Raw genomic sequence first — 72,089 nt, forward strand, 5'->3', positions numbered from 1 at the left:
TTAATGTGGAAAAGCGTAAATGGTAGCGGCCACTCTGTGAGCTCCCAGATGCTAATATTCATGTGTCTGTATTCAGTGTGTCTGCTAATCTTTCCTGGGTAGAGTTCAGCATACTGTGGGTGGGTCCACGCTGAATGAACGGACGTCAAAACGACCGGCCAACATCTGAAATTGATAAGAAAAGTGCCTCTAGTCAATCATCTCCCGCATCTCTTGCACATGTGATGTATGCTGCCATGGGAGGGGCCTATGAGGACCTCCCTGGAGTTTGGCACTTGAGTTTCTCATGAAGTATAAATGACCTGTCCGAAACCAACTTTTTTTTCTCAATTTCTTGCTTCTCGTGGAGTATGCAACAAGTTGACCAAGTCCCATGTCAAATTTGACAATAAGACTAAAGAAGATGATTATTAATGATACAGTTACCAGGCATGCAAAAACTGTGCCATTTGGAGACGCTTGGTAACCAGTCAGAAATGATCTTGGGCTCTAATACATAACAATACGGACACACCAGTGCACAGGCATAAATGCTTTAGACGGTGTAACCCCCTGCGTCGTATCTACACATGTTGTGTGCCGTGGTACTGTGAGCTGCACATGATGATCAAGAATATGTGGAATATATACGGCTTTTACTGGACCCATGGCAACATAACGGGACCATTTTTGTTGGTGTTTTATCTGTGCTCAGATGGAATACTGTGAGGCTCAATAGATGAGTCATATACATGTTTTGTGTTCACGACTGGTCGGGTATAAGTGTTTCCTGAACCTACAGTTATGATTGTATCCTGAGATGGTGTGCATCACTTTAATCTCAAGAAATTAAGCGCTCCAACGATGTATAACATGTGTTGGCACATAGACAGGGGGCTGAGTTAATCCCTGGTTTAGATGCAGACTCTACAGGTCCAGTTTCCCTTGTTCCATCTTGTTTTCATTGGATCCTCCGTCACCCGATGATTGAGCGGCTTCACACACATGTTCCAGTTAACGTCGTTGCCAATTTTCTGCAAGAAAAAACCCTCCAAAATAAAACAAGACAGTGTAAGGTAGACGCAATTTCAGCCTTAATTGTGAGCTGGAGATGTGACAGGGTGATTGTGTCTTTTTTTTTTTTTTTTGCAATTGCTGCAGGGATCTTGAGAAAGGAGGCGGGAGGAGGTAATATCTGTGACCTGTGGAGCTTTCACATCGATTGGCTCCAGCCTCGCCGTGCTGGACGCGGTCCTGCCGGTGGAGGCTGGTGCCGTGCAGGGTGTGTGTGTGTGTGTCCTATGCAGAGCGTGTCATGCTGCTGTCTGGTCGTGTTATCGCTGACGACTGACAGCCGTGACAGCAGAGAGCAGCTTATTAAGACGAGCGACAGGAAGAGGCTGCACGCGGGGTTAGCAGGTCGGCAGCGGCAGCAGCAGCAGCAGCATGTGTGTGTTTGTTTGCATCCTGGAATAGTCTGATTTCCTATCACTCCTTCGTCTTATCAAGGCCTTGCCTGATTAAAATAACACTGAAATCATTTAGTAACAATTAATTCAACATCTGTCTGTGGGTGCACGGATCAAATTGTGCCTCAAAAGTCCAAATTCTGCTTTTATTAGATTATTTTACCGTCTAAATTAAATGAGGAATTAATCTCCAGCGACGTATTATTTCCAGCAAACCCAACATCACAACCCTGATGAATTTAAAACTGAATTCAATCATTTATTCACAGTCAACACCTCTTGGAGCTGGAGCAACACACGTGTTTTTTTTCTTTAAAGCGTCTCTTCTGCCTTTTTATCGACTTGTTCCTTTCGCTAATCAGGACACCGGGAGTCTGGTCAAGACTTGATCTGCTCAAATCGGATCTGTGTCAGGGTTGATAGTGGAGCAAACGTGATCCGGACAAACTGTGGCCACTCATGTGTCCTCCATAGAGGGACTATTGAAATGCGCGGACATGGCTCGGGCTCGGGGCCAAAAGCGAGGAGGGCCCGTGGTCAGCTAAGAGACACAAGACAAGCACAGAGACGCTCAAAACGACCACAAAGAGAAGCAGTATGTTCACAGAGATGCAAAAGTACCAAAAAAGAGACATGAAATACCTACACAGAGACACAACGCTGCTGCAAAGACACTTAAAACCACTACAAATGAGACTTGTAACACCAGCAGTGATAGAACAACAAGCTGTAATTCATTTTCAAAAGGAGCCTGATATGAAGTGATGCCCAAAGCTTGACAGGCATGACGGAGCGTGGAGCATCAACCAATGTGTCTTTAGATATGAGGTCTTCTTTCACCTTTAAAGAGATAACACCACCGACAACATCAACTCACCCACAGTGTAGCCGGCCACGCTTGGCCATGCTCATGGTGTGATCTTGGATAGGGAGTCTTTTGCCTAGTGTCGATCCGATACAGATCTTTTAATGTTCAGTACTGGTCGATCCAAGTCCCGATCCGACCTTAAATGTCCCAGAGTTCCTCCCGCGTAGATTCCCAATGTCTTTCCTTGTCTTCTACTAGAGTCTGTTAGTAACTAATGTAGGTCGTTAGATTAGATAACTGTTGATTGAGTCAGTGAGTGAGAAAGTTCATGAACCCAACACAAAAAGAAACCGATCTGAAAGGATCAACTCTTGGACAGGATGTAAATACAGCAGCTAATGTTTAGACATTTTATCTCTTCTAGTGCTGCTGTTTCTGTAACTTTTTCATCTTAAAATCAAACCATGACTTTGTAGAGTAAGACTTAAGACTTTTCCAATCATTTTTGATTTTTTGGTCAATCATCCAAGAGTCAGGTCTGACTGACTGGTTTAGGGTTTTAAATGAACTTTGGTGGTATCTTGTTTTTGTGGTTAATGGTTCTCTAACAATATCTAATAAACCAGTTGAAACAAGGACAACCGGACTTGGTTGGATGATGTTTCCTATCAGAAACCTGCATGACGACCAGATGTGAGGTTTTAGGGATGTCCCCCGATCTATTAATATTGATTATTAGTTGGTCTCCTGTAGCTTCCTTAAGTCTTTCCTTGTCTTCCATGTCTCTAGAGTGGACTGGATTCAGTCCAATAAATCTTTCTGTCAAAGTTAATGTAGTGTGGAGAGGGTAGCTGGTACCTTGTGTTCTCTACTCCAGAAATGTTCTGGTCATCCAACGCTGCCATAAACTCCCTAACCCTCTCTGGAAGATGTTTCTCCTTGACGCTGTCTCCAGGAAACTTTTCTCTTCTTTTAAACGTTCAGTGTTTGTTGTTGTTGTTTGGGTGCAGCCTTTGACTGAGTGGACTCCATGGATTCTGTTTAGATGATCAACTACTACCACCTCACCACACATCCACATTACACTAGTTACTGACTAACGAATGACTCACTCTTCTTTGAGTTGTGGTAGCTTTGACGCTAGCCAACCACCATTAAAACAGAATAGGAAGAAGGCATTTTGACGCTACAGGGACGTAGTTTTGGTTTATGGCAGATCTAAAATAAATGACGACTAAATATCAGACTTGGCTGAAGCCCGATACCGATAGATAATTTTTTAAAAATGCCTGGATTGGCCCCTGATACCGATCGGGACATCCCTACAGTGTAGACTGGTTGCAAGAGTATAAACCAAGCTTTATTCCAGTGAGTGTTGTGGAGTGGATCCACTTTACGCCCTGACTCGCTTCCATTCTTGATATTTGTTCTTATCCTGAAAATATTTTGTTCCCTAAAGAGTCCCTGATAGAAGCATTTGGGTTTAACAGTTTATTGTGTTCTCTATAAACATGCATCAGTCTCAGCTTAGTGCTAAAGCCAGCAGTGCACTGATGTATTCCCGTGGTGCTGCAGAAGCTCGGCGAGCAGGATGTGCATAGATAGCTGCTCAAACAGGACGAGGCTAAACGAGAGCCTGGACGTGCTCCCGTACGCTGCTGCAGCACTGACAGACCTCTTTACGAGTTCATGTTATCTTTCCGGAGGGAGCGCAGTTATTCTGAGAACAAGTTTTGTGCAAGAAAGTAAGTTTTAAAAGTCAAGGGTCTCAGCCACCGGCCAAGCAAATGTTGAGTCATCGTTATTGATCGACAGCCCCGTAAACCCCCACGGTTCTGCAGGTACGTTTGCTCTGTAGGACATTATAAATTTACTCAAACATCAGGTGGAAATACAGCAGCTGATTTCTTAGAATAGCTTCTCAACAGAACCTCTGACCCTCTCTGCTGTCCTGAAGCGGACTCTGTGTATATGAATCTGCACTGTGTAGGCAGACACAAGAGCTCTTGTGTGTGAATGTGCGCTGTATAAAGTGCGATTGTCGTATTATTTATACGCTTCATGTGGGTGGGCAGTGCAGAGCCAGAGGGCAGCGCATGTTTACACTGAGAGTGATGGAGAGATACTCTGCTGCGCTATCAAACACCGATCCTGCGCTGTGTGAATCTAAAGTAGCCCGGCTGCTGTTGTCCTTTAACTCCCGCTCTGGTTGTTGTGCTTCCCATCCAAAAGTGTAGTGCACATGTTGGGCTGAATTAGTATGAGAGGAATAACTTGTGGAGCTAGCTGCATCGTCGAGAGCCACTGCAGAAGAAGCAGAGACAACGAGATGACCTTGAAGTCAAAGCCTTGACTCTAAAAGAGAAAGGAAATGTGACGGAGATGTGGCACTTATGTATGTTTTTATGTGTTAATGTGAGAAAGGTCACAGTTTCCTTCTCTTGTAATTGTCATCTCTTGGGTGGATGCTGCAGTCACATGTTTCATACCTATTCATTCTCCAAATCTATTTCCGAAGCACTTTATTGAAACCTGTTTAAGTTTTTTTTTTAATCTAAAGTTCAGGTCGGGGCTCGTCCTCTCTGGCTTTTCTTCAGGTTTCTTTCCCTTCATCTTTTTGTCTTATAGAAGGGTTGAGTCTGATTTTAAGTTTGTGTCAGAGTTAGAGAATGCTTTCTGTCAGTTGGGATATTAAAATGTCTGGAAGCACAAATATACAGTGGTTGTTTGCGCTAGATATGTAGAAACTTGCCGCTAGCAGGGAACAAAACTTTGCTTCCTGAAAGTTAAACAAATAATTTGACAGGTTTGAATAATGAGCTTGTTTCATATATTTTTGATTTTTGTTTTTGCAGGTGTAACGGAAAAGACACCACTCCCATGTTTGCTTTTTTTGTTTGCCGTTTTGCAGGAGAACTATTCTTTGTTCTCCTGCAAACAAAAAAGCAAAGTTTCTCTTAGAAAAAGTAACTTCCATGGTTCAGATTAGAATTAAAACTAGATTACGGCTAAAATGGGGACTATGCATGTATTGATCATAGTTAAAGGTGGTTAAATGTGCTGTCATCATGTCTTAGAGCGTTTCCACCAGTGGCGGGCCGTGCATTTTCCACCTAAGCCTTCAGTGCTCTGCAGCCTTATCCAAAACACCTCTTAATACGATTGTTGAGGCCACTGCCATAGAAACGTCTACAACATACAAATACACGATAAAACGGACGTTGCGTCGTATCTCATATAGCGAGATGAATGTCATTTCAAATAAAGCCTCCCTCTCACTCACTGCAGCCACCAGCACCACATACACTATATTACCAAAAGTATTCGCTCACCTGCCTTTACTCATTCTATGAACTGAAGTGCCATCCCATTCCTAACTCATAGAATTCAATATGATGTCGGTCCACCTTTTGCAGCTATTACAGCTTCAACTCTTCTGGGAAGACTGTCCACAAGGTTGAGGAGAGTGTTTATAGGAATTTTTGACCATTCTTCCAAAAGCGCATTGGTGAGGTCACACACTGATGTTGGTCGAGAAGGCCTGGCTCTCAGTCTCCGCTCTAATTCATCCCAAAGGTGTTCTATCGGGTTCAGGTCAGGACTCTGTGCAGGCCAGTCAAGTTCATCCACACCAGACTCTGTCATCCACGTCTTTATGGACCTTGCTTTGTGCACTGGTGCACAGTCATGTTGGAAGAGGAAGGGGCCCGCTCCAAACTGTTCCCACAAGGTTGGGAGCATGGAATTGTCCAAAATGTTTTGGTATCCTGAAGCATTCAATGTTCCTTTCACTGGAACTAAGGGGCCAAGCCCAGCTCCTGAAAAACAACCCCATACCATAATTCCTCCTCCACCAAATTTCACAGTTGGCACAATGCAATCTGAAATGTACCGTTCTCCTGGCAACCTCCAAACCCAGACTCGTCCATCAGATTGCCAGATGGTAAAGCGTGATTCATCACTCCAGAGAACGCGTCTCCACTGCTCTAGAGGCCAGTGGCGCCGTGCTTTACACCATTGCATCCGACGCCTTGCATTGCACTTGGTGATGTGTGGCTTGGCTGCAGCTGCTCGGCCATGGAAACCCATTCCATGAAGCTCTCTGCGTACTGTACTTGGGCTAATCTGAAGGTCACATGAAGTTTGTAGCTCTGTAGCAATTGACTGTGCAGAAAGTCGGCGACCTCTTTGCACTATGCGCTTCAGCATCCGCTGACCCCTCTCCGTCACTTTACGTGGCCTACCACTTCGTGGCTGAGTTGCTGTTTTTCCCAAACGCTTCCATTTTGTTATAATAGAGCTGACAGTTGACTGTGGAATATTTAGGAGCGAGGAAATTTCACGACTGGATTTGTTGCACAAGTGGCATCCTATGACAGTTCCACGCTGGAATTCACTGAGCTCCTGAGAGCGGCCCATTCTTTCACAAATGTCTTGTTTCACAGTCTGCATGCCTGAGTGCTTGAATTTATACACCTGGGGCCAGGCCAAGTGATTAGAACACCTGATTCTGATCATTTGAATGGGTGAGCGAATACTTTTGGTAATATAGTGTACGTCAAATGTAGCAGAAGCTGCTCTGAAAGCTCCCTGCTCACTTCATAACTTCATTCACATCGACAGTAAACACAGATAACTTAGTTCTTGTGTAAAGAAGCAGCTGGAACTTGTAATTCAGAAGATCAGTTTCTTTATCCACTTCTTCTCTTCTGCTTCTTTTTTAATTTTTACCAGTTTAGACACTAAAGGTCGTATGACTGCCCTCTGCTGGGTTGAATTATTTACTACGACCACACTTCAGTGTCTGCTTGCTTTCCACGGTGTTAAAGCTGTTTGATCAGTTAAAGATTTCCCAAACCGTGGTCATAACACAGAACATGCATGTTAAACAAAATGCCAGCCCAAATATTAACACATTTCAAACAAAACATTAGTTCCGTTCTTCTCGTTGTTGTCTACGCCCATAACTTGCCCCTGTAGATTTTCTTCGGATTGTAAAAGTTTACTACGCTGAAAGCTTTCAGGTAAACATTATAATCCTGCACCTATAGTTTAGTTTTTCTTTGGCTGTTGGTGAAATTGTCAGCAGGTTCCACAATTTCAGAATCAGGACATCTGAGAATTTTATGTTTTTTGTTATCATAAAATCTAGTGATGACATAAAGCTGTAGAGTGCTGGTTGGTGTGGATATAGTTTGCAGAGTTCAAACTTCCCTGGTTTGGCAGCAGGTGCAAGGAGGAAATCAAACCCCTCACCCCTGCCCTCGCCTGTCCACTGACGCCCTTCACACCCACACCCCCACCAGCCTGTCTCCATGTCCGCTAAGGAAACACAAGCTTCCATCTCTTCACCTCTTGTTTATGTGCTACCAGCCTGGAGAAACACCCCCCACTGGGCCAGTAAACCTGACCTCTCACCCCATAACAAGGAGCCAAGTGTTGGTGTTAAGTTGTCAAGTCGTCTGGAGGACCGTTACCCGATCCTCTCGCACCGACACAACTCCAGTCGGTGGACAGAGGGCTATAAAAAAATAAGATGTTTTTCTTGGAGTAAACTGGAGAAAGTGTTGCTGACCTGTTGACCTCGGTTTGTTAAAAGCTGGTTTTATCTCAGAGGGGGAATAATATCTCACACTGCACTGCTCGTTTATTTTTCTGACTTTCTCCTTTCTTTCTTGGATGGAAAAAAAATGTAAAGATACACGAAAGGTTACTCTGTTAAGCTCAAACTGTAGTAATAAGTGGTTTATACTTCTACGGCGACAACGCAGGCCCCTACGCAGACCCTAACACCGTAGACTGATGTGTACCTCCCAAGAAATGTAACTATGTGCTGTGGCGATGCAGACCACAAGAGCTGTGATTGGTCCGCTTGGTAGTAGCGTGTTTCCACTTTAGTATTTCTGTCTGCTTCTCCATCTCCACAATTTTCGATTGTTTTGGATCAATAAAGATGGAACACACTGAGGAAAGGTTAACTGAGGAGGTTCAGAGACACAAACATTTGTACGACTCGACTTCGGCGAAAATTAGCCGAAGGTTTCAGTCACCGTTGTTGAAAATGAACCCTACTGCCAAAAAAGACACGCCGCCGACTTCTGTTTGGTTGGTGTTTTTAAAGAGGGAGCAAGAGTGATGAGTGCTCAAGTATAAATGGCTCTTACTGGTGTAGGCTATGTACGTAGGTTACGGTAGTACTCTAAAAGCGCCTTAACACTCAAAAATACTGTTTATCATACACAGTATAATTTAGTTTAGTGTGATGGTTTCAGAAGTATTCAAAGGAAATCAATATCTACCTGAAACACAAGGAGGAACTCATTCAGATTTGTTGCAGCCAAAGCTTAAAGCTTGAAACAAGAAGCAAGAAATTTGTTCTCACTCTGAGAACAAGAACAAAGTTCGTTTTGGCCAGGTAATTTATACTTCAAGAGAAACACATCATCTCATGTGTGAGTTGCAAGTCGCTCTTTGAATGCGGAGTAGCAAGCCTGTCCTGTCCTGGTTCTTTTGTTTCATGTAGACTCAGCAGTTTTCAGCGTTATTTCACATTATTTGTAATTTTGGAATTAATATCTATTTTCTAGGAATGTGAAAATATGACACCGAACTGAAAATGAAAAACCGCGATGCCCGACCCATGGTACGTACCATGATACTCTCATGGCAAACTGCAATTTATGTATTTATTATAATTTACTCTGAGTTGTTATGTCCCATCCAGGCTCACAAACCAGACTTCTTTTTATAGAATAGTGTTTTCATTTTTTTTACGACGAGAATTTTTAGTGTTATGTTGAGTAATGTGAAGGCAATGCGTAATCTTAATAAAGTTAATTAGATCTGTTGTTATAACTACTTTTATGATTAAAAATGATTATTGAAGTGTTCTTTGCATTGGTGAAGCTTCTCCTGTGCAACATTTCATTACACTGCACTGTGTGCAATATCGCATGGTGGGAATATATGTATTTTAATTAAATATATGATAATTAGAAAATTCTGTAAGAGGTTTTCCATAATTGACTGGAAGTTAGATTTGACTCAGAATATCATATTTATTTTTTTAAACCCAGCTCTAATAGACGTCTTAGATTTTGGGCGTGAAAGAACAGAGCATCATCTCTTTTGAAATCAACAATCAAAGAGACGTATTATTGCAGAGAGATCGTGTTAGTGATAGGTGTCTGTGATAGCTGCTGTGGTGATAGTGACCTTTAATAACCTTCTGAATCGTGGTGGAGCCAGGTAGAGCCATGCTCAGAGTTTTCATTACAGAAGGAAGTGTTTGTAGCGGTGTTTGTGTGGAGCGTTCAGTTTCTCTGAAGACATCAGTTGGTGTGTTGAGCTGTTTCCAGAGAAGAGATAAGAGCTGCAGCCGGTTCCCAGCCTCCCCGTTGATCCTCTCCACTGATCTCTGTCCGTAATGAAGCATCCGTCAGCGGAGCTTCGTTAGCTCAGGCATGCAGCGTGCTCAGACTGGTTGTCGGCACGCTGCTGCCAAACACTGCAGGTCTGTCTGCTCTGTAATTACAGAGCGCCCACTCCCTCACGGTGCATTTGATAATACAGGGCTTACCTCCGTGCCTCCGGGCGCAGGAAAAGACTAAGGATGAACCAGGATGAATTCAATCCAAATGAAATCACATTTGGCAAACACAAGGCTATGAGCAAATACCTGCAGGTCTTCCGGTTTGTTTGTTTAAAGGTTTTGTATGATAGGCCAAGAAACAGCCATAGGAATTCATTGAAGGCCAGTTTCCTTGACGAGTTATACATTAAACCGGGAGTTTGTTTGTAACTAATGTAGGTCGTTAGATTAGATAACTGTTGACCGAGTCAGTGAGTGAGAAAGTTCATGAACCCAACACATAAAGAAACAAATCTGAAAGGATCAACCCTTGGACAGGAAGTAAATACAGTAGCTAATGTTTAGACATTTTATCTCTTCCAGTGCTGCTGTTTCTGTAACTTTTGAGTAAAACTTAAGACTCAATAATCCAAGAGTCAGGTCTAACTGACTGGTTAAATGAACCTTGATGGTATCTTGTTTTTGTGGTTAATGGTTCTCTAACAATATCTAATAAACCAGCTGAAACAAGGACAACTGGATTTCTTGGCGATTTTTCATCCAAGTAGGAGCGTCTGCTGGTGTTTCCCATCAGAAACGTACATGACAAGGGTCTGGTAGTGACCAGATGTGAGGTCTTTGGTAGGGATGTCCCCCGATCTTTTAATATTGAGCATCCGTTGTTTGGGTGCAGCCTTTGACTGACTGGACTCTGTCTGATTGAACTGACTGGATTTTATTTATCGGAACATCCCAGTTTTTGGATATTCTACGATCTGGATGACCGAGAACCTTCAAACGTTCCCTTTACCCCATCCACACCTTGAGATGCCACCCAGGTTTACGTTAATAAAACCTTGGTACCCTCCAGTAAGTTAGAACTGAAGAAGCTTCTTTGACGAGTGGTGAAACCTCAAACAAGTCGTCTAAGAAGATGAACAACATGATCAGAACAGTGTGGATGACAATGCAACAAACACTGATGATTAAAAACATTACGGACACCTCCTCATGGACACCTTTGGTCCTCGAGACTCTCCAGGAACTCTAAAGGTGTCCCTTCGTCACGTTGGCATCTCCTCCTTTAAGTCCTGCAAGTTGCAAGTTTGACCTGCTGCAGATTGATCCAGGACATCCCGCAACACCTTCGATTCTTGTTTTGTCCCTCGTCAGTAGGTGCTCACCACTGCTGACCAGAAGCACCCCAGGCTTTCCTCGACCCATTTCACCTTTCTGAAGGTTGCCCAGGCCTCTGCACTTGCCATGTTCTCTTGATGTTACAAGAACAAGTTGAGAGCGAGCTCGTCAAATACTGTTGAATCTGTATTCCTAGATCGACAATAAAAGTATTGTGTGCTTCTTACAGACTTCAATACTTTTTTAAAAAATTTACTACTTTGCAACAGCAGAAACATGTTGAGAAGTGAAAGGTGCATCAACAATAGTACTAACTTCAGGAAATAAGCTACACATTCAACATTGTCAAGCAGTGGCAGGTGTATTCGTTGTCCAGCAAATAACGCCCGTGCAGAAAGAATCTCGTAAAAAAACTTTTGTTAGCCTTCACGAGCAAACCGTTCACAAAGAACGTCTGCATTCCACGGCTTAGAAAAAGTCCCACAAAGCTCCTCTGTTGTGCTCCTGACAGCATGTAAGGTGACACCGCTTCATTCTCCCTGCTATTTCTCCTCTTTCCACCTTTCTCCTCCCATCTGTCTGACGGCGCTGAACTCGCTTCTTTAAAAGCCAGAGGACAAGAGGAAGGAGAGGGGGCTGAAATCAGAGCCGTTCCCTCGGAGGAGGTGGAGGCGATTTATGGCGTGCTTGTGCACGAGGAGGAGAAGGAGGAGGAGTTGGAGGAGAGCAGGCAGAGAGAAGGAAAGGAGGGCATGAAGCAGCGACAGAGGTTGAAGAACTGGGACAAAAGTCTGCAGAGAGATAAAAAGAACTCTGGAGTTTATTGTCAGAGCTGGAGAGATCGAAGGAGGAGGATTAGGAGGAGGAAGAGCTCTCGGTTTGTTCTGTGAGGTTGAACTTGGACTTGTAACCACATGCTGAGATCGTAGAGAGAGCGTGGGACAGGAAATATCCAGGTAAGACGACGGGGCAAAGGTCTCTGCTGCCGTTCACCGGGTCAGTTTCTGCATGTGTGTGTGTTTTAAGGTTTTTCCTTTGCCTTGTTTCTGCGTCATCAGTTTTATTGTAGAATATGTAGACCTGGAAATAAAATGGAATATAAACTCTGAGAAAAGCTGTAGGAGTGAAAGAGATATTATCAGAATATATATAAGTGTGTGTGTACAGGAGGAGGAGGAGTGCAGCTTCCTCCATCCAGAGCTGAGATTGTTTGTAATGCAGATTAAATCCACCTCCGTTCTGCTTTGTTGTTCTTTCAGCTTCAGGTTTCCTGTCTGTTGATCCATCAGATAATATTTTCATGTCTCATGTGACGGCTGACTTTTCTTTATCTGTTTGACTTTGAGATTTATTACACGGCATCTTTACAGCCGTCTGCTTCGGTGTACCGTAGGAGCTGTGCGTCGCGATGTTTTACGAGCAAACACGTTGGATTTTAGCTCCATGTTTTCTGTTTAGTTTTGATTTAATTTGTCCAGGTGGTTCCTGTCACACTTCTAACCTGCAATACAAAGGAAGTGAATGGAATATAGGTTGTAGTGCATTCAAAGACAACAACTGCACAACATTTAATGTCTAGAGTAGAAGAATCAAGATGTCTCCACGTCTCCAACGTCTCTGTCCACATGGATTCCAGCTCTGGTCATCTTCTTTCAACAACTATTGGTTTTTCTACCTTCATATTTCTGTTCCTCCTGGAAACTCCTCCTGATGTTTAATGAATGGACCAAAGAGAAACCACTGGATTAAGTGTGTACATGGTTGTTAGGAGCTAATAGTTTCCTATTGACCAGACCAAGCAATACAAGATTACGAACGATTACATAATGTTATGCCGGATCCATGCAGTACAGTACAGTATATGAGCACACTATCGGAGACCATAACTATGCTAGTGACACCAGTATCGGGACGTCCTGAGGAATCCCCAGGACAAGTGTCAATCAATCAAAGTTCAACCTTCTGTGCACAAACAACCAAACCTCGCCCCATGACATCACGACTTCCATTTCCTGGTCTGGATATTATGCTTTCATAAGCTTCATAATCGTAGAATAAGTGGGTCATAGTCTTAGTCATTGTTAACTTAAAGGACAAACATACATTATATAAAGGATTCTAGGTGTAGTTTGGGGGATTGTTCAAAAGGAGACTTTCTAAGAAAAGAGTGTAAAGAGTGAGACAGAGACACAGACAGAGGACAGTGCATCGCTGTGAATCCTGCATCTGTGGGACACGAGCAGGGAAATGAAATGAAAAGATCATCCCAGGTCAGAAACCAACTAATCCTACCTCAGCTTTCTCTGGTAAATCACAAAGAAATACTCTCGACCTCACAGAGCAGGCCAGCGGGCCGGTGTGCTGACAACACAGCAGATTAAGTCGAGCACAGCCCTGTGACCTAAAGGAATCAAATAAAAATCAGATCAGAGGGATGTACCTGACAGTCGAATTATTACAGGAAACTCAAAAAGATGAGAGAGAGAAAATGTTAAGAGAAGGAAATGCCTGCTGACAAAAATGTGGCTGTTCTGTCCATAACTCACAGCAAGACTAATAGTCTACAGCCATGCTAGCAGCTGCGTGAAGCTTTGCTCTGAGCTGAATGCTAACGCTAGCATGCTAACATGCTCACAATGAGCACAGAGTACAGCTGAGGTGCTGTTTGTCAGCACGTTTCCTCTAGTGGGGTGGTGGTACCTGGTGAGGTAAAAACCCAACGTGAAAGTACTTAGGGTACTTTGGTTTTATCCAAATGGAGAGTGGGCCTGGTTCTATTTTTACTAGAACCTTCGTAAAATATGTGTTTTGCTTTGTGCTATTTCCATAAACTCTTGGTCCAGTTCTAGTCAAGGAGTTGCTGAATGATATCATTGCTATCAGGGTGTTTTCTACTATCTGATCCAGATTTTAGTCCCGGATGAAAAATGTCAAACTTCGTCTTTGGTTTACATCGATTGTTAGTGGGGGGGGCCTTTGAGGGGAGGGGCCTCTGTGGATCATCCCACAGATACTTGATCAGTTTGGGATCTAGTGAATTTGGAGGCCAGGTCAACACCTTGTGCTGTTCTTCATGTTTTATTTTAGTTGTTCCTAAAGTGTTTTTGTGTGTGTGTCTGTGTCAGGCTGCATCCTGCTGGGGATGGCTGCTGCCATCAAGGAGTGTCATTGCTATGGGGTGGGGGTGTCTGGTCTGGTCTAGGTGGGTGCTACATGTCTAAGTAACATCCACACCAATGAATGCCAGGTCCAAAAGTTTCCCAGCAGAACATTGAATTCACTTTGAGACCATCATGAACATGGTCCTGATAGTTGGAGCTATTCCTGATTTATTTTGTCTTTTCAGGTGAGCTTCACCTCCCAGCACCTTAGAGCTGAAGAGGTTAAGCATCTTATGTCTTTTATCGTAACTGATGTTTTCCAAAGCATTCAACACACCTTTGTTCTGCGTGAGATCTCTCCGTTGGCACCGACCGTTTCCAAAGAAAGACCTTATCTGACTCACACTCAGATTCCTACTCTTGCTCTTGTCGGATTAAATCGCATCTCATTTTTCTTTTGTCACAAACCACTTCACAGAGAATTACTGGATCATTATGTGACAATTTATCTTGAGTGTCTCTTATTGTCTAGACAATTTTCTAAATTTGTATCGACCTGTGAATCACAAGCACATTTCCAACACAGTCGATAGAGGAAGCGTCGGGTACTTTCAAGGGTTTTAAGAAAATGATGCATTGTGTTGGTGAATAATAGTTTGTAAACTGACGTCCACATCAGCCTGAGCTTCCTAAATATACTCGTAGAAAATTCTTGAATTGGAATCTTTAAGAGTTTGAGCTGCCGCACATTATAGATCCACTGAGTGATCAATAAATATTGATTTGAAACGTCGATGTTTATGCAGTGTCGGTTAAATTGCATGCTTAAAAAGAGTGACATTCAATTCTCACTCCATGATGTACAATGTACTTAATTTCCACAGACAATAGAAAGTCGGCGCAGCACATTCTCAGGTTATTGTTCGTCTTTCTGCGTGACTCGAATAACACCGACGTCGGTTTATGAACCGCCCTTCACTCACCTAACACACAGTTTCCTTTTGTCCCTGAATTATACCGACGAGCTCTAATAACTGCAGTAATTTTATTTGCTCGATACCAGCAAATAATCAGGAAATTATGAGGAAAGAGAATTACACGGAAAATAAAGCAAAATTTATTTTAAACGACCAAACATTGTTCTGATTCCTCATAGTGAGGTAGATCCTTAAGGTTGGTCCAGTCCTCAAAAGCAGCAGTAGCTGTTGGTGAGCTTCTTATTTGTGATCATTTTACAAAAATGTTGCACCTCCGCATTCACTATTTCAAGATAATTATAAGTGAAACCCCCTGACAATAGTTATAAATGTATGTTTTTCTTAATTTTAAGGAATTAGCATACATTTCCTTTCATTCTCCGAATCTGAATTCTATCATCATGTGCTCAGTGTCTGAGAGTAGTTAGTGGTGCTGACGATGAAAGCAGCATGAAGTGGTTCCTCCAGTGAAATCATTTAAACTTAACAGTTTCCATGTACGCTAAATAAAATGATGGGATCAGATGTATGTGTTCACATTAAGGATGTCCTGATCCGATACTGATCTTTTAATATTCGGTCCTGATCTGATCTTAAATTAGACTCCTAAAGTCTGTCCTTGTCTTCCTTGTCTTCTCCTAGAGTTGGTCTCCTGTAGCTTCCTAAAGTCTGTCCTTGTCTTCCTTGTCTTCTCCTAGAGTGGACTGGATTCAGTCCAATAAATCTTTCTGTCAAAGTTAATGTAGTGTGGAGAGGGTAGCTGGTACCTTGTGTTCTCTACTCCAGAAATGTTCTGGTCATCCAACGCTGCCATAAACTCCCTAACCCTCTCTGGAAGATGTTTCTCCTTGACGCTGTCTCCAGGAAACTTTTCTCTTCTTTTAAACGTTCAGTGTTTGTTGTTGTTGTTTGGGTGCAGCCTTTGACTGAGTAGATGATCAACTACTACCACCTCACCAAACATCCACTACTGCTGTCTGACTGATTTCTTGCTGCTTTGACGCTGGGCAGCCGCCATTAAAACAGAAGAGGAAGAAGACATGGCTTTGGGTTTAAGATAAATCTAAAATAAATACATACTAATCATTAGGAGGCTTGGCTGAAACCCAACGTGGATCCGACAATATTCCGATACAGATCGGAACATCCTTAGCTTTTGGATATACCGTGACCTGGATGACTGAGAACCTTCAAACGTCCCGTGTAGGTGTTGAATCAAGTTGGTAGTATTAAATGATGATGACCTCCTCATGTGGAGCAAGCATGCTCAGATTCCAACCAGAGAGAAACCAGCAGACTTATCCTCACCAGAAGGTCACAGCTCTGCTTTGGATTCATGGAGAACATTAAGAAGCCTGGGAGGAGGGAGGGGGATTCTCTAGACGCCATTAAAAAGGCGTAAAAACTAATATGGCGCCCTCCTGCTGGCCATGAAATCAGCTTAATTTAAATGATCTGGAGCTGGGAGGGATAATTGGATTACTGTATATAAAAACTCCTATTTTCCGCTCATTTCGTTCTTTTTTTTTTTTTTTAATTTCTGATGACTTCTGCACAAAACAGGATGAACCCGATGAAAAGCTTTCGTCAAGATGGACAAACAAACACTCACGCCTCGCCCGGGACGTGAGTGTTTGAGAGGAGTGGAAGTGCTCTAGAGGTGTGTTTGCGCCGGGGTCGGCGAGGTGAACGGAGAGAGAGAGTGTGGAGTGGATCCGGCGTCTCCGCTCTTATCTGTCTCCTCTAATGCAGGAAGCACCCGCTGATTATTCCCTTAATCAGGACTATCCCCTCTGTGATTAGCTCGCTGCTAAAAAAGCCCTTCAGATGGAATGGGGACACGGCGGCCGGACCGCAGCGCTGCTTTCAGTTCTTAATTGCATTATCATGCTGCGTGTTCGCCCTGCAGCTCTGACTGACAGGATTCACTGTGAAGAGAGATGGTCTGCTCACCAGACTCACTTCTTATCAGGACATGAGTCTGGTAACACGCCGTTTAGATTCATATCAGTTTCAGCTGAGAAAAAAATACCTCTGCACGCCAGTGGATGTTTCTACAACCAATCAGGGACATGATTGGAGTTGTAAACAAATACAACTCCATGAAGTTCAGATGACACTTTGGTGTAAGCCAAACAATACTCTATTACTGGTCAACCAATGGCCCCCACAACCCTGCAGGGGTGTCAAACTCATTTTAGTTCTGGGGCCACATACAGCCCAGTTTGATGTCAAGGGGGCCGGACCAATAACACGATAGCGTATTAACCTATAAATAACGACATCTCCAAATGTTTCCCTCCGAATGTTTCCCTAAACCCCACATATCCTCAGAAATGTTCTAGGTCTTTTATTGGAAAAATTGCAGTTAATGTCTTCAATGTAATTTTCGCACTTCGCAGATTCATCCCGCGGGCCAGATTAGACCCTCTGGCGGGCCGGTTTTGGCCCCCGGGCCGTATGTTTGACACGTATGCTCTAGAGGGTCCTATCTGGGATATGCAAAATGCAAAAATTACATTTAACTACCTATTTTCTGTACTAATAACAGCTATTCTTAATTTTTCCTTCAGGGGTAGCACTGAGAACCAGAACAAAACCAGAACTAAACAGCAGATGGCAGCAATGTGCTTGTTCTTCTTTGCACTTAAACAAAGGGAAACGTCTGTAGTTATTTGTATTCCATTACTGGTCTGGTAAACTTTCGATCAGATTGATTTGCACGTGTCCCCTGAACTAAAACGCCACTGCTCTAGAGGATGAGCGGTAAAAGAAAGTTTAGGGGAAGTCGGGCTGAATCCCAGTCTGCAGCTGCAAACCACAGACTGTATAAAAAGTGGACGCCATGGCAGCCTGGTGGCTAGTTGCAGTATAGGTCCTACAAGCTCCGCCTCCTCCATATTAATGGATGGGACTTGGGCCAAACTAAAACACTAAACATCCAATATATTCTTTTTAAAGGATGGTTTCTGTCATTTTAAGTAGTTAATATAATGTTGATGCACGTTCAAGTGTCAGAGAAGTTTTGTTTTAGTTATATCACGCTATAAAAACAGGATGATTGACAGTTGCCAATGACAACGATTCAGTGAAACTTCCTTGCAGGAACATGGGAGTAGGAGAACATAAAATAGATAATTGCAGTGCAATATAATAATAGTCTAGAGGAAGCGTGGCTGTTATTCCAGCATCAGTTTGACCAATGGGAGAAAGTAGAGATGCATCATCCATGTTTTTTACAGTCTATGCTATAAGCCAGGAGTTAAGGCAGTTTTCTGTATGTCAGCAGGTCGTCTTCCTTTCTGCAGACGATCAGTTTTACTGTAAACTCTCTCAGCTGGAAGGAAACACTTTGATTGTTAGTGAAATAAAATGTGCTTTAGTTGTGTGTGACGGTAGTTTCAGATGGAAGACGGCGCGCCATCAAGCTGCTGGATTGCATTAATATAAAAATGTTGTAGAAGATAAAATAAAAACGTTCCATTCTCAGTGCATTTTCACGCCACATCTGATTGAAGTCATCAGTTATTTAAAGGCCCGGTCTGTGCAGCATCAATAATTCAGTTAAATATCAGACGGGGTCGACGTGGAAGGTCCGTTCGGCCGTTAGTGGTCTCCACATGATGACGATGTTTGTGTTTTCCAGTCGTTTCTGGAGACAAAGTGAGCGGTGGCTCCGGGGCTGATGTTTAGAAAGTGTTCCCTCTCTGCGGTCGGCGGTTTATCCTTTAATTTACAGCCGTTGAACCGAGTTATTTCTCCAGCCGCCCACGCAGCCTCGGCCGTCCCCCCAGTGCTGCTCTCAGCTCTGCTTATGTGACGCCTCCTCCTTCTCCTCTTCCTCCTCTTCCTCCTCCTCCTCCTCCTCCTCATATCACCGACTGGTTCTTCTTTTTTTTTCTACAGTTACAATTAGAGCCCAGAGGCATTTTCGCCGGGCTCCTGCAGAATCAACAAAAAGGCGCCTATTAAAGGCCTCTTAAGTGGCGCTGTCCCTCACTTTTATATCCTCGCTGGGTTCATAGGCGTTAGAGAGGCCACCACACCTCCTCTTTATTCACTCTCCTTTCTTTTTCTTTTCTGTCCTTGTTTCATTTACTTGTCTTTGGTTTCCTTTCTTCTCTTTCTCCTTTGTATTCTTTAGTTTCATCCGTTTCATTTTCTTGTCTTTTCTGTTCCTTTCTGTCCTTCTGTGTCTTGTCTTTTCTTTTTTTTCTCCTCGTCTTTCCTCTTCTCTTCTTTATTCTTTTCTGGTCTTCTGTTTAATTTTCTCGTCTTTTTTGTTCTATTCTTCTCTTTTGTCTTTGTGCTTCTTTTCCTTTCTTTTTTTTCTTGTCTGTTTTGTCCTTTCCTTTTCTTCCTTTGGTCTCTCTCTTTATATTTTTTTTTCTGTTTTTCTTATCCATCTTACTGTTGTTTGTCTCATTTTCTTGTCTTTCCTGTCCTTTTCTTTCACTTTATCCTTCTGTCTTGTATTTTCCTCTTCTGGCCTTTTCTTGTCTTGTGTTTCATTTTTTGTCTTTTCTGTTCTGTCCTTTCTTTTATTTCCTTTTGTCTTTCTGGCTATTTTTCTGTCTTTTTTTATTTAGTTGTCTTTTCTAATCCTTCTTTCTTTCCCTTTATCTTTTCACGGCTTTTTTCTTTTCTGTTCTGTTCTTTTCTTGTGTTTCATTTTCTTCTTTCCTATCTTTTGTTTTTTTCCATTCTCATTCTTTCTGCTGTCATCACTTTCCTCTTATCTCCCTCTCTGCCACCTCTCCCCTCCATCTCTGTATCCTCCCTCTCTTCTCCTCTCTTTCTCTCCTCCTCTCCTCCTCTCCTCCTTTTCTTCCTGTCTCAGCACCTTTCATCGCTCTTAACGACGTACAGAGCCTACATCAGCCTCACTAATGAACTCGTAAATCATCTCTGCGTACTTGGAAAGTTTAAACGGCTGCCAGAGCGTTGGAGCGTTTTTTTCCTGCAGTTTGATCCACGTTTACAGCAGGTAGTGTTTTTAATAATGCAGCCCTCTGACGTACTGCACGTCATTTAGCTTTTTATTATTGGACTCTTTGTAAATCGTTTTTCTGTTTGTATAATATTAAAAGATTTGAACGCATTTCAAGCAGCTTACATGGCTGATCTGGATTAATGAACATTAGATTTACTGGTGAATCCACGTATTAACTTTTTTTTTATTATTATTTCTGATTAGTTTGCCAGGAATCATTGATATAAACCTATAGATGATTTGCTGGTCTGTTTTCAGTGCTGACTCTGTCTTTCTTGTTGTGACACAGACAGTCTGTGGTTGGGTGTCACAAGAACAGGAATGTGTAGCTGATTAGATAAGTTTGAGTTTGTTTTCTCCTTCAACACCCAGAAAAACCAAACACACAGCAAAGAGCCACCGGCAACTAAACGAAGGCCGATTGTGACGTTGCCTCATGTTGCATGTGTAAACCATAGACTGTAAACAAAGTGGACGTCATGACATTTCATCTAAAAGTGAAGCCAAAGCAAGTAGAGCTCCCCCTGGTGTCTGACTGCAGTATAGGTCATAAGCTCCACCCCCTCCATGTTAGTGGGCGGGACTTGGGCCAAACTAAAACACTAAACGTCAAATATGTTGTTTTTCAAGGATGGTTTCTGTCATTTTAAGTAGTTAATATAATGTTGATGAATGTTCAAGTGTCAGAGAAGTTTTGTTTTCGTTTTGTGACACTATAATGAAACAGGATGTGACATCATGATGATTGACAGTTGCCATCGACAACCGTTCAGTGAAGCTTCCCTGCAGGAACATGAGAGTAGGACAAAAACTAAATAAATGAGTGAACTATATAATCCGACATTTCTTTGCAATGTTGAACAGAGTGTAGTGTCAACCAATCACCAGTGAGTCTAGAGGAAGTGTGGGCGGGGCATCTGTAATGTGGCTCCACTCTGTGGACCCTTCAGGTTCTGCAGATGAAGCCTGGAGGTCAAACAGAGTCTTTCTGTGTTTGAACACGAAGCTGATTCAGCTGCTGACGATTGAAAACGACCACGATGGCAAAAAACCCACCTCCTGACAGAGACCGATGGAGCAGGAGCGTCTCCTCAGAGTAAACACCAGACCGTGGGTCATTATTCAGACCTGGGGCTGACGTGACTGAAGGGTCGGTAAGTTATTAGTTTATGAAGAGGGAGTCCTCAGTTGTCCTTCCTCTGCTTTAAACCAGAGACAGAATGAAGTCTGGCCTCTGTCCTCGGTCTTGTTCATTACAGATGTTCCATTTAATCTCGAAGGTTGACTGTGTTTTGTCTCTTTGTCGTCTCTGTTTTCCGTCAGCAGCTCCGTGTCCTCCAGGCTGCTCTTAGGAATAATTCACACCATCTAAAGTTTATAGAATGTCTCTCAGCTTCACAAGGACTGTTCAGACCAGCGTTTGTTTTTGTCTTTTGAAAACTGTAAAACAATCTTTTGGATGTAAACCATGACCTGGATGACGTTGAGTATCTCACCTTAGTTCAGTGGTTCTCAAACTTTTTCTGTCATTCCCAGCTTTGGTGTGGGTGGGATTTGTGTCAGAAACGTTTGAAATCTTTTGACCTTCTTAGATGACGCCATGTCATTTCTGTCTCCACATGGTCGCGCATTTACGATTCTCTAAACTTCGTATCGCAGATGGTGCAGTTCTGAGACAAACCCCGCCCCCTCTAGGCCACAAACCTAGCAACTGCAGTCAAAACCTTGTTTAAATCAGATCTGAGCTGCCTCTACTCTTGATCAGCCTCATCTGTTTGTTATGCAAAATGTGCATCTTTGAGTTTTTCTTCTAGATCACCTGATGTGTCGGATAAAGGTCTTGCAACTGTGTCATTTGATGGGGTTAACTTTAAATTTTGCAGCTCTCGTGTCATCCGGTATATTTGACACTGGAGCTGGTTCCACTGCTTTAATTTACTGCCATTTATGAACCCGCTGGCACCAAAAAAGTAGGGATGCACTGAAAATTTTCTGCCGAAAATTACTGCGGTTGTTGCTTGCGTCATCACAACATCCTGTTTTGGCCGTGTTGTTTCGGCAATTAATTTTCGTCCGAAAATGGCCCTAAAGGGCATTTTCGGTTTTCGGCTGAAATTTGTCAGTGCATCCCTACAAAAAAGTTTTCCTTAGTGGCGCTCTTGCAGATGAAATTCGTCGTGGTCTCGAGGTCTCACTGTCCCGTTCTTCTGTCCTCAGATGCCAGGATGCTGCAGGGACCCCACGAGGGACTGAGCCCCACCTGAATCCCCAACCCCTCCCTCCCTGGTCCTCCTCCTCCTCCCGACCCCCTACCCCTCCTCCCGTCCCTCAGAGTCCTCAGCGCCGCCGCCGTCCCACCATGAACCTGCTGTGCCGCGGGCGCCTGAAGCTGCTGGTGGCGTCTCTCACGGCCATCGTCCTGCTCACCTGGCTCTACCTGCTGGCTGGAAACCTGGAGAGTGAGTAGGAGCAGTTTCCCCCCCAAACTGAGTTTTGATTATTCAGTAGAATCTGAGAATCCGTGCTGTGTAATTTTCTTGAATATTGGGTTGAAACCTGATGTCAAATAAAAGGCTGGAGCTGTGGTTTGGGTCAGACAGAGTCAGAGTCTGAGCAGCCAGAGCAGAAAACATCAATTATCAAACAGCTCTTTTTCTGCAGATCAGCTCATTTTGCCTTGAACCTGACTATTAGGCTGGATTTCTAAACACATGGATGCAGTTTTCTGTTCAGTTTGATTTTATCATTCTGACATCCCAGAGAGCCACCAAGGCTGCAGCAGCGAGCCACAGCCGGCGCCTTTGTTCGGTCCAGGACAGCCGAGGTCAGAGCAATTCAGCCGCTGTGATGCCGTTTCCTGGAAAAGCTTTGAAAACACAGCTCATGGTTAACGCAGGCAGCCGGGAAATCACATGTTACTGCAGCCCGAGCTCAGAGCGAAGCAGCTTCACCGTAAACGATCGGACTCTATGTTATATAATATTTAAATGAAACCAACATAATGAGAAATCACTGGCACAGAAAACAAACCTAACACAAGCAAGCATCTCTGCAGCTAAGGATTTCTCTTATTATTGATTTATCTCTGATCAATTAGTCAGAAAACGTCAATCTGTGGCTTTATAGGACTTTCATCTCCATGGTAACGTAGCACCGATCAGCCACAACACTATGACCACTGACAGTAGAAGTAAACAACTTTGACCATCTTGTGACAATTCAGTGTTCGTCTGGGAAACTTCTGGACCTGGCATTCATTGGTGTGGATGTTACTTAGACATGTAGCACCCACCTAGACCAGACCAGGTACCCCCACCCCATAGCAATGACACTCCTTGATGGCAGCAGCCATCCCCAGCAGGATGCAGCCTGACACAGACACACACACAAAAACACTTTAGGAACAACTAAAAAAAAAAAAACATGAAGAACAGCACAAGGTGTTGACCTGGCCTCCAAATTCACTAGATCTGAGATAGGAAGGTGGTCATAATGTTATGCCTGATATGCTTTGTATCATAAGCTCGGTTCAGACATGCAATACATACATAGATAGCATAGTCAAATGCTGACATCTGTTGACATAGATTATTTCAGGTCAGGATCAGGTTTCCTGAAGCGTCTGTTTGGCGTCTCCGACCTCCTGACCCCATCCAACCCTCGGCTAATTCAAGAATGTTCAAATGTGTAATTGTGCATAACTTGAAAGTAGTTAAACTGATGAGTTCTATGAAAGATTATCCCCATACAGTTGTTATGACTGGAGGAATTAGCTTCAGAGACCAGAACTTTTCTATTTCTGCTGGAAAGCTTTTAACATGGAGGTCTATGGAGATGGACTCAGTTTTGGAGGCAGCCTCTAGTGGACGATAGAGGAACTGTAGTTTGACGTCAGCTTCAATGTTCAGCCTTTAATCTTACATCTTAGATTAGTTTTGTGAGTTTTACAGAAAAGTGACCACGTTACTCTTTTAACCACTGGAGTGAGACTTCAGATTATTGGAAAGATGAAACCTGTGCGTTCGTAATGTTTCCAGTATGGCGCTGTATTTCTTTCCATTATCACACTGATTTGTTGCGGTTGGAAATAGTATGACTTAAGGCTGTTTTTTCTTAGGTATCACACACAGACTCACTCACAGAGTTCCTGGTGAACCAGTTAATATTTCTGTACATGTTGAGGAAGCGATCGCTGGAAGACAAACGGAGCAAGAAACTGGGATTCCAATTTTGTAGCGGGAACCCTCTGTGGATGACGGATGAGTTGACTCGGTGCAGCGGAGCCACTTCAGCCGAGGCTGTTAAAAGTGATGGAGTGAGCTTTCGCTTCAGTCTTCTCTCTTTGACCGTGTGCAGATCAGATCTTTAGTCGCTCCATCTGTGGCTTGAGTTTCCTCTGTCTCAGTTCAGCTGAAACACAGCACCACCAAGGCATGTTTTACTAGATTTATGAAGTGGGTGCAGTAATTCAGAATGCTTCCCCACCCTGGTTTTCTTTTTGTGCATGTAAAAATAGTTTGAAAGCTTATCTGGTCGGCAGGTTTAGGCTCCAAAAAGCATCCGTTACTGCATACTCGATTCCTGGAAGCCAGACCCTCTGGAGTCTCTCTGTTGGGAACTGATTCTGCTGCAGCAAAGATCTGCCTGGCCAATCAAATCGTTTGTGGGCGGGGCTTTATGTGGTGAAGGGCAGAAGAGAACAGTAGTGATTCACATCATCAGCCAAAAAAAAGTCTCCACCTGGATTTAACAAATCAAATAGGTAGGAGCCTCCTATTGGATAATTACTGCATGGGTGATTATCTTTCAGTCGGTAACAAGTTATTTAACCCCAACTGATGCAATGAGTAGCCTCTCATTTCTTAAACAACCATGTCTAAAGACACATCCTGTGGTCGTGGAGAAGATGTTAGTCTGTTTGAGAAGGGTCAAATCATTGGCATGCATCAAGCAGAGAAAACATCTAAGGAGATTGTAGAAACTACTAAAACTGGGTTAAGAACTGTCCAACGCATTATTAAAAACTGGAAGGATAGTGGAGAACCATCAGGGTAAGAAGAGAGGCAGATGAAGTGATGCACCCATCATGCCTAGTGTCTACTGTACAAGCCTGTGGGGGCAGTGCTATGATCTGGGGTTGCTGCAGTTGCTCAGGTCTAGGTTCAGCAACATTATGTGTCCAGAGAATGAGGTCAGCTGACTACCTGAATATACTGAATGACCAGGTTATTCCATCAATGGATCATATTCCAAGATGACAATGTCAGGATTCATGGGGCTCAGATTGTGAAAGAGTGGTTCAGGGAGCATGAGACATCATTTTCACACATGGATTGGCCACCACAGAGTCCAGACCTTAACCCCATTGAGAATCTTTGGGATGTGCTGGAGAAGGCTTTGTGCAGTGGTCAGACTCTCCCATCATCAATACAAGATCTTGGTGGAAAATGAATCTGGAGACATTGGAGAAGATTATAGAAACAATGACACAGAGAATGTGCTGTAATCAAAGCTAAAGGAGGTCCAACCAAATATTAGAGCGTGGGACCTTTTTTTCTATCCAGGCAGTGTGTAATCAGTAATAATGCGACTGATAAACTTGTGGTTCTGCAAATAATATTCCAACAGTCGACATCCACCACTGACCTCTCAACATTATAAATGTTTTCCGATAAACAATAAACACTGGAGCGTTTATGATTTTATGATCGGAGGACAATGAGCAGGACGAGCAGAGGACGTTGGATTCCTTCCTTTCTGTTTTCCGCTTTCACTTCGCCCTCAGATGAGGGTGTACACATTCCCATCATGCCTCTCTTCAGCTGTGGGGCAGCTGCTGCTGAGAAAGAAAGAGAGAGAGAGAGAGAGAGAGAGAGAGAATGGGGGGGGATTAGAGAAAGAGAAGAACTAATGGAAGAAACGTACAGAAATGGGAAGTAAAGTTAAAGTGGAAGTAAAAAAGAGAAAGAAAATGAGAAATGAAGGGAAAGATGGAGTACGAATACATGAGAAACTCGAAGAGGAAGTCAGAATTTAAGATGATGTGGAGAAAAATGAGGAGAAAGACAGGAAGAGGAAGACAGTAAAAAGCAGTTTTTATGAAACATTATTTAAACTGGAGGAAATAAAATAAAGCATTTGCTGCGGGACTATTTTTAGCGGCGGATTAGTCCACACTTGGTTCTCTAGTGCGTATTTGGGGCAGCGGGACAGTCTGTGTGTGGGACACAGACCGTGACTCTATATGATCATTTTAGATGTGAACTGTCTCCACAGCTAAAGTCAGAGACGAGGAGTCAAATGAAGCCCTGCTCGTTTATTTTATTCATTTATTTCCGTCTTGAGTAACAAACCCACACTGAGCCAACCCTGAGGCGCTCTGGGACACGTTCACACCCTGTTTTGTGCAAAAAGAGATGGTGGAGAAAGAGGAGAGGACGACGTGTGATGAGCCAATTTAGGAGTGTGAGACTCTGGAGAACACGTGTCGCTCAGACGTCCTCGGAGCGAACGAGAAAAACACGACCGTCACGACCTCGTGTTTGAGAAGTGATGATCTGAAGCCACTTGGATTCGTCTGAAAGTCTGAGCAGGGAATCATTAACTGTAAATATTCGCATTGTCTTGATGAGAATATCTCAGTTTAATGTGTTTGTTTGTCTTCAGTAGAGGCAATCTTTACATCTTCACCATGGAGATGAAATTCCTATGAAGCTACAGACTCCTCTGGGCCTGACTTCTTGGCGTTGGACATAAATCTGTGCACGGCAGCTCTTCAGGTCTTCAGGCTGCACCTGACTTCCTGTTAAAGCTACACCTGCCCAGTGCTACGCTAAAATGCTAACATGCACCCAAGAACCTTCCTTTCTCCCAAATTAGATAATTCTTTCATTTGTGTCATTGCTATGGGGTGGGGGTGCCTGGTCTGGTCTAGGTGGGTGCTACATGTCTAAGTAACATCCACACCAATGAATGCCAGGTCCAGAAGTTTCCCAGCAGAACACTGGACTGTCACAAGATGGTTTAAATGTTATTCACTTCTCCTGTCAGTGGTCATAATGTTGTGGCTGATCAGTGCATGTACCAGCTGTGTTCTTTGTGGTGCGTTCAAGGGAATCTCTTTGGTCCAGACACAAGCACAGAGAGGAGACGGCAGTCGGCCATTGTAGTCGGTAGTTCTCTGATGTCGGTGTGATGTGTTCATACCAAGATGAAACAAACCGTTTCTTCAAACCGTTTCTACAAAACCAGACGAGCCTACAGCCACGTTAGCAGCACTCAGACATGCTGATGTGATAAAAACAGATGACATGAAAGTATATCTTTCAAGTTTGTAACATCTCAGCTGCTCAGAAAGCTCCCTGCTCAGTTCAGAACTCAGTCCTTGTAGAGAGAAGCGTACGTCAGGACTTGACGTTTAAAAAAACCTGCGTCTTTATCTGTTTCTGCTCTTTTGTTGTTTTCTTCTTCTGCTTCTTTTGGGACTTTTCTCAGGTGTCTGCAGGGTCAAATTATTTGCTGCGACCATACTTCAGATTGTGCTTGCTTTCCACAGCGTGACTCCAGCTTTGGTCACTTCCTGATTTCCCAAACTACAGTTTGTGCTGAGGTCATAGTAACGGAACGTGCACGATTTAATCACAAAACAAATTGACAGCGTTAACAGTTTATTAACGTGTTAACTTTGACAGCACTTGTGCAAAACCAATATAATCCATAGTGTAAATATTATATATTTTTATTGCACCTAAAAACTTCTAATGTCACATATTCACAAATTGCACCAATCTCCATTTTAGTTAATTAAGTTTTGTTTTATCAAAAAATAAAATAAACCACAAGCAGGGCGCCTGATGTGCAGATGTCAATCATGTACGTCCACAGAAACAATGTGAGGTTTCTGTTTATTAGTCTGACTCCCCCTCTCTCCCCCTCTCTCCCTCTCTCCCCCTCTCTCTCCCTCTCTCCCTCCTCAGACGGTCGCTCCCTCCTCCTGGCCCCCTGTCTGGCCGACACGCCGGCCGCCCAGGTCCTGGAGCGGGCCGTCCTGGAGTCGCGGGTCCGGGAGGTGGAGGAGGAGAACCGACAGATCCGGCTGCAGCTCAGCCAATCGCAGGGCACCGCCGCCCAGCCGGCGGAAGGTAACTACGGCAACCAGCAGTGGGGCGCGTCCGCGGACACGGGGCCGGAGGACGGAGACAACACGGCGGAGGAGAAGAACAACCACACAGAGTGTCCCCGCTTACCGGCCGTCCAGAAATGCGAGGTCAGTGTGACTGTGTTAGACAGGTTCTTATTGTTATTAATATAAAGCCTAGCTGTTGTTACCTGAACTTTAATTCACCTTGCACACCGACGGCCAATCAGAAACAAGCATCTAATGATGAATGGCTTCCTGTAAACAAACCACAGACGCTCAGGTAACCACGGTGCTGCATCCGAACACATGGACGGCGAGGTGAAGCTGACTGGGACTAAACTCTGAGGGAGCGCTCTCCCTCTTTGAAGTCGTCTTCATCCTTTTGAGCTCCAACATTTTCAAAGACTTGAAAAGCCACAGACGTGAAATCATACATATTTGAGGAGCTAAAGGTGAAATTTCACATCAGAGTGCTGGGTTCACTCGCTCTCATGTGGAGCTGTTTGGGAACAGTCACCGTTCTGTGGATACAAACAGAGACTGAGCGTCAGATTTTCTTTCTTAGGAGGGAACCTGAAATGACCTGAATGTGCATAAATACCCAGCTGAGACGTGTAGACTGATAGCTGCGGTGTCACGTGGAGGAGGTTTACAGAGAGGACGCTGTGAGCTTGTAAAGACGGCTAAGAGAATCGTTTCTTTTGTTTTGTCTCTGCAGCTGATCCATGTAGCGTGCGTTTGTGCCGGTCACAACGCCAGCAGAGACGTGGTCACGCTGGTCAAGTCGGTCCTCTTTCACAGGTGAGTCTCTTCTTCTTCTTTGGCTGTTTTATGTCAACTCACTCAGATCTGTACAGGCCACAGACGCTGGAACAGCTCCTCAAAAGTGAAGCCAAATTAAGTAGAGCTCCCCCTGGTGGCTGGCTGCAGTATAGGTCATAAGCTCCACCTCCTCCGTGTTAGTGGGTGAGACTTGGGTCATCAAACATTTTTTTCAAAGATGGTTTCTGTCATTTTAGGTAGTTAATATAAAGTTGATGCATGTTCAAGTGTCAATTTGTCTGATAGGTTTCGTTTTAGTTGTTATTTGATGCTATAGAAACAGGATGTGACATAATGGTGACCACCAGTCATAGGACAGCGTATAGTCCAACATTTCCTTGTAACTGGTGGAGGTAGAGCAAAGCGTAGTATTAATAAAACGAAAACACGATTCTGGAGGAAGTGTGGGCAGGGTATTGATATCATGGCTCCACTCTCTGACAGACTCTGGCTCCAAACTCGCAAGATGGCGCTGCCCGTATCCCGGGACAATAGCATCAGTTTGGCAAATGAGAGGAAGTGGAGACACGTTGTCCATATTTATATACAGTCTGTGGTGCACACCTTGAACATTTTTGACTAGAAGCAGAATATTCATGCAGCAACATTTTAGAATAAAAGGACGATCTTTTAATTGAGGCAAAAAAACAATAAGGTTTCAGATTAAAAGATATGTTGTGGGTGTGTAGCGTTTAAAGCTTAAAACATTTATCACTCCAACATGAGCGGCTGACTTCCTAGTCGCCATCGCGTGAAGTTCAGCGTGAATCTCAACACTTCTGACTAATCGTAGCGTTTTTGTGGCGTAATTGCAGAACACTTCAGAAACACCAGAGTAACAGGTAGAAACACTTAACCCCCCTCAGGACGTAGAAACCTTTGGCGGGAGGATTTGATGACACCACAAAGATCTGCAGGGCCGATCAAATCGTTTGAATGATTGGTTGCAGGACTACCCAGTTACATGTAGAGGTATTTAGAGGTATTTAGAAACATGCCCCATAATAAAACCCAGATGGAGTGTTACCAGTTTTATATCCAGATGATGAACTGATTGGTGCACTAGCTTTCATAGAGGTGGTGGTGTAAGCTGGTTCCTCTCTGGTTTTGAATAAATCCATTCTCTCTGAGCAGTTTGAATACAAATTCCAAAAACGTTTAATTGAATGAACATGGCTGACAGATGCTCCTTAGACCTGAGTACTTAAAAAATGCCGCAGTCAGAATAAAAGGCCTAATTCAGAATATCCAAGCAGACTGAGCTGTTTAGTGTGCACGCAAACATCCAGACACAGTCAGCAAAGCCCCCCCAGCCTCTTCCCTCTAGAGGAGAACTTCCTGACCTTGTCGTCTCTCGTCTCTGTTCCAGGAGAAACCCTCTCCACTTTCATTTCATCACCGACACCGTAGCCCATCGCATCCTGAGTTCTCTCTTCCAGTCCTGGATGGTCCCGTCCGTGCAAGTCAGCTTCTACGATGCAGATGAACTCAAGGTAAGAGTGCACGCCTCAGAACACGCCGCGTCGGCCTGCTTCCTGCTCTCTGATTGGACGAGGGGGGTCGGGGTCGCTCTGTTGTCGAATTATAAGTATTTATAAAACCTCCTCAATAAAGCATCTGAGACTGAGTCATCACAATAACCGCCGAGTACAGACACATCAGAGAACAGTGTGAGACAGGAGGTCACAGCTTATGTCTTAGTCTGCCTGTCAGATCATTTGCCTCATTATCAGATCAGAGCTTTGTTGAAGGCGTCTGATGAGACTTCAGGGTGAGGTGGAGGGTCGAGCTTCAGTTTAACCTCAATATAGACTCACATCAAGCTCGTTTAAGAAGGGAGGCGAGTCAGTTCATCACAACAAAGAATATAGAATAGTAGAAATAACTGACACATAAGCGCCACGCTGCACAATCAGCACGCCTAAGACACTGCTCTCCAAAAAGAACATTTCTAAACATCATGTGGACAAGACAGAAGACTATTGGGACAATGTTTAGTGGACAGATGAGACCAAAGTAGAATAGTTTGGTTCAAATGAGATGAAACAACACTGCATCATTCCAGCATCAGAACCTCATCCCTCCATCAAACATGGGGGTGCTAATGTCCTGGTTTGGGCCTGTTCTGCTGCATCTGGACCAGGACGGCTTGTCATCATTGATGGACCAATGAATTCTGAATTCTACCAGTGAACTCTAAAAGAAAATGTCAGGACATCTGTCCATGAGCTGAATGTGAAGAGAAACTGGGTCATGCAGCAAGACAACGAGAACCAAGAACACAAGTGGTTCTACAAAAGAACGGTTAAAGAAGAAGAAGATGAATGTTTAGGAACGGCCAAGTCAAAGTCCTGACCTTAATCCAATAGAAATGTTGTGGAAGGACCTGAAGCAAGCAGTTGATGTGAGGAAACCCACCAACATCTCAGAACTGAAGTGGTTCTGTTCTGAGGAATGGGCTAAAATTCCTCCAAGCTGCTGTAGACCACTGATCAGCAGTTACCAGAAACATTTAGTTGCAGGTAACTGCTGCACAAGGAGGTCACAGTAGACACAGTATATTAATATAAGACTGTCTGACATGCAGTTTGAACAGAACATAAATTTAACTCTGCAAGATTGACCTTTTAAAGTCGTGTTAGCGTTTACTTTTAATATCTTACAACATCTGAGCAGTGAAGTCTTTATCTCAGTAATCCTGAGCCGTACATCCGGCTCCTTAGAACACAACACTCAGCTTTCACCGGACAACAGCCGCTAATTGAGTTGGACGAGTCAAGTGACACTCCAGCACAACAACACGGAATCGTTTACAGTGACGTCCAGCTGATGAATGTGCTCTCAGAGCCACGGCGACGCGGAGAAGAAGCCTGAATTAGTGTTTTTGTTTCCGCCTCACTTCATCATCACATTCTCCTCCCGCGCAGTCTTTGTGCCGAACAATGAGTCCTTTGTGCCGTCGGATGCTCCGACCTGCAGCCTCGCTCTCTGCGCTTTAACTGGCATTAAAAGTGAAGAAAAACAGCCGAGACCCTAAGCCGATTATATTTGCAGATGATGCACTTATGCAGATCCAATTACCCCCGAATCAGAATTAATTAAAAGACACTATTTGCAGATTCAGAAAAAAAAAAAAACACGTTGAGCTTTTGCCAAAATATGCTGAATGTGTCTTTGTGTCAACCCACGAACGGTGTCTCCTCGCACATAATGAACCAGTCAGTCAGAGCGGTGGTGGTTTCAAACAGCTCAAATGAAATGTTTTTTTTTTTCCTGTTTCTCGTTTCAGTCCGAGGTGTCGTGGATACCCAACAAGCATTACTCAGGTATTTACGGCTTGATGAAGCTGACGCTAACCAAAGCTTTACCCTCCGACCTGACGAAGGTCATCGTCCTGGACACGGACATCACCTTCGCCACAGACATCGCTGAGCTCTGGGGCATTTTTAGAAAGTTCACCGGTGAGACTTTTTTCCTTGATCTGAGTGTGTGTGTGTGTGTGTGTGTGTGTGTGTATATAGAAACTCTAAATGCAAAACCTGTTCAAACCCACAAACAGAATCAATCAATACCAGAATGATGCAGAAGAAAATCTTATTTTCCCACTTGGTTATAAATCCACCGATAAAAAGCTTCAGATTTCATGCTCAGATAAAAAATGAAAAGGTCACTGACTTGATTATGTTACAGCAGGTTGCAAATTCAATTTTATTTATGTACTTGTTGACAACTTTAAATCCTCTACGCTATGCTCTGTAACAGATGGATGCATTAATATCTGTCCATGAAGAAATCTTCAAAATCCTTCATGTATACAGAGATGAGAGTTAAACTGTGCAAGCTGAGCCTCGTAGTATTCAGATTAGTTTAACATTTTGGAAATTAAAGGATGCAGAATTAATCTATTAACAGATACCAGCTGAATATTATGAGATAATACACAACAGGCTAATGTTGAAAGGAATGAGAACATCAGTTTTTTCAGATACTACAGAAACAGAAAAAAGTTTTTTGTTAACAACTAAAAGCGATGGATGCTTTCGTTGATGGTTTCTCTCTTGGTTTGCAGATAAGCAGGTGATCGGTCTGGTGGAGAACCAGAGCGACTGGTACCTGGGGAACCTGTGGAAGAACCACAAACCCTGGCCTGCACTAGGGAGAGGCTTCAACACGGGTAAACGGCTGCTTTTATTTTCAAGACGAGCCGGCAGTTTGTTCTCAACGGCGCAGAATTTGATCGCTTTTAGTCTTCACAGTAGTTCAGGATGCATCCCTGAAGATGTTTGCAGAGTTCATGGGAAACAGGAACAGCGAGGGTGTCATAGAGCTGAATATCAAGCTGTTAAGTTAGACAGGGACAGGGAGAAGACATGGTGATGATTTTAAATCAGAGGGACGAGGGAATGGTTGTCTGTTAAAAGGACGAAAATCAAGCTGATGTTTGCTTTGTCGCAGGCGTCATCCTCCTCTACCTGGAGCGTCTGCGGAGAATCGGCTGGGAGCAGATGTGGAGGCTGACGGCAGAGAAGGAGCTAATGAGCATGCTCAGTACGTCGCTGGCCGATCAGGTGAGAGGAAAACCTCCAACACCTGAAACTAAATCTAGAGAGCAATGGATTTCAGAGCAATCACAGAAGTTAGGAAGCCGGGGCTTTATTGTCCTTTATTGTCAAGAACACAACAGAGTTAAAAGTTATAATGAGAAAATAGAATACTGCAGAGCAAGACTTTGATTTGACGAGTAGAAGCTGTTTGTGGTAGTTTGTGCCTTCAAGCTCCTGTAGTTTCTGCCAGAGAACAAGAAAAAGAAGTGTTCAAATCCCAGATCGGAGCAGTCCTTTATAAAGTTGGAGCTGGAGATGTCCTTTAATGAAGGCAGCCTCTGCAGCCAAACAGCCAGCATACCACAGTTTTGTATAAAACCATGATTTCCCTTTGATCCATGCTGCATCCTTACACTTCACATAGTCCTACAGCTTGGATCAGCAGCCTCGCTGGTATTTTAAAAGACACAGAGCAGCAGGTGTGGTTCTTCTGATCGATGCCCTCAGGAGCAGAGCTGCACAGCTCGACCTCAGTGCCACGCTCCTTCGATTTCAGACACAGCACTGAACAAAGCAGTAACAGAGCTGTGTGTGTGTGTGTGTGTGAACGCAGGACATCTTCAACGCCTTCATAAAGCAGAACCCGGTTCTGGTTCACCAGCTGCCCTGCTTCTGGAACGTCCAGCTGTCGGATCACACGCGCTCCGAGCAGTGCTACACCGAGGTGTCCGACCTCAAGGTACGAACACGCACCAACACCTCCGATCTGATCGATCCTTTACTGTCGCCGTTACCCTGACGCGCATACAGGTGCTACTGTCAGAGTTCAGTCATTATAACTGATCCAAGACAATCCATGGTCTAGAAAATATTACATTTAAATTCAGAGGAAACATAGAAAGGCCTCTAATATTAATTATTATTACACAACACCGAAACAAACTACACTATAGAATCAGATCAATGATAAATGAGACAGGATTCACAATATCAGCCATGCAATTCATTTATTTTTCTTTTTTAAGAGCACATTTAAACATTTTGCTGAAGTTATGCCAATATAAGACACAAAACACCAATAATAGATTCAGAAATCTGAAAATATTGCCGTATATTTAAAAGTAGCAAGAACATTTAAGAAAAGAAAAAAAAAACAAAGGTTATTCTAATTATTTAGCTGCGTAGACGTTTGTGAAGGTTCTCTAGAAGTCCAATTGCCCTTTTTTACAAACGCTTTTTAGGGTTTTTTTTTGAGAAGATGTTTCATCCGAGCAACTTCTTCAGTTCTAGGGGACTGGTGAGAAGTTTGAGGTTTAAGCAGGAAACTCTGTGGGTGGAACCCGTCAGAAACTTGCTTGTACTTGTTTCTGTGTAAACCACCTGAGGGACAAGGGACACTCCTTTGAAGATAACAACGTCCAGATCTTAGCCAGAGACGACAGATGGTTTTGAAAGAGAAGTAAATGAAGCCATCTATGTTTCTGGTTGTTATTCAGGAATAAGTCAAGCAAGTTTCTGACGAGTCACCCTCAGAGTTTCCTATTTAAACCTCAAACTTCCCTCCAGTCCCTTAGAACTGAAGAAGCTCCTTGGATGAAACATCTTCTAAAACTGAAAACTGAAATATAATACTTTCATACATTACATTTATTTATTCAAGACAATGTGGGGACGCTCATGTGAGGAAACCCACCAACAGCTAAAATTCCTCCAAGCTGCTATAGACGACTGTTCAGCAGTTACTGGAAACATTTAGTTGATGTTACTGTTAGGAGGTCACAGTAGATACTGAAAACAGGGGTTCACTTATTTTTACACCTCAAAGACATGAGAAACGATGCACAAGTAAAATACGTCGCTGATGTTTTGAGTCATTTTTATGCAGAAATGTAGAAAATTCAGAATTGCGCAAAAGCTCCTCCTGCTACAATAATGAAATGGAAATCCCGGATCGACCTACTTTACAAGAAACGCTCCGTGTTTTCAGGTGATCCACTGGAACTCTCCCAAGAAGCTCCGTGTGAAGAACAAACACGTGGAGTTCTTCAGGAATCTCTACCTGACCTTCCTGGAGTACGACGGAAACCTGCTGAGACGGGAGCTGTTCGGCTGCCCGAGTCCCGCCAGCCCGGAGAGCGTCCAGGTTCAGGACTTTCTCTTTTGTTTAACGGCTGTTAGATGTAGAGGAGGAGCAGATTTTACCGTTAAACAACCTTATTACCCAAGTACTTGGAAAAGGTTTCATGTACATTGAAACACTAACAACATGTTTGAGGAAAGTTTTCAGTAAACTAGCTGCAAACTGTTGGATATTGACATGTTTATGGACTTTTTTTCCACGTTACAAGCATCAAACTGTTCTTCTATTCTTTATGATTAAAGTCAAAGTGTGGCAGACTTTAAGGAGTTTCTAGCTGGAAGATGAAACTTAGTTTATTTTATGAATCTAATTCCTGAGAGGGCAGGGACAGTCAAGCAGCTGATATTTTTGGGTTCCAGTTGCACACATGTCTCTGCAGGGATATGGTTGCCAAGGTAACAAACCTGCTGTACTCATTTGCAATCATTTAATCATTTGTGGACTTGGAAAAAAAAAGAAAAGCGTCTATAAATGAGGTGTGAGGAGAAAGGATGAAGCCTGACAGGTCGTGTCTTGTCGTGTCCGTCCCGTAGCTGCAGGCGGCGCTGGAGGAGCTGGACGAGGACGACCAGTGCTACGACTTCAGACGGGAGCGTCTCACGGTTCACCGGGTCCATCTCTACTTCCTGCAGTACGACTACACGCCCACCGAGGACGACACCGACATCACGCTGGTGGCCCAGCTCTCCATGGACAGGTGCTCAGCAGCAGGAACCAATCAGAGCAGAGATAGTTTGATTCAAGTATCTGATGTGACACCTGCAGGTCAATGCTGGAAGTCAGAGGAATCCTCCGCTTCTACTTCCTCCTTTTCCTTCTTTCTCCTCCTCTTCCACCTCCTCTTTTTCTTCCCCTCCTTCTTACCCCTCTCCCCCATCTTTTTCTCCTCCTCCCCTTCTCCTCCTTTTCCTCCCCCTCCCTTCTTCTCCCCACTTCTTCTCCACCGTTTCTACCCCTCCTTCCCCCTCCCTACCCTCCCCCCCACCCCTCCCTCCCTTCCTCCCTTCTTCCCTTCTTCTCCCCCACTTCTCCTCCTCCCTCATTCTCCCCCACTTCTTCTCCTCCGTTTCTCCCCCTCCCTCCCTCCCTTCTTCTCCCCCACCCTCCCTTCTTCTCCCCCACTTCTCCTCCTCCTTTTCTCCCCCACCCTCCTTTTCCCCCCCACCCTCCTCTCCTCCTTTTCCTTCTCCCCCTCCCCCTCCTCCAGCTATAAATGGACCATGTAGTGAGATAGTTTACTCAGTACAGTCTCTAATTTTGTAATTTTCAGCCAATTTTGCTACAATCACAGTAAATAAGAAATATTCAAGTGATATCACTTCTATTAAAACAAAGAAATGAGTTTCATTTGGAAACTGTCAGCTTCAGTTTGGTCCGTCTAGCTTAGTTTGACAAGTTTGGGAAACTAGAAAATGAGAAATTATTCACCGTTGAAGTCCCTCCCACTGATCCTCGTTCTTGTTACCTGCGCCGCCTGCAGGCTGCAGATGCTGGAGGCCATCTGTAAGCACTGGGAAGGCCCCATCAGCCTGGCGCTCTACATGTCCGACGCCGAGGCCCAGCAGTTCCTGCGCTACGCCCAGGCCTCCGAGGTCCTCAAGAACCGCAAGAACGTCGGCTACCACATCGTCTACAAGGAGGGCCAGTTCTACCCCGTCAACCTGGTGAGGAACGTGGCCCTGAAGAACGCCAACACGCCCTACGTGTTCCTGACTGACGTGGACTTCCTGCCGATGTACGGTCTCTACGATTACCTCAGGTGAGACCAGGTGTAACTGCGAACATGCTGGGAAGACAAACGTATAACAGGACATGTATGTATGTATATGTATGTTGAATCTTACTCCTTAATAATCAGTACTGCTGCTGTGAAAGTGTTAACTTGTGTCTCACCTCCTGTTTGCTGCTGCAGAAAGTCTGTGGTGCAGCTGGACATGGCTCGTACCAAGAAGGCTCTGGTGGTTCCAGCCTTTGAGACTCTTCGTTACCGTCTCTCCTTCCCCAAATCCAAAGCCGAGCTGCTCTCCATGCTGGACATGGGGACTCTCTACACCTTCAGGTACCTGAGCACGACATAACCTCAACAGCTGAGGGTCAGTTCAATCAGATAGTAACCGCAAGTGTTGTCTCTCCAGGTATCACGTGTGGCCAAAGGGTCACGCTCCTACCAACTATGCCAAATGGCGAACAGCCACCACACCGTATAAGGTGGAGTGGGAGCCGGACTTCGAGCCATACGTTGTGGTGAGACGAGATTGTCCGGAGTACGACCAGCGCTTCGTGGGCTTTGGCTGGAACAAGGTGTCCCATGTCATGGAGCTGGATGCACAGGTACGACTCCACTGATGGTGTTAATGCACTAAAACAAAAACCACAACTCATTTAAAGAAAAGCCAGAATAAGGTGTTCTAGAATTGAAGTTGTGACCATATGACAACCACTAACTCACCTCACAGTAGATCTCTAGGTCCTCCAGGAAACACAAAACCGCCCGTCTAGTGTCCATCTTTGTCAGATTTGCCTGCACATGAAAAAGAAACCACCAACCAGAGCTACTTGGCTTCTGTTTTGCACCACCTCACCCTGATGTTCTTCTTTGCAGGAGTACGACCTGATGGTCCTCCCCAACGCTTTCATGATCCACATGCCCCACGCTCCCAGCTTTGACATCTCCAAGTTCCGCTCCAGCTCCAGCTATCGCAACTGTCTGAACACCCTGAAGGACGAGTTCCACCAGGATCTGTCCAGGAAGTACGGCTCGGCGGCTCTCAAGTACCTCACGGCCCAGAGGAACATCTAAAAACTAAAAGGACTACCGAGAGCCAGCGGGATCCGTCGGACTCAAGAGCTCGGACACCATGCTCGGCCGCCGAGCAGGAATATGACGGTAAAGCTTTACAGCCCCTTCGATCTTCGACCCTCGGGATCCTGTGCATTAATTCTCCAGTCGACTCCACCTCAAGGTGACAGAGGACGAGATGCAAAGACAAACAGATTTCCTGAACGTAGGATTCTGATTCCGGGACGAGTGTGGATACTGTCTGTTGGGACCAGCTTTAAGGCTGCGGGGAAAAAAAAACACATTTTACAATTTGTTCTGACAATCAGGGCTGTTTCCAGAAGACATACTATGAACCAGTCGGTCTGCATGGATCTCTGAACACGACGGGAACCCTGTCACAAAATTTCAGACTACATTTGAATCATTTGGGAAGCCGGTCGAACTGGAGGAAGATTTACGCCTTATCACTTTTATGGTATTTACTAAGATATTTAATGATATTTTCATTTCTTTTAGTTGTTTTTTTTTTCATTGTATATCTGAACCAATGAGTGAACATTTGCATTTACGATGTTTTGATTATGGCTTTACATACGAATCAGTTTATTTTTTCCTTTCTATATTTTCTGACCTCTTTCAAAAAAGAAAGAAAACAAACAACCATCCGTCGTGTCCCAGTCGATTATTTTAGAGTTTGCGTTTGCTTCAGGGATGTGCTTTGTACGTATGCGCGTGTGAGAGATCCAGCTGCATCATACGCCACATTATCACCACGTCTGCTGCTTGTCGTTAGCGTCATGCATCGGTCTTTGCATGGTAACAGTTGCACTACACGCTCTTTTCACATTAGAATACATCATTACCGACCGGGACCAACTCACGCGACCAACACGGACACCTGACACTTGAGTTGTTGTTAAACGAAGCTCTGAAATGACACCGTGACGAAGGAGACAGGGGCTTTAACGATTGTGTGTTGCGTCTTTAATGTGTCTGAATCACTGGATATGTGTGTGTGCCATCTACTGTACCACTTTACCCATTATCCTTTTTTTTGCCTGTTTTGTTTTTGTAAAGTCCAACTGAAATTACAAAATGTATGCCTTACTCCATCTAAAAGTCGAATTTATTATCGGTTCCATACGTGAGAAATACAAGAACTTAGCCTCTAAACTCAAGGTCTCCAGGGTTCCTTGACAACTGGGACGTGGTTCAAATGTAACCGAGTCTAATCAGATGCAGAACTAATCCCATTCTAGTCAGGTGGTACATCTTAAAATTTCCACCTCAGACCGACTGTCCTAGAGTCCTTTCCTAGTTGCACCGGGATCCAAAACACACAGTAACATGTTCTTGAAGTTGCAGCTCACAAGCCAAGCACAACACATTCATCTAAAGTTCCTCTCCAGACCGTCTGTTAACACACTGTCCTGAGTGATCTGATCACAAGCAGCCAGTTTAAAACATGCGTCCCAAGCCACCACTTTAGATCAGATCTCAGTTTTGCACTCTATGCAAATATATTTGAGGTGCAGTAGAATAATTTAACAGCTGGTGACTGAAATTAATGGATCGCTGTCTACTGCCGTTTCAGAACCATGAACCATGTGTGCACGCCTCTAGATCGCCTCAACCTCTAGATGTGAAGTGTGAGTCTCTCGCTCACTAGAAGAACACAGAACGTTATTATTTATCCGTCTCCGTCCTGATCAAGTTCAAGTTCCAACCTGAGCTTTGAGCAGGTCCCTAAAACAGCAGAGTGACAATACTCTGCATGTGGAAGCTTCCAGAGTTCAGTGAAGGTGAATAAAGACGCTAGCCTTCGCTAAGGAAACACACAACTTAAATCCACATGACTCATTCACCTCCTTCCCTAATACCTGTGTAGTTCAGACAGGCCTCCAGTGATCCAATCACTCAGGATGCATGTTCATACCTGACCAGGGCCGAAGTTAAAACACGTAGCTAGGTTTTAAATCTATCTATCTATCTCTACATTAAGGCGTTCTTAACAAATTTTTCATTTAATATCTTTTACAAGAGACATGATAGCGGACTCTAAACAGCTAGCTTGGTTGCTACTCTTCTGTCCATCGCCACATGAAGCCCCGCCCCAAATTATTTAATTGGCCTGGCAGATCTTTGCAATAGCAGAATCTGTTCCCAACAGAGAGGCTCCAGGCACATTATTAAAAAGGGAACATTATCTCAGAAATATGAAAGCGTGTCAGTCAACAAAAAAAATAAATAGATTGTATTAAAGTATTTAGTAAATCAAAATACAGACATTTCATCACTTTTTTGTGGCAGAAATGAGCTTCCATGAATTAAACAAGTCTTTAAAAATCTAGAGAAAGTTTAATTGTCAGCAGAAAAATATCCATTTGTTCAACAAGCTAACATGCTAACATGCTAATGTGCAGGATATGAAAACTAGTCTGCTGCAGGTTGCGGTCTGATCTAATTTACTCTTTATGCAAATATCGTGTTGATTGTCTTTATGCAATGTAGTTCTGGATCTACGACCAGACGGCTAACAGGAAGTGAAGCCAAAATGCTGCAGAACGTGGACGCCGCCATCTTGGACTGGGACCTTTGCACCACGTGCAGACTCTGCTTTGAGATGGCAGCGCCCACCTCTGCAACCATTTGGTGTCGTCCATTGTTATTTACAGTCTGGTGGTAGAACCAACGGCAGACTAACTGGAATATGCACAAATTAAGAAACAGCAGGAGTAACTGGAGTGTTTTTCCAACTAGTCCTGCGATCTACAGACCTGAAAACATGGCATTTAATTTCAGTTGGACCTTAAACTTGTTGATTTGATTGTATTTAATTTGTTCTGTGTCGTCTGTCCAGTCAACACTTCCAACCAATGCAAGATTATCATATAAATGAACTATTGATCACGCCGTCATGACATGTCGCGTTGGTCAGAGGAGGTAATTGTTGAAGGTTTAGGCGCATTAACTATTGACAAACTATTTAAAAACCTTGATCGGCGGCTAACTGGACCTCTGCTCTATATCCAGCCTCTATATGTAGATTGATATTTATAAATCAGTGTAGCACAGGACGAGGCTCGTTTTGGATGCACATGCACCGCAGCTTGTTTAGTTTTTGATTATTTCCACGTCTCGCATCTGATTTTGTGGTCAGTTTATTTCACCTGCGTTTGAAGGACTGGTCTGGAGTCATGTTCACAGAGAGTACGGCAGAAACGAGAGTCGGTTGCGATGCTGTGTGTGTGTGTGTGTGTGTGTGTGTGTGTGTGTGTGAGACGGCTGTTTGGCGAGGAGCGAGCGTGGACGGTGCCGTGAAGAGCCCTGCTCCCTCCCCGCTGCCACCCACGCCGCCTCCATTGACTGTTGTTGATTGTGGTAAATGCTAGTGCCTTTGCTGTATTGTGAAACTGGATATTGATTGTACTGTTGTACCGACAGGGCCTGGGGACAGTCAGGCGCTCTATTTATTATTGTTGACTCAAATCAATCATATTTTTCTATGTAAGTGCTTTAAATAAATTTGCCCTTTTTTTAATCACCTGGTGTTTTGTCTTTGTGCATCGACAGACGCTCAGCGAGCAGCGTCCCCAACCAAACAAAAACAAAAACACCAGCGCTGAATTAACGTTTTGTTCTAGGATTACTGAAGCCTTGAGGAACATTCTGTAGACTATCCCCTGCAGGACAATAGAACATCGAGGGGAATCCAAGATTTTCTAAAAACTGACTGAGGTCAGTGGTTTTAAGCCGGGAATCGTCCATGTGGATAATTGTTTCAGTGAAATAGTTGAGTTGTTGTGGATGAACGGGCCCCCTGATACCTCTCATCCTGTTTAAATGCAAATTACATTCAGAGTAATTGTAAACATAACTGCCCCTGCAGTGTCTTCAAAAGTTAACTATTAACAAAAGAAATGAGGAAAAAAAGAAGATTGAGAAAAACACTTTTAAATAACTGCAGACTATGAAGCTTTTATAAAAACATTACTGCTACAGTCTATACATTAAGAAAACATCTTTAAATGCTGTATTCATAAACATCTGATTATTAAACATCTTCAATAACAATCATTATTTTCTAATGCTCAGTATATCCTTTATAATTTAAATAGCTAGTTTTTAAGATCATTTAGTGTGTAAGTAAACAATAAAGTATTATTTTATTTTAATTTATACATATTATTATCACACGTACTAATAGTGTGTTAATAGATGGTTTATAAAGACGTATTCCTGCTGTAATTCATGATTAATTCAGGTAATTATAAAAAATTTACAAGGAAGACTTAAAGACTCTATCTTCACCAGAAAAACCAGATGGTGATTATCTCTGTCTGGAAATGTTCTGGAAACTTCCAGAAAACATAAATTCAATTAAATTACACTTACATGTAGTCTTAAATTATTTAAGAATAAAGCATTCAGAGCTTGTTTATTAATGTCTATTAATGTAGGAGTGATGGAAATGATGAATCAAGGTGTTTACTAATGCTTCATAACGTCTAGTGAACGTACTGTATCTATGACGACCACAAAAACGAGAAAAACTAACGACAGAAAACACAGAGTGACACGATGGAACATTATTAAAATGAACACAAATACTAAATACTTGCAGGACAACACAACACAGCTGGTACGAACATCTACAATAAGTTATATGTACATGGTGTCAATGTGTTGTTGGTCCGTGGACTTTTTGATATTTCAAGTTTGGTTTTAGACTCGAAAATAAAAACGAAATAAATAAATAGAGAGTTCATTTGATTTTCAATTTAAAAAGATAAAGAAAGAAAATACTAAACAAGTAAATTTACCTGTCGTCCTTTAATATATGGAAAAAGAAAATGGAAACTACTAGTTCTGTTTTTCTGTGACTCTAATCTTAGGTCCATCAGTCAGTGATTTCAGATCTTTTCTGTTGGTCTAAACGGAGCACAGACATGACTCTGGAACAATATTCAGATGGAATTTTAGACTTTCTGACTCAAGGTATCTGGTCATCTGAATTTCACAATAGAGACTACTTCCTGGACCAGAAAGACCTGGACCAGTGGTCACCATGGAGACTACTTCCTGCTTCAGTCAAGGACAATATGGCTGCACTCTAATATATATTTTTTTAATCACGTTAGTATTTAACTTTCTCTTTTTCGTTTTCGACTACAGAATAAAAGAAGTCTTTTTTTGGGGGATTTAAAAACACAAATCTAATAAAAGTTGTTTTCTCTGTTTTCTGTTGTTTTTTTAGGCTGAGAGGTGCAAACCAACATTACAAAATGTGAAACACTTTTCCAAAGCTTGAGACAAATTGAAACGTGATCGCTCACTCTTCTCCGTCATGTGTCTCATTCCCGTGAGACTGAGGACTGACTGCAGCACAGAGAACGGGACCATGGCCTCAGTTCAGTTCAGGCTACGCTGAAGTTGTCACCCACTGCTTCATTATGTCAAAGTGGGAAATATATGAATAAAAATATAGCAATATTTATTACATTTCTGTATTATAGAGAACAAAACCTCTTGAAATACTTTGTTTTTTCATGATTCATAAACAGACTACAGTTTGAGAATCATGGCTCTATAAGAAAACACATGTTCACATACTTTAACATTATAAACACCTCTTTAACAAAAGCAACTGCACATTTAGGTGAACCAATGACAACAGCAGCAAAGAACAAACAACATTTTTAGAGTCCAAGCTCTAAAAAATGCCACATCACGCGGCTCCTGTGTTTGCCACAAAACTGGCAAAACATCAGTCGATCTCTGTCCATCTTGGGTCACCATGAACTCCATCAACGACGAAGTAAATGTAGAAATAATACGAGCTGGACGGTTTAACAAAAGAAAAGCAGTGAACACTCACATAGTCACAACAAATACTAAATCATAACTCTTCTTAGACCAGCGTTTAAAACTACACAACATAAAACCCCAAACACTGATCAGACGTCTCTAGAATAAGGAAGCAGACGGAGTCAACAGTAAAGACAGGAGAACACGTCCCACTGTTTGTACTGAGAGGCTGTTAACAGCAGCAGAAGGCGTCTGTGTTTCCTCTGAAGCTCCAGCTCTGTGTCCTAGTATTCAGAGCAGCCCTCCTCCAACATTAACGTGTTACTAGGGCGTAGCGCCAGCCGCCCTCCAGCCGTCAGTTCAGCCACTTGTCGCCTCTCGGGCTCGGAGCAACAACCTATCAATTATTAGTCAGCCTCTCTGCATGTAGGCCAACGAGCCCCGGCAGACGAACAGGACAAGGAACCAATCAGAGACCTTTAACTTCACCTCCTTTATCCACAGAGTCACTGCATCACAACATCACTGCTCAGGTTACTACAGCTGACATGGCTCCTGGTGGCTGCTGGGATCTTCTGGAAACATGAGAATCTTTCATAACATATATAAATACACTGCCTGGCCCCTTCTACCTCCATCATCCTCTCGGAGCCTTTTACGTTCCATGTTCCTGTTCCTGTTCATTCTCCACCTCCTTCATCTCTCCTCATTCATCTGTTCCTTCAGCCTTGCTGGATGTCAAGTGTTTATGCTTCACACTGAGTCTGTCGGATGGAAAGTGGAGAGAGAAGTTTCTCCTTGAACACATTCACAGTGTTGATGACATGAAAGAAAAATTACTTTACTGAGAATCACATTATTAAATGTTAGTATCAAAGTAACCTACAGATCACTGAGGCATCTACAGCTATAGAAAGGAGGAGCTGGGGTGGAGGTGGGTCACAGCAAAGCAGCTTGAAGAGGATTATGTGAACAATCCTTGAAAACTTTGAACCTTGGTCATTTCTAACGTAAACTGCATTGCAGCCCACCTCCACCCCAGCTCCTCCACCCCAGCTCCTCCACAGCAGCAGATGCCTCAATGATCAGTGGGTTACTGTGATTTTGATTTTTTTATTTTTAATCAGTGTAATTTTTTCTTCTGTCTCATTCATCCTCTACTCTATCCAGCAACAAGATGACTCCATGTTATTCATGTTAGTATTGCATCTTATAAATCCTTCCTATGGATATAATATATATATATTTACTTCTGTCTCCATTTCTTATATTTGCAAATTCTGTACATTTTTCTCTTCTATTATTTTATGTTACTAGATTTTTACTTATGTTTTATATAATTGTGATTTTATTTGTATTTTTTAAACTTCACCTGTTTTTTTTGTTTTGTTTTGTTTTTTAACTTGTGGTTTTCAAGAGTTTTTTTTTTTTTTTTTTTTTTTAAATGTGCAACTAAGCTACTATGACCAAGAAATTTCCCTTGTGGATCAGTAAAGTTTATCTAAGTCTTCGTTGTCTACGAATCCAACAAGTAGAGTTTGGCAGTGTCTCAATACCAGAGTCAAAAAATAATTTAGAAGTCAACTTTATAGCAAACACGGATTAAAACCCTTCAAACTGAGCACACTCGTGTAAAACTAAATTTAATTCTTTTTTTTTTAACACTATAGGTCACAGAGAGGCAGCAAAACAAACTAATGTTGTTTCAGTCAATAACTGTCCGGTTTCTGTTTTTCTGCTGCACGCAGCACGACTCTCTGAAGCACAGGGGGCAGAGAAAGAAGCTGGTGACCTGACTGAGCTGCTCCTGCCCAAGACATACCTTTACTGCTCTCCCACTGCCTGCTTTTGTAGACACACTTTTGATGAAAGATAACGTTAAAGTGCACTGACGCACTTAATAAGGAGTTACTTTACAATAAAAGTCAACTTGTGTTTTTGCAGTTTAACTTGGTAATCGGCCAGGGCCAGATTACATTAGGGCTTCGTTACATACGAAGTTAATGCTGCATTTTCAATCAAGAATGTCTCCACAGACACCCAGCTCATAATAAATCACATACACAGATACTTTCATCAGTGGATCTCAACCGTCAGGATCTTAAAACAAATGTAATCTAAATGTGAGGTGGCTCCCTTTAACGTGACTAACAGTTACTCACTGACCTTCTCTTCAGCACCAAACCAGAAAGAGTCATTTTCTTTCTCACAAAAAAACCTGGAAATTGACTTGTCTTTTTTGTCGATGTGTTGCTTGAATAATGGGCACTTTGCTTTCACAAAAGAGAGAGAGAGAGAAAAAAAAAAAAAAAGAGGTGAAGCATTTCCTCATTTTCGATATCTGCAAAGCGCCTGATGTACGGCGTTAATCACCTCCAGCTACAGAGAGAAGCCTCCGTATTCCACAGCAATGCTCGCTAAAGCAGAAAGCAGTGGATGTAATCCTGTCATGGAAAACAAGGCAGAGAAAGTGGTTCTCAAACAACACATTAGCGCCGGCAGTAACACATCTGTCCTATCCATCAATACATGAGACACTGTGATATCCAAGGCGACAGCTCATCAGCCTGAGGAACGCCACCTTTCAGTTTAGCTCTGCGGTCTCGGTGAATACAGCTTGTTATTGTGGAATCAAAGATGCGCTTCTCCTCATCTGTATGAATTACAGATTAATTACTGGAGCGCCTGCTTAGCCTTCTGAACAGCTTCTCCGCCGTCTACTACACACACAGCTGCAGAGAAGTCTCCAGCAAACCTTGAGGCTAGCCCTGCGGCTGAAGTACAATATGCAAATCCATGAAGTCATCCAGGAACTTTTGAGGATGTTGAAAAGTTGGTAGTTTGCTTATTAAACTGTTAAACCCTGCAGATGTAATCGGCGAGGGGATTACAGTGTGAAGAACGAATGAAGCCGCAGATTTATGAACTTCTGCGAGACCAGTAGAAGGTGGTCGGGGTGGATGATGGGCGTACAAAGCACCAGACTCTCATAGCAGAGATTGGAAACATTTTGGTTAAGAGTAGAAAGAGATAGTGGCTTCAAGGTTTCCCATACAATGCTAATACTATGGCGCCATGGTCTCATAACAAATCGGAAATATTTCTGCACATTTCAAGTATAAAAATATATATAAATATGGACAACGTGTCCCCACTTCCAAACTGACATTAGTTTCCCTGCTTTCCCAGCATCATCTTCTGAGATTGGAGCCAGAGTCTGATCAGTACGGTCTGAGGGCGGAGCCACGTGGAGCCGCCATATCGATGCCCCGCCCACACTTCCTCCAGACTCACTCATGTTTTCATTTAATTAATCCTACGCTCTGCTCTACCTCCACCAGTTACAAGGAAATGTTGGATTATACACTGTAATTATTTTACTGTTTTTTATAACCCTAACAGCTTTACAGAGCTGTTGGCATGGCAACTGGTGGTCGCCATTATGTCACATCCTGTCTCTATAGCGTCAAACAACAAAGTAAAACGAAACTTATCCAAAAACAATTTAAACTTATCCAAGAAAACATCCTTGAAAAAAAAAAAAAAAAAAAAATATATATATATATATATATATATTTGACATGTATTTTAGTGTCTTTGTTTGACTCAAGTCCCGCCCACTGACATGGAGGGGGTGGAGCTTATGACTAATACTGCAGCCAGTCACCAGGGGGAGTTCACTTTTTGAGGAGCTGTTCCACCGTCCATGTTTATACAGTCTATGGTTTCAAACAATGTTGTGTTTGCGAAGTTTTTCTTATTCCTCCCGAAATCATCTTGGATTCTCTATGTGCAAACCACAGACTGTAAAAAAGTGGACGCCATGACAGCTCCTCAAAAATGAAGCCAAAGAAAGTAGAGCTCCCCCTGGTGGCTGGCTGCAGTAGGTGTAAAACTACATTAATTTCGTTGCCACTCGTTACAGTTCAAACTGTTTTATAGAAGACAGCTCTAAAATTGTCTCAAAAATCTAAGTTTAAGAACATGCATCAACATTATAAAGAGGAAAACCTATTTTCCACTGTGGTGATTTAACGCCTCAGTATAACCAACACTCATATCGCTCCACCAGGACCCCGTCCTGCCTCTCCAGAGGAGGAGTAAACATCCCAGTCCAGTAATAACAGCAGCCATTTCTTTACTTCTGTCATAAAACTCATCTCATGAAGAGACTCGACACGGCGTAACTCCTGTTTCTTTCTCTTATTGTTCCTTCACTCTGGTTTTATGTTCTGAGTAACGCTCGTTCTGTAGGTAATATAACATACCACTATATTAATATTCATCACTAGTCACAGAGTCCATCAACCTGATTATGAAGAGAAGCAGAAATTACATTTTGTCCTGATACTGGGCTGTTAAAGGAAAGACTAGAAACATGATAAGAAAATGAACATTACATGTCATGACAGTCCATCGATTATATTCTTAATATTAAGAATACTGCGTCAAGGTCACCATCTAGGTTTTTTTTATTTTTTATTTTTTTTGTCTGTTAGGTTTAAGATCAGAAAAAGTAAAAAATAAATAAATAAAAATAAGTTATGCAGTAACAGAGCAGATGATGTGTTTGAAACAGGAAACAAACAGCCAGTTGTGTTTAAGCTCGGTGACTTGTCAACCCATTGCTCCACCACGACCTCCTCCCTACACCTGACTTTATAACTGCACCACCAGACTTCCTCCTTACTCCCATCACACGTGTCTCACAGTTTAGATTTTTGAAAAATGCCTCTACAAAGTCACTGGCCCCATCTGCCTCATGTCCAACCCTGATCAAGAGGAGCAGCTTGGTCATCTTGCCACCATACAGCAAGAATCCTGATGCTGGTGAAATGTATATAACTTTGTCCGTCTGAATGAGGTATGTACTGTATTAGGGATGATCGGCTCAGAATCAGGATTCAACCAAGCCTGATCTTTCAACCAAAACCACATCACTGTAGTGTCAAAACATCCTCTTCCTCCTCTGTTTTAGGACAGTTGGCTAGTGTCAACGAAGAAGAACCAAAATCTCTAAACATGTCTGCTGTGTGGAGGAACTTTACTCTGGAAAATGAAATAGTAAGTCCGTAACTAGTGTAATGTGTATGTTTGGTGAGGTGGTAGTAGTTGATCATCTAAACAGAATCCATGGAGTCCACTCAGTCAAAGGCTGCACCCAAACAACAACAACAAACACTGAACGTTTAAAAGAAGAGAAAAGTTTCCTGGAGACAGCGTCAAGGAGAAACATCTTCCAGAGAGGGTTAGGGAGTTTATGGCAGCGTTGGATGACCAGAACATTTCTGGAGTGGAGAACACAAGGTACCAGCTACCCTCTCCACACTACATTAACTTTGACTGAAAGATTTATTGGACTGAATCCAGTCCACTCTAGGAGAAGACAAGGAAGACAAGGACAGACTTTAGGAAGCTACAGGAGACCAACTCTAGGAGAAGACAAGGAAGACAAGGACAGACTTTAGGAAGCTACAGGAGACCAACTCTAGGAGAAGACAAGGAAGACAAGGACAGACTTTAGGAAGCTACAGGAGACCAACTCTAGGAGAAGACAAGGACAGACTTTAGGAAGCTACAGGGACCAACTCTAGGACATTTAAGATTGGATACTGAATATTGAAAGGTTTGTTTTGGTTTGGGGGGGGGGAAAGAACTTGATTGGGACCTCCCTAATATAAATATACTTGTCTGCCATCAACTATTGTCGTGGTCTGCTGAAGCTGTTAAGAGGAGACTCAACACATTGGTTAAAGGCCTGCTCTGTCCTCAAATGTCTGGGACACACAACAGCAAAGCTTCTGTCCCACTCCAGTCGCATAAGAATGGACATTTTTTCATGTGTAATATCTTTATGGATATTCAATAATGTGCACATCTACTCTGTGCATCTGTGTTACATTTCCAACGCAAAATAATCTGTGCAGTCTCAACCCAAAGTTCTTCTTCTCTGGAGCAGTGCTGCTTCTGTGTTGCTACCCTCTCCCTTCTGCTGCTGAAATCTTATCTAATGAGAGTGAACCAAATGTATTCTTGTGTCTGGACGGCTAGCAAAGACCTAAAGCTGATGACTCCCATAGAGTCATAGACACATTTCACAATGTTCCCTCATTGTCGTCTTACAGGCTGTAACGGGTATCGACTTAGATTTTTGTCAATCTTTAATTAACTAATCAGATAATCCTCTGAGGGCAGGTAGATAAATCGTTATCTAGGAAGAAACGAAAAAAAAAATAATAATTTTCCCGGTGCAGCTCTGATCTTTTACTGTTATATTTTATATTTCTAAAGCTCATCTCTGTGATTGCTTTACCCGGGTCGCCCTCTGGTCCTGGGCCAGCTGACGGGAGCCGCGGCCTGAGCTCAGAAAGAGTTGATGGAGTCATCGGAGGTCCAAGGTGGGCACAGGGCAATTATTAGTGTCGGAGTTGAGGCAGGATCGATGCGGAGCCGACGAAAAACGACTCCCACCGTCGGCCCAGAGGAGTCGTCGTTGTCCTCAGATCAATGACAATAACCACCACCCCATCCTCCCCCTCCCTCCTCATCCCCTCCAGGAGCTCAATAAAGGGGAGGTTAACACTTTGTCTCTCCGCCGTGATTAGAGCCACAGAAGGAGAACCGTGATGTATCCATCATATTTACTCTGGGGTGGTTATTGTCCCGTCTCTACTTTATCGACTGCACGGTCTCTGGAGGGTTTAGGTTGTCCTACAGAGAACGCAGCCCTTTGAATGTGCAGCAACGACAAAATGTAGATGAACTTTTAAAGGGCACTGGAGCACATTTCACTTTCAGAATGCTCACAAGAAAAAGAGTTAATTAAATACAAAATGGATTCATGAACAGAGAGGCCTTTAGCTGCTTAGAAGTTCCCCTGGGTTCCTTTGGGACCTCTCAGACTATTATGGAGTGATCTTTGTTGGTGGACCACTCCTGTGGAGGGGAACAGTCGTCTTCAATCTGTCTGACTGTGGATTATTTGTGGGTTCCAAACTCTTTAGAGATGGTTCTGGAACCTTTTCCAGCCTGATGAGCAACAACAACTCTTTCTCTGAGCTCCTCAGAAAGCTCCTTTGTCCACAAACATGTGCTGTGAAGATCAGACTGAGACAAATCTCTGATTTATTGAAACTAAACCAGGAACTGAACCACACCTGAGTCTCATTACACTGATGGAAACACTTCTGAACACATGGACTCGACCTTGAAATTAATATTGGTTCATTATAATTAATAAATAAACGGATACGAATAATATTTATGTTTCATTTGTTTAATTGGGTTCTCAGTAAAGTCACTAATTATTTTGAGTCATTTATATCAAGAAATGTAGAAAATTTGGAAAGGTATAAAAGCTTTTACAGTTCTGTATGTATATACAGTACATCAACTTTTATCTTGGCAATTTCTGTATCTGTGCATCTATTTACAGCGATCAGCCACAACATTATGACCACTGACAGGAGAAGTAAATAACATCAACCATCTTGTGACAGTTCAGTGTTCTGCTGGGAAACTTCTGGACCTGGCATTCATTGGTGTGGATGTTACTTAGACATGTAGCACCCACCTAGACCAGACCAGGCACCCCCCCCCACCCCATAGCAATGACACTCCTTGATGGCAGCAGCCATCCCCAGCAGGATGCAGCCTGACACAGACACACACACAAAAACACTTTAGGAACAACTAAAAAAAAATAAACATGAAGAACAGCACAAGGTGTTGACCTGGCCTCCAAATTCACTAGATCCCAAACTGATCAAGTATCTGTGGGATGATCCACAGAGGCCCCTCCCTTCAAAGGCCCCCCCACTAACAACATTCTGTTGCCAGACACCACAGGACACCCTCAGAAGGCCCATGTCCATTCTCTGATGAGTCACCACAAGGGAGACCTGCACAATATTAGGAAGGTGGTCATAATGTTACGCCTGAACGACGTGTTGCACACCTGGGACGTCAGATGTTGCCGATGAGACCTCCTGAGACGTTGTGGGTTGATCATTAAAAAACATCTATAAAGGAAAGGACCCATCTTTTATGAAGCTCTGCACCTTAAACTGTCAACACTGTGAGATGAATGAAGGATTCTCTTATTTCAAGGTTCTCCGTCGTCACAAACATCCCCACTCAGGTCACCTCCGTCATTTATTCGTACCCAGATCATTATTTGTGCACGTCATTTACAAACACACAGCTCATTAGTTTAGAACCAGAGGGGTAGAGTCTGTGCTGTCACTATAAAGAGAGGTTTGATCTATACAGCTGTACACATCTGATTCAGTAATTATTTATCAGATGTCGTGCTTTGTTATCTCGGTGGCAGGGTGAAATAAGGTAAAAGCATTTCTGCATTTTCAGCTCCGAACAAACATCGGGGAGATTTTTCCATTTTCAGATCAACATCAAAAAAGGTTTTTCCTGTTCCTGGTTCCCTACGGTAGAGTCTTCATTTAGCTCCTCGTCTGTGAAAGCATGAAACTAAAATGACCTGCAGCCGTTCTCGTACTCATCCACGTAGTAATGTATGCAGTTAGATGCTGATTTGGAGCAGAATCAGTTTAATGAATGAACGTACAGGTCGTTAGGTCACAATGCAAATATAAAAAGTACAATGAGACCTCAGATGCGTTTAGCAAAATAAAGGAGACTAGTTTCTGAGTTAGCTTCAGTCTGACTAAAAAAAAAGAATAATGAATGTTTAAATGGATTTATAAACTATTTATTTATTTATTTATTTTTTGATGAAAGTAGCTTTAAATACACTGTTTCCCAATTATTTACAACAGAGGAGGAGAATGTAAACGTATCATGAGAAACAACTGCCATATTAAAAAGAAATGTACCAGGATGAAATTAACCAAAAACTGAACTTATAGGGTTTCTAAAAACCTACAAGATTTATTTAAAAGTCTTTTATTTCAGCTTCTTTTTGGATAAAACATAAGAACCTTTAGGTTTTAAACTCTCATGCTGCATGAGGGCAAACAGCGTTAAGGTATCTCTGATGAAAGCTGACGTCTTGAGACTCATCTCTAGTTGACGGGTTAGCAACGCAACATGGAAGCTGAGCATCAACGAATCAGATGCTTCGTCCATTCAGCCACAACATTATGACCCTGGACCCAACCACATGTCCCCCACCCCTCCCACCACTACGTGCCCCCTGCCTAGACCCTGGCACTCAGCCCAGCGCCTATGGAGCGTTTATCAGAGAGAAGACTGAGCACCATGTGCTGCGGCCTGGGCTCAAAGAATGTGATCGCCTGCAGTGTGGCTGTATCTGCAAGGAATACTTGTGATGCTTTGTGAGTTTTGCATGTGTGTGTGTGTAAAGAGTGTTTGCATGCATTCTGCCTTTGTGGTAGCTGTAGAAGTGTTTGGGTATGTTAGTGTGTTGACATTAGTTCACGTGGTTAAACATCTACTTATATATACACTTGACCCTGAGTATTACATTCAGGGAGAAAAGAAAAGGTTTTATAATATGAATGTCTGAGAGTTGGATGTAGATCATCAGCCACAACATTATGACCACTGACAGGAGAAGTCAATAACATTGACCATCTTGTGACAGTTCAGTGTTCTGCTGGGAGACTTCTGGACCTGGCATTCATTGGTGTGGATGTTACTTAGACATGTAGCACCCACCTAGACCAGACCAGGCACCCCCACCCCATAGCAATGACACTCCTTGATGGCAGCAGCCATCCCCAGCAGGATGCAGCCTGACACAGACACACACACAAAAACACTTTAGGAACAACTAAAAAAAAAAAACATGAAGAACAGCACAAGGTGTTGACCTGGCCTCCAAATTCACTAGATCCCAAACTGATCAAGTATCTGTGGGATGATCCACAGAGGCCCCTCCCCTCAAAGGCCCCCCCCACTAACAACATTCTGAACTGGATGGGATTAAGCCGTCTCCAAAAGCACAGGGTTTGAAAATGAGGTTGCTTTCTTAAACGTACACAGACTGACATGATGCTCAGCAGCTTGTTTTCACATGGACCTTCTTCTGGCCTTATTCAAGAATTGCTGCAACTTTCTACAGTGTCGACTTTTGTTTTGTGTCAAGTAAGGAACCTGTTCTGTCAGTTGATTGCAGATTATAGATAAAAAAAAAAAAATGTATTCTTTAAAATGTAGTGATATTTTTATTTTATTTTTTCTTCTAAGTTTAATTTAGTGTGATTTTCTTGACACTCAGCTGCAGTCCTCAGGGGCACCAAGAGTTTGTTGACTGATGACAAAATAAATAGTTTGAATTGTATTGTGGCTGTGATTTGTGACGTATAAAGATCAATTAACATTTATCAATAGATTAACAATATGTACATAATTATAATTTAACATCATAAAACTATGTCATTGAAAATGAAAAATGTATAATAAAATCTACTTGATAAATGATAAGTTTTAGTTGATTATTTCATAACATTGATGTTCCTGTCTGTGAAAAAGTTAAGTCGACTTTACTTAATTAGTTTGAATAAATATTATTTATAATTAAATAATAGTTACTTAATATTTTCATGGATATTAAGTCTAGAATTAAGAACATTCTACTTGATACTGATTAGTGAGATTTACTTGCGACAGTAAAAGTTAACCTTTTAATAATGTCAGAACGGTTTTAATTAGATTCTATTATGGCTTTTTCTTATAAAATATCTTTATATATAAAAATATCACATATTGCACTCTGCTTCAACCCTGCAAAGAATTTTCTTTATGAAATAAACATCTTCAGTATCATTATTCTGTTATATATTGTATGAGACTCAGACGCTGAATCTTTTCTTCATTTCCTTTAGCTGCAGTGTATCCGCTTTGACGGATTTGTTTTGTCTCATAAGAACGTGCTGCACATATTTCACCTCCAATCACCAGTAAAGCCAAGACGTCCTTGGAGAGTCGGAGTAACTTGAGCTTTCAGCACAACATACTACAACAAGCAGGCGGTGGTGAATGAAAAACAACGTCCTGTTGCCATTTCCCATTAGCTATTCTCCCAACGTAGGCAGCCGGCAGCAAGATGTTTGGCTAATGTCACACATCCACACGTCATTTAATATTTAATGTATCTGAAGCACGCTTTACATCAGTCAATTTATATTTTTACATTAAACTTAAACGGCATGTTTTACACTTCATTAAACATGTATTTTACCCCCTCTCGGCTCCGACGGCTGTGAAACGTGGATGGGAGAGCCACCAGAGTCACGTGGCTCGCTGAGGAGTGTGCAGCGTTTAATGAGGGCGAAGGGGGCGAACACGCGTTTACACGACGGATTCATTAGCCAGACATATTGCAGCATTTGGTAAATGAAGCCCGACCGGCGCCGTGTTGACGCTCTGCTAAATGTGCGCGTGTCCAACGTGGCCCCAGGTCTCCAATTACAGCCCAAACTTCTCGTCTGGAACAGAGGCCAAAACACCTGCTCACAACATCTGCCGAGCTCGCTGCAAACGGGTCGAGTGTGTGTGCTTTTAAATGGGACGCAATTTTAGATATTAACTGCTCCAAGAGCTTCATGCAAAAAGAGGAAGTCCAGAGAAGACCACAGAATCAACAAGCTGCTGCAATAGTTGTTAAATGATGTAAACCTTAAACAATCAACCCTGAAGCACATTAAATCAGGACCGCTCCAGTCAAACAAACATATTTGCAGTTGCGGTAAATTATTTCTGTCAGTGTTACGGTTCCGTTCCCAGGACCTCCCTGTTGTTCCACATGTCTACATGGAGAGCCTTAGGCAGGAAGAGCGGCGGCAGACCCTCAGGATGCAGAACAGAGATGGAGGAGCATCAGTAACGCAGAGCAGAGAATGAAAAGGAGGAGCCGGGGTGGAGGTGGGTGGAAAAGCATCCGACAGAGAGTACGCCAAGGTAGGAAAATGAGGCCCCTGGCTTCACGTCATGGCCTGTCTGAACACTACACTTAGTTTACAAGCACTCATCATCTACATGTATGCAGTATGAAAACAAGAGGGGACAGAAAATCTGCTTTTTTTGGATTTGTTGACAACACATGACAATAAAAGACGTCAAACTCCAAAATTCTTCTGTCAAAATTGATAATCCATGGAAAAAAAACTAAACAAATCTAGACTGGAAGCCAGCCCAACCTTCACTAGCCCAGACTCTGGAGGACAGGAGGACAAGAGGACAGGAGGACACGGGACGGTCAGTCTTGGAATAAGAACAGCAGCGTACTTGATGACGACTGCAAAATGCATTCTGGGATACCTGGCTGTACCAAGGTCACGCAAATGACCTCCTGATGCGTCTACGATAAAAACGGGCAGAGACAGAGACTGATGACAAGTACAGAAAACAACAGACATCATTTAAAGCCTGTTATTCCCAATGAAGATCTGCTGGGCCAATCAGATTGTTTGGGCGGGGCTTAACGTGGTGATGGACAGAAGAGAGACAGCAGTCATACAGGCCATCTGGACAACTGCATTCAGTGGCTTTTTTTATTTCTGTGTATCTGTTGGTGTGCTACCAGACTTTTGATATTTAAATATGACATTACTTGTTATTATTGTTAATTTCCCCTTAACCATTATATCTTATTTCCTTTGGAATATATTTGGTGAAACTAATCAGAGCATATGAGTCTATAAGATGGGATGTCAGCCCTAAGATGCCAAATACCAAGACTGCAGCAGTGACAACGTTTGTGAACATTGCAGATAAAGACTTTGTCTCATCTCTCAGCACAAACCAGACTCCCTCCAAAAACACAACCCGTCCTTTATATCCGTCCAATCAGGAGACTAAAGGACATTTTACTAAACCGGTTTAGATGTCATCGTCCCACGAGACAATTAACAAAATAATTTATAGAATAAAGAATCCTGTCTCCCCTATAACCACACACCAATCACAGGTGTTCCCATTACAGCTTTTTCTTCCTACAGTAATTTATCTGAACGTAACTGTGCACAGTTTGACGTTTGGTTAAATTATGCATCATCACAGCCTTCCACACTGTAGCTGCGTCTTCTTTTCCTTGGACACGACACAGACTAACAGCCTGAGAAACAACAAGGACACCTTTGAACAGTGGCGGCCCACGTCAAGCTTCAGAGCCAACGTCTCCTTTTTGTCCCCAGAGTTGGACACGCAGCTGGCGTCGCACCTCGTCTTCCCAGAAAACGAACGAACGGCAAATATCGCTTTAAAGAGCAGACGGCGCCTTGGAATGAATAACGTCCACATGAGCCGCTTTAAATGCTGAACAGCTGCTACGATTACTGAGAACATCTGATCAGTTCCGTTTCATGTTGTACTGCACTATGTAGCCAGGTTAAATGAAAGCTCCAAGACAAATCTGAACATCAGTCATTATTTAAATGTTTAATTGACACTAGCTTCATTTGAACAACATTATTTAATTTGTCTTTATGTTTGAGTAGACTGAGAATGTGCAGATTTTCCTTTACACCTTTACGTTTCTGGACTCTAAGTCAAATTTGAAGCTAAAGGACAAACACACAAGTTCTAAAAATAAATCTGCATCCCTGTTGTTAAATTCTGTTTTTCAAGGCAACACTGCTGGAAAATCACTCCATGCATCGAGAACGTAAATTCCTGGTAGAACAAGTTTGTTGACAACCGATCACACTGACCCATAAAGACCTTTAACTCCTCCTTTAAAATGCTGACCTCCTAATATCTGACAGTAAACATTGGGAGATGGCTCGTTTAAGTTGAAGCAATCCTACCTTTACAGCTGTCTCAGAATCTGTCTCTGTCCTCCAGCTCTTCTTCTTGCTCTTTCTTCTGCAAACATCTCCCCTTTGTCCATAAAGTCCATGTTCATATCCTTCAGGTTCTTTACAAATCCACTGTTTTCTTGGGATTCTGTATTATTTTCTTGTATCCTCTGTCTTGTTCCCCTCCATCATAACATGTGCTGGCAGCCAAAACACACACCTCTTCTTCTTTTTCTCCGTCTTCTACTTCTTCTTCTGCATTTCCTGCAGGTTGGACACTTTGCAGAGGCTGGGATGAAGCCTAGTTCTTAGGAGCATTAAGAGGTCTCCTGCTTTTGCAGCTTACAGGTTGTCCTCATGTTTCTTCACTGTTGTTAGATCACATGACAACACACCTGTTTCTACTTCCTGTTGATTGAAAAGGTGCCTCAGCAGGAAGGGGCGTGGCTTAATCAACCTGCCTTGTTTTATTTCAGTTCAAACCTCCTCATTTTGTGATTATTCGTTCATGACATTACCTCCAAAATTAAATATTTAAAAAAAATAAATGTCATGTTCGTGTTCCAAAGATGAGGCCGTGTTGTTAGCAAGTAACTTTCTTTTATGACTCACGTTCACACTCAACATACATTCAATTCAGGTGTCTCCCATGCAGTCTTGCTCTACCCCATTATATGGTACGGTAAGTTGACTACACAAACAGTACTGCCGCCTAATGGTCAAACATGTAATAACATCCAATCATAACAATAAATGATATGTTAAAGAAGATTATAAGCTACGTATATGAGTTCCTTGAACACAACAGTGTCCAGTCAGCTGTTTGTGCAGTCAGCTGTTTGTGTAGTCAGCTGTTGGTCCTGCAGCTTGCCCCCACAGCCTCATCTGGACTCCGGGTTTCCAGGCCAACAGCGTGGGAGCCACGACCAACTGTGTCGCTTGAAACCGATGAACTCATTTCTATTTACGCCCACTGCTTCTCTGAGCCAAGACAAAGAGGAAGTCCTTTCAGCTAAACAAGGACAGCAGACAAATAAATCATTGTCAACGGCTTATTCTAATGTGTGTGCAGGATGAAGTGAATTAGTCCTTTTCTTTTTTGTTGGTCTGGATGTTTCTGCAGGGCTCAGTTAAAGGAGACGCCAAAGATCAAGAGATGAGAGCAGGTTTTGGGTGACTGACAGGGGATCACAGCGATTCTTAAACTTTTAGATGCTCTTATTAAAAGCTGTGTTGAACCATCGGCGTGTGATGAATCGTTGGCCGGACCGTCTCCGGACCGACTCTCCTCGTTAGACTAATTGAGCGGCAGAGAGCCACCAGGCCCGAGGCGCCTCCGATCAGACTTGATGCTCTCAGCCCAGTGAGCAGTGTGGAGCATCTGCATCCACCCACCAGCCCATCGATAACACACACACAGAGCAGACTCTAGCCCTTCACTATCACTTTCTTCTTTGCTATTAAACTGATGTTCCCACTGCGTGTCTCCTCAAAGTTGAATGTTCGGAGAGATTTCAGTGGATTATTAATGAGGACTCCAACTTTCATGTTCCAAATGTGTTCAGTGCAACGAATGTGGATGTGGAGGGGGTGAGTTTGGTTTTAGTAATGAATAAGAGTTTATTAGACTTTCATTTTAAAAAGAAATGAAAGAAACAAGTAAATTCACCTTCCGTCCTTCATTTATGAAAGAAAAGAGAAAGAACTAAAGGAGAAAACTGTGGCTTCTTGATTCCTGTAAAACCAGAAGTTTTTGTAGGTGAATAAGAAGTTCTCAGCAGTCAATGTTTTTGTAGCTCTCTATGAAAAACGTGCAAGCTGCTGCAAAACTCTAGCGAGCTAAGTAAGTTAGCCAGTTACTCAGTGGGACAGCTGGCCAGCAGCTACTATCCAAAGGGGTTCATGCAGTTGCATGTTGTGCAAGGTGTGCCAACATTCATTCATTCTCTGTAAACACCCTGGACAGGTCTCCAGTCTATCACAGGGCTAACACAGAGAGACACTCACACATACGGCCAATTTAGAATCACCAGTGAACCTAACCAGCATGTCTTTGGACGGTGGGAGGAAGCTGGAGAACCTGGAGAGAACCCACGCAGACACAGGGAGAACATGGAGACTCCACACAGAAAGGAACCAGAAGGGCCCCAAAAGCAGTTTGGAAGCCGGAAATGTGTGGGCTGTAGAAGAATATAGAAAGTTCTGCGTAGTGTCCTGCACACCCCCTAAGGACCTCAGTCTCCTCAGCAGGTAGAGGTGACTTTGTAGAGGACACTAGTGTTGCTCAGTGTTGCAGTCAGTCACATCTCCTTTTTCTTGGAGCCGTTGATGTGAAGGTGACTCAATTCACACCAGTCGACACAGTCCTTGACTATGTCCTTGTATCGCAGGTCTACCCCATCAGATACATGTCACACTCCAGTTTGTGTAAAGCCGGGGTACACACTAACAGACTGGCTTCAGTAGATGTTTGTATGACAAGTGAAAGACTGGGGATCACAGACTACATGATTCATCAAACCAACTAAAGCCAACTAAACGCATCAAAGCCTTGAGCAAACTCTTGTGAGGGCGACAGTTGTAGTTTTCTCTGCAGCCAACCTTATATAGACACTCGTGCTCTCGCTGTTCGCCATAGTTGTTTAGATATTCTCCCGTCGTCTCCTGTGTCCCACTCTCTTTTTTTTTTATTGGCTGCTGGTAACATTCGGTGATCAGTTCACACGGCCCAACTGCGTCCAGAATCGGCTCAAAAAGCGTCTGTTCCCGTCACACACTTGCAGATTTTTGTGCCAACATCCAGAGACTGTATATAAATATGGACAACTCGTCTCCACTTCAACCAGAAAGAGATTACATTGCTTTATTCATCATTGTTTTGTGCCTCTTACGGTGTATCAGTCAGCATTTCACTTGTAAATTAAATGTTAGAAGATTATCATCAGTAATCGATTTGTCAGTTTAAGTCTCAAGAGGCCTGACTAATGTCACGGCCCAGTGCAGGCAAGAGGAAACATTCAAGGTCTTTTGAGAATCAGACTTATTTTATACATTCAGAGGTCTTTTGTTGTGCGTCTGAAATCTTTTGAAGACTTTCCAGGAACCGCAGATAACCTCTAAATACATCTGACAAAGTCTCCTCTACTCCCACGTACGGTATTAACACACTATCTGTGTAGTCCAGCCGCGCTACACTTCCCGCTCTCACAACAGCTAAATCAGATTATGAGAGTCTGAAGTCCCTGCACAGGCACCACCACTTACTTCTGAAGCATCAATAGAGCTACCTGTGTTCCTCCTGCATCATCAGCGTCCACCGCAGCCTGACTCAGGAAGGAAAACATGTGTCGACTGGAGCACAGCTCGTTCTCCATTCATCCTCTGAATGCACAGAGCAAACATGACAGTGCCAATATCTCAGGAAACAAATGTCGCCGCCTCTTTCTTTCTCCAGTCGCACCCCCCTCGCCCCCTCGCCCCCACCGCCTCTCGGCACCCCCTCCACGCCCCACTGTCGTGTCAGCTCAGATTAATGGCCCGTGGCGAGGTGCAGGGGAGGGATGCTTTCAAAGGCGTTTCACAGAGTTAATCTCGGCGGTGGCGGCGGCCGATGTGGGGCGATTTCCCCCGGGGCGGTATCTCTCTCTCAGCTTCTAGAATTGAACTTAAGACAGAGATAAAGCAGAAATATTATTATCTGTGTCTGTTCATGCTTCCAGAAAACATTATCTAGAAGTAGCTGTGCAGAGAAAAAAAAAAATCATTCAGAGGAGCATTTACTGAAGCACATTCTGACCTGAAATTAAAGCTTTTGGAAGCAAAGAGGAATAAAAGTGTTCCTATTTCACTGGAAAACGGGAAACTCACAATATATGCACAATGGTTCTGGTCAGACGTGTGTTTAGGATGCCCCAAAAACATCAAACTCCCCATTTTGCATCATGCAGCAAATACAAAAATCATCGTGCATGAAAACACAAAGAAAACATAAAACAAAAACTGTCATGCAGGAACGTGAGCTTCAAAAGTGAGAAGGTTTAACCTCTGAAAGGACACCTCTTCTACAAACCGCAGGGATTTAGAAAAGGCACAGCAGCTGCAGAGATAATTACCTACGATTAATTCATTTGTGATGTTTCCGGGGGAAGCGACCAGACCTCCGGCTGGGAAGTATTTCTCCTCGTGTCAGCAACTGCCTGCAAGACGGAGGAGCTGCAGGCACTCAAACACCTGAGTGGCTATTATGAGATCCATTTCAAAGCTGATTGCTGTGAAGTTAGGACTCCTGTTCCGTGTGAGGGAGTCATTCGGAGAATCACCGGCCTCGTCCGTGAGAACTGAGCTCGCGGCGAGCAGAGGAGGTATCGAAAATCGCAGGCTTCCCCTTCACCGCTGTAGTGATGAGTGTGAACATCCACTCCAGGCTCCATCATGAGACGTTTTTTAACCAGCTTCGCTTTGAAAAGAGGACGTTTGTGTAATATGTTGTTTTTGAATGGAGAAAGGATGAGTGGAACAGAAGAATGGTGCATTATGGGTACATTTTAGCCTTTAGTTTAAGGCTGCAACTAAGTATTTGTATAAATGAGCTGATTTATGGCGGCTCCCGCTGCCAGGGTGCAGGAAATTAGATCAATTGGAATTATTTTACAGAGACAAAGCAAAATGGATGCTTCACGACATCACAACATCTATGGATTAGCACATTGACAGAGAAGATTTCTGATCTCAAATTGAGGCAGCAGCAGTGTCAGTGTTTGGACTACTCCACTGAGTTTAGTCTCAGCCTGGGAGCCGTCCTTGTGTCCGTTGTATTTCAAGAACTTTTTCAAAAACTCAACAAAAACTCTCTGGAGCAAATGCTAATGGTGATGCTAATGGGCAACATGGCAGCACTGCTTTTCAGCTGTTTGTTGCTGTAGACCCATAAAACTAACACCAGGTAGATTTAAGACAAGACAAGACTTTATTTATCCCAGTGGGGATATTAGGGTGTTACAGTGGCAGGGAACAACAGTGCAAAATGCAAAGAGATATAAAACATAGAATAAAGGTAAGACAAGAGAAACTATGTAAAAGTAAATATGTTAAGGCACAAAAGATATTTACATATTGCATCAGGTTTAAGTAACCAACCAAAAGTGGAAAAAAAAAAAAAACAACTAGTGTAAAAAGAGGGTTCAGGAGGTAAGGAGGTTAAATATACATACTGACATTCATGAATATCATGAATAAATCAGACTCCAATAGGAGTTGCACCAAAGACATGAGGTAATAACAGGGATGAGTTGGTATATATTGTGCTCTTTATATATCCAGAAAAGAAGCTCAGCAGCAGCAGAGCTAAGAAATGCTGATGTTAAAGAGTCTGACTGCTGAGGGGACACAGGACGTCCTGAGGAGCTCCTTCTAGCTCTGTGGGTGCAGCAGTCTCTGCATAAAGGAGCTTCCTAAAGTCTCACCTGTCTCATCCAGGAGGGTGAGAGGGGTTGTTCTTGATGTTTGACAGTCTCAACATCCTCCTCTCCCTTCACCTGCTCCACTGAGTCCAGAGGACAGCCATGGACAGGATGGAGCTGGACCTCTTTATCAGTTTGTCCCGTCTCTTTTTGACTCGCCACAGCAGCAGACTACAGCGTAGAAGGTTGCAGATTCAACCACAGTGTCATGAAAGGTCCTGAGTAGTGTCCTACACACCCTATAGGACCTCAGTCTCCTCAGCAGGTGGAGGTGACTTTGTCCCTTCTTGTATAAGACATTCGTGTTGTCCAACCAGTCCAGGCGAACACCCAGATATTTAATGTTACAACATTTAGCAGATATAATGCATCTGACTGTCACATTACAATCAGCAGGAGACACTAAAGTCACAGCTCTGGAAGGATCTGCCCAAGGAATTAAATCTCTACTAAAAACATACTTTTATCCGAGAGCCTTTCCTGGTTTTAATTGAGTTTTTAATTGAGTTCTTAATTTAGTTGTAAGTTGTGTATTTGACTGGTTTTAATTGTCTTTATTATCTCTGTTTTATGTGCCAGTTTCTAAAACTGTTACTATTTCATTTAGACTGAATCAATCTCAAGTTTAGTGGAGACTATGAGAGAAGCCCCCCCCCTCCCCCCCCCCCCATATAAAGAACAGGCTTTGAAAGCATGGATGGGTTGACCAAAGGATCACTCAACCACTCGATATGTTAATCGATTGGTCGTTGCTGCCCCTCTCCTGTCAGCTGCATCGACCACTATGAAATATATGAAACACAGCGGCTACAGATAAGTGCCTGGTTCAACCTCCCTTCAAAGCTACTGTCCTGTATAATAACCACGCTGCACACATCAAAGCCTTCTATAGGGCCTCTGTTTGGCTCCGGGGCCACAACATACAGTGGAGATCAGAGATTAGAGTGACCACCATAACAGGGTTTATTTCAATCAATCATATGGCTTCATCATTAGGAGTAGTGCAAAATGTATATACACTAGTAGAGTCTGTTCCATAAAAGAGTGATCACTGAGCATGGGAGCTGAGAGGAATGATGCATCCAGGACATGTTGTAGGACATGAATGAAAACTAACACATCTCGTCGATATTTTACTTTAAAGGCGTAGAAAGAGCTGGTCAATGTTATTAGGAAAAAAGACAGAAGCTTTGTGGATTTTCTCTGTTCAAAGTTTAATTCTAGCTTCTGGGAGGTGTTACAGTGTTGTAGATTATGCGATTTTTATGTTATTTTGATGTTTTTATTTCCATTGTTCTTGTTTGAAACCCTTTATTTTGCAGAACATTCCCCTGATGACAACATGCACAACTCACAGTTTGAGGTGATATGTACATATATACACTGCCTGGCCAAAAAAAAAAAGGTCCCACACTCGAATATTTGATCTTTGATTACAGCACACATTCTCTGTGGCATTGTTTCCATAAGCTTCTCCAATGTCACCAGATTTATTTCCATCCAGTGTTTCATTCATTTTTCACCAAGATCTTGTATTGATGATGGGAGAGTCTGACCACTGCACAAAGCCTTCTCCAGCACATCCCAAAGATTCTCAATGGGGTTAAGGTCTGGACTCTGTGGTGGCCAATCCATGTGTGAAAATGATGTCTCATGCTCCCTGAACCACTCTTTCACAATCTGAGCCCCATGAATCCTGACATTGTCATCTTGGAATATGATCCATTGATGGAATAACCTGGTCATTCAGTATATTCAGGTAGTCAGCTGACCTCATTCTTTGGACACATAATGTTGCTGAACCTAGACCTGAGCAACTGCAGCAACCCCAGATCATAGCACTGCCCCCACAGGCTTGTACAGTAGACACTAGGCATGATGGGTGCATCACTTCATCTGCCTCTCTTCTTACCCTGATGGTTCTCCACTATCCTTCCAGTTTTTAATAATGCGTTGGACAGTTCTTAACCCAGTTTTAGTAGTTTCTACAATCTCCTTAGATGTTTTCTCTGCTTGATGCATGCCAATGATTTGACCCTTCTCTTGGTGTACCGTTCTCCAGACTCTCTGGACTGTGGGGAGTCTTCATCAACCATCAACATAATTTTTAATTCTCCATCACAGAGACAGGGTTATAATCGGCTCGGTAGCTAACTCTATTGTAGAGATTCACACAAGAGTTACCAGAGAGCAGAAACCAGAAGTGTGAAAACAAATAGGTTTCAAGGTTTTTTTATTGTCATTTCAAAACAAAAGGAAATTGAACTAATGTAGCCTTAGTTATTGCACGCATTAGTTTTTGGATTATTTTAAGGACGCAGTTTTATCATCATAACTTACGTTGTGTGTTAAATTGTGCAATATTATTTTATGAGTTTTCAGGATTAAGTTTATTATGTCAATTTTTCTTTATCAGCTCCTGAATTTTATTTGTAGGAGCTAATATATAACCTGAAATGATCCTTTAGTCCATTCCACCACTGAATCATTAGAGTTCCTTCTGTTAAACTGTCATCTACGTTCTCTCCTCTCTCTAATTATTTTGTTGTGCGACGTTGGTCAAACGTGATAATCGATTTTAACCTCTCTGCAGATTGTTGGATTCATTTCGGATGTACGGCAGCCAGCACACACATATAAACAAAAAAACAAAAGTAAAATCAAATCACGCCCGGATGAAAAAAAAAAGAAGAAACATCAGTGTAATAATAAAGAAGAGACAATCACTGTCGGCTGGAAAATGGATTCCATTTGTGTCAGCGGCACATTTCATTGTAGCTCAGACAAAGAGTGACACGGTTCACGCTACTCAACAATGAATCTGCATCCACCTCCATCTATCCTCCCCTCCTTTGCTCCCTTTCTCCCTCTTTTCTAATCTCTTCTTCTTCTATTGTATTCAAGGCGGGTCTCATTTTTTTCATCTTACCGATGAGTGGCACCTCTCCATTTTTAATCAACGACTTCGGGACTAAAGATAGCGCCGCGCTTCAACCCCGTGAAAGGGCCGCGTCTGTGTTATCGGATTATTCTATCAGCTTTCTGTCTCCATCATAAAGAGTACATCCTATTGTTAGGAAATAGATTCTCATCTGGGAGATCTAAATGGGAGTGTTGGAGAAGAATGGCGCCGTCATGTTACCGCCGCACTCATCTCCTGTGTTCGCAGAGGATAACGTCAGTGTCAGAGCCCAGGCGATTCAACGTGAGCGCTCTGTCAGGTGGAGATATGACGAACTGCGTTTATCCCCCGCAGTAAAACAAAATGAGCTGTCATTAGAACAAAGTCTGAGGCAACAAGAGGAGAAGTGGAGCAGAGGGCAAAGTGTCAGATACCAAGAACTACCGTCACTTTCTGTGTCCGGATCAAAAAGTTGCACTCGAACGCACCACAAACACTAAAGCCAATGACCTGCTGGTACATACGTTGTGCTACTGCATTAAAGGAAATAACTGTAGTCTGTATTTATTGTTTAAAAGAGGAAACAGGAAGAGCTACTATTAGCTGAGAGGATAGGAAGAACAACTATTAATTGGGAGGCGAGAAAGCTAGGAAGAGCCATTATTGGCTGGGAGGCTTGGAAGCTAGCGCTACCATTGACTAGAAGGCTATGAAGCTAGGATGAGCTACTATTAGCTGAGAGGCTAGGAAGAACTACTATTAGTTGTCATGTCTAAATGTGTTTTGCCTGGGATCTTGGCACAAGGGTTTGTAACATCTAATCCTGTGTATTAACGAAATGGGAGAATAGGAAGCTAGGAAGAGCTACTATTAGCTGGGAGGCTAGGAAGCTAGGAAGAGCTAGCTGCTCTTGGACAGGAGTCCATCCAACGGTCATGATATTGTGTTTTATTACCTCAGTAAGAATCCTGTTTGGGTTTCTTTGCATTTTCTGTTTCAGTTCTGAAAGTTTCTTTCTTGGCGTTTTGTTTCTTGTGTTACTTCCTGTGTTTGCCCTCTTTGATTGTTTGATTGGTTTCTCCTTCTGTGCTCCTCCCCCATTAGTTTGTGTCAACCCCCTCAGCTGATGTGTGTACACATATATATATAGTCTTGTCTTTCTTTTTGTTCATTACCAAGTCGTCAATGGAGTTTAGTCTGTCCCGTTACCCAGATAGGTGTTTCCTTGTATTTTCTTGTATTTTCTTGCTTCCCTCTGCTCCTGAGTTTTTACCCCGCCTTCCCTGCAGCGCTTTTTGTTCCTGATCAGTAAATTTAATTAAAAGTCTTTTGTTTCCTGCTCCTGCCTCCCCTTGTGTCCCGTGTTTAGGTCCGACCCCGTCACTCAGCACTTAACACACAAAACCAGAGCGACAGATGCTCAACGTCGGCAAAGGGCCGACCGGCGGCGTGGCGTGTGACGATATTTAGTCTTAAGCCAATGCAGAAGTTACTTGAAGTGCAGTGTCACAGATGGCTGAAACCCAGGCTCTCACAGACTCCCCTTCAAAAACCATCACTTTCTCTCTCTCTCTAGAAACTAAGCCAATATTTTTTTGGCTTCATAGTTTGCCCTTTGATAAGTACCCTCGCCATTTTCCAGAAATAAAGTTTTAATGTTTTTGTGATATATAAACTACACTGACAAGACTGTCACGCAATATCTTCCCTACACCGATCAGCCACAACATTAAAACCACTGACAGGTGAAGTGAATAACATTGACCATCTTGTGACAGTTCAGTGTTCTTCTGGGAAACTTCTGGACCTGGCATTCATTGGTGTGGATGTTACTTAGACATGTAGCACCCACCTAGACCAGACCAGGCACCCCCACCCCATAGCAATGACACTCCTTGATGGCAGCAGCCATCCCCAGCAGGATGCAGCCTGACACAGACACACACACAAAAACACTTTAGGAACAACTAAAAAAAAAAACATGAAGAACAGCACAAGGTGTTGACCTGGCATCCAAATGTACTAGATCCCAGTATCTGTATCATGCCACAGAGGCCCCTCCACTCAAAGCCCCCCGACTAACAGCACCACAGGACACCCTCAGAAGGCCCATGTCCATTCTCTGATGAGTTACCAGAAGGGAGACCTACACAATGTTAGGTGGTCATAATGTTATGCCTGATCGGTGTCTCTTATACCAGCCCTGGGTCTGTTTCTACAGCGTGAAAGGCAAACACATCACACTTCATATCTATATCACATATTTATGAAGCTTTAAAGTGAAACACCCAAATCCTGCCAGATGTTGGCAGCTTCTCCTCGTCCCTTCTCACCTTGGAGAGTTTTTAAAATTCTTGGAACAGTGACAAGGACGTTTCACTCCACCTTTTGGCTCAACTCGTCGCTTTTCTCTCCAGAAACTTGTCTTCCTCTCAGTGACGAATCTGCTTCTTTTTTTTTTCCTTTGGATTTCTTCCCTAGGAAAACAGCCGTCAGGCGGCGGGTGGTACATATTTCATGAAGTGAGGATCACTGATGTGTTACCTTCACAGAGGTTGGTCCAAAAGTTTGAGTCTACATTCATAATTGAACTGATTCAACCTGCAGGCATTGATCTCCTGTTGGAAATAAGGCCCAAGTTTCCAGCAGAACATTTCTGACTCAGCAGCTTTGTGATGGTAGGAAGTCAAGAGTGTTATTGTGAGCAAAGAGGAACTTTCTCAGCACCAGATCATGGAGACTGAAGGTTTCTAGCGGGGCAGAGCATGGAGTTTTAAAACATTTTGTGGAAACGAAACCTCCATCAGAAGATCAATGCATCAAACTTTGATGTCTGACAGAAACGTCCAAGAACAGGAGACGTCCTGTCAAAAGATAACTGTCTAGTAGAGTCTCAGAGGACGAGTATCATCTCTGAACCATTTCTCAGGAGGGAAGTAAGGACAAATTCTAAGATTAGTGGCATTAGGTTTATGAATGGAGACAGGAGAGACACGTGGAGTCTGGAGTGAATGGAAGTCCATTGGTCAGAGACATGCTCCAGCCTCTGGTCTCATCTTTGTGGAGAAGGATTCAATATGGAGAAGGAGAATAGTCTGTGCATTGTTTTGGTACTTCTAGTTGCTTTTAAAACCAAAAAATGAAAACAGGAAAAACAGCTGTTATTTGGTTTTTAACAATCCAAACAAAATTAAAAGAAAAAAAAGAAGAAAGTTAATACTAGACTTAATTCTCTTTTTTTACTATTGTGAAAAGTCAAAAACAGACAAATAAAAAAACACCCAGGGCGTGTTTGGCACAAAGTTTTCGGATAGTTTCTCTAAATAAACCTGGTTCTTCTCCAGATTCACAAGACAAACGCTCAGAGAGAAATTCTGATGAAGTTCAGATACCTTGTGTCAGAAAGTCTGAAATTACACCTGAATATTGTTCCAGAGTCATGTCCATGCTCCGGTTAGACCAACAGAAAAGATTTAAGTTTGCTTTTTAAATCGAAAATCAAATAAACTCTTATTTTTCAGTCTCAAACCAAACTTGAAATACTGAAAAGAACCAATAACAATGAACCCAAACGTATCTCAAAGAAGAAGACCTTGAAGACCAAAGAAGACAGTCAGCTGAAGACAAACACTCCTGACATTACTTGACCTATCAGCTCTGAAACAACTATTATTGAGTCTGTGCAGCTTAAGAACCGCTGTCATGATGTATGGACGTGTATGTGCTTTCTGTTCATCCCACTGAATATGGAAGGATGTTCCATGTGGCTTCTATTCTAAGTAGAACGTTAATGCTGCTCATGTTTTCCGTTGGTTCATGACATTATACGGGGCTGGATGATGCGATGGCGCTTTTCCTGTAATGGCAAAATAAAATGATGGCGAGGTGCATCGCGAGTGAGGATGATATACGCTGTCTCTATGCTGCTTTGTGTGTGTGTGTGTGTGTGTGTGTGTGTGTGTGTGTGTAGCTCAGTGTAAAACTGCACACCTGGTGAAAATTGTTAGGTTGATGAGCCCACTGTGACCCCCATCTCCTCACTATGTCACCTGCTGACAAGCGCAGGAAAACTAGATGGGATTCTGTGTGTGTGTGCGTGTGTGTGTTTATCTTGTTGTGATTTCCTGGATGTTATGGCCTGATTTTGATGATAACAGCTCTCTGTCAGCAGTCTGGAGAAAACCTCCTATAAGCATTTCTGCCCCTCCTCACAACGCAACTCAGTACTACTCACACACACACACACACACACACACATATATATATAGGAGCCTCCTATTGGGTAATTACTGCATGGGTGATTATCTTTCAGCTGACAACAAGTTATTTAACCCCAACTGATGCAATGAGTAGCTTCTCATTTCTTCAACAACCATGTCTAAAGACACATCCTGTGGTCGTGGAAAAGATGTTAGTCTGTTTGAGAAGGGTCAAATCATTGGCATGCATCAAGCAGAGAAAACATCTAAGGAGATTGTAGAAACTACTAAAACTGGGTTAAGAACTGTCCAACGCATTATTAAAAACTGGAAGGATAGTGGAGAACCATCGTCTTCCAGGAAGAAATGTGGTCGGGAAAATAATCCTGATTGATCGTTCAGGCAGCATGAGACATCATTTTCACACATGGACTGGCCTCCACAGAGTCCAGACCTTAACCCCATTGAGAATCTTTGGGATGTGCTGGAGAAGGCTTTGTGCAGTGGTCAGACTCTCCCATCATCAATACAAGATCTTGGTGAAAAATGAATGCAACACTGGATGGAAATAAATCTGGTGACATTGAAGAAGCTTATTGAAACAATGCCACAGAGAATGTGTGCTGTAATCAAAGATAAAGGAGGTCCAACCAAATATTAGAGCGTGGGACCTTTTTTTTTTGGTGGCGACTTTATGTTTGGCCAGGCAGTGTATATAGATATGTAAAGACTTTGTCGTTGCTGCCATATATCGGACGTCCTACAGCTCTTCTTCATTTGTTTCTTGATCTTTGCTGCTGGTTCTTCTCTGCAGTTAAGCTTCCTCTAATGAAACTTAATTAAAAACTTACAGCAAAGTTATTGCCAGTCTGGATAGAACAACAATACACAACCATTAAAAGTTGTTTTTATAAAAATCACATTTTCTCTGCTTCACTTAACCCCGATGCTTCAAAGTGTTTATCCCTCAGCTCGGCTGGTTAGTTCTGGTCTGAATGCAGCAATCACACTCCTTTCTGGAACAAATGAACCGAGCTGAGGCCGTTTAGAGAGGATGGTCACAGCTCGACTGCAATCTCTCTGCGAAGCGGTTCGTTTGGCGTCTGATATAAAAATATAACCAAGTAATTTACATGATGAGTCTGTGGAAGAGTGAGCCAGAGGTGTGCGGCAACAGCAGTGTTCCTTCTCATCATATGAACGTTAACAGTGTTTTCTAGATGTGTTTCGTGCAGGGGAAACCTTTAGACCAGTCAGGTCTGTTGTCACCCTGGATGCTGGGCTTTGCGTGTTTCAGGTTTAGTTAAAAACCAGCATGTCTTTAGACGGTGGGAGGAAGCCGGAGTACCTGGAGAGAACCGGGGGAGAACATGCAAACTCCACACAGAAAGGAACCAGTCGGCCCATGGATTAGAACCCAGAACCTTCTTGCTGTGAGGCATCAGTGCTAACCACCATGATGTCATTTTAGCCACAGAAAAAAATGGTCCTTGGTGAATATTTTCCATCATTGTCTGTTT

The 72,089-nt window shown here is 42.9% G+C and overlaps 1 protein-coding gene across 2 annotated transcripts; it reads left to right on the forward strand.

Annotated features, from left to right (window-relative positions):
- The first annotated feature begins 11,513 nt into the window (after positions 1–11,513).
- Positions 11,514–41,978, forward strand: large2 (LARGE xylosyl- and glucuronyltransferase 2). Of its 2 annotated transcripts, XM_084541025.1 has the most exons (15): positions 11,514–11,919; positions 22,252–22,493; positions 28,011–28,300; positions 28,893–28,975; positions 30,366–30,489; positions 32,286–32,457; positions 33,066–33,170; positions 33,452–33,564; positions 34,154–34,279; positions 35,528–35,683; positions 36,214–36,377; positions 37,161–37,439; positions 37,593–37,739; positions 37,816–38,011; positions 38,283–41,978. In XM_084541025.1, the coding sequence occupies exons 2-15, from the start codon at positions 22,394–22,396 to the stop codon at positions 38,478–38,480; spliced, it is 2,253 nt and encodes a 750-aa protein (XP_084397151.1). In that variant the 5' UTR covers positions 11,514–11,919; positions 22,252–22,393; the 3' UTR covers positions 38,481–41,978. The 2 variants fall into 2 exon arrangements, with proteins under 2 accessions (XP_084397151.1, XP_084397150.1); XM_084541024.1 differs by lacking the exons at positions 11,514–11,919; positions 22,252–22,493 and having other exon boundaries at positions 27,324–28,300.
- The last annotated feature ends 30,111 nt before the right edge of the window (positions 41,979–72,089 follow it).

This window comes from Chelon labrosus (assembly GCF_963514085.1).
Source record: "Chelon labrosus genome assembly, chromosome: 3".
NCBI lineage: Eukaryota > Metazoa > Chordata > Actinopteri > Mugiliformes > Mugilidae > Chelon > Chelon labrosus.

Excerpts from the sequence above, each read along its gene's own strand:
- large2 (XM_084541024.1), top strand. The coding sequence starts at position 27,896 with ATGTCAATCATGTACGTCCACAGAAACAATGTGAGGTTTCTGTTTATT. Across the intron at positions 34,280-35,527 it reads CCGAGGTGTCCGACCTCAAG|GTGATCCACTGGAACTCTCC; the intron begins GTACGAACACGC and ends CCGTGTTTTCAG. Across the intron at positions 37,440-37,592 it reads GGTCTCTACGATTACCTCAG|AAAGTCTGTGGTGCAGCTGG; the intron begins GTGAGACCAGGT and ends TTGCTGCTGCAG.